At 40.6% G+C, this 72,089-nt stretch overlaps 1 protein-coding gene across 1 annotated transcript; it reads left to right on the plus strand.

Moving 5' to 3' along the window:
- The first annotated feature begins 3,698 nt into the window (after nt 1-3,698).
- On the plus strand, nt 3,699-39,609 carry LOC126101001 (uncharacterized). Its single transcript, XM_049911668.1, has 4 exons — nt 3,699-3,755; nt 7,812-7,936; nt 15,209-15,427; nt 39,227-39,609. Exons 1-4 carry the CDS (start codon nt 3,741-3,743, stop codon nt 39,546-39,548), a joined length of 681 nt encoding a protein of 226 aa, XP_049767625.1. The 5' UTR covers nt 3,699-3,740; the 3' UTR covers nt 39,549-39,609.
- The last annotated feature ends 32,480 nt before the right edge of the window (nt 39,610-72,089 follow it).

The raw sequence follows: 72,089 nt of genomic DNA on the forward strand, positions 1-72,089 counted from the left end.
TCGAAATGGAGGGCAAACAGCTACACATGACGCATCAAATATCTTGTCAGTGTTATCTCCGACACAGTTTTTATAAACAAAGAAATCACTCACAGGTTCAAGCAGACAATGGCTGCTACAAGACAGTTAACGGTCTAGTATGGTACACTGAAGTATCATTAAAATGAAAGAAAGTAAAAATGAAATCTATTTCATTTTTACACATGGTCGTGAAACATGAAACAAGAGATGTAAAGATACGAACGGAATTCAGGCGACTGACATGAGGCTTGTTCGTCGTATGGTCTGAAAGACAAGGAGGGGAAGGAAGGGCAGAGTAAGAAATGATGAAATCCGAAAACAGACTCAGATTGTAAGGCTGGAAGACAAAATGACGCCGCAGCATAAGAGATTTAATGACGATATACGGCATATGCATGATAACAGGCTACCAGGTCTAATCTACGATTTTAAACTCAGAAATAAAAAAAACTAAAAGGAATACCGGATTTCACATACAGGGATACGGAGAAACCTGACATCGAGCAGAGAGTTCATACCTGGGACGCCATCGAAGGAGGAGAGTAATTGATGGAAAAGCTTCGTTTGTTGACCTGTCGAATACGACTGAACGACGTCGGATGATGATGAATAAACTAGGCATATTAGGTTATAGTAACTTGATTAATACACTCCTGGAAATTGAAATAAGAACACCGTGAATTCATTGTCCCAGGAAGGGGAAACTTTATTGACACATTCCTGGGGTCAGATACATCACATGATCACACTGACAGAACCACAGGCACATAGACACAGGCAACAGAGCATGCACAATGTCGGCACTAGTACAGTGTATATCCACCTTTCGCAGCAATGCAGGCTGCTATTCTCCCATGGAGACGATCGTAGAGATGCTGGATGTAGTCCTGTGGAACGGCTTGCCATGCCATTTCCACCTGGCGCCTCAGTTGGATCAGCGTTCGTGCTGGACGTGCAGACCGCGTGAGACGACGCTTCATCCAGTCCCAAACATGCTCAATGGGGGACAGATCCGGAGATCTTGCTGGCCAGGGTAGTTGACTTACACCTTCTAGAGCACGTTGGGTGGCACGGGATACATGCGGACGTGCATTGTCCTGTTGGAACAGCAAGTTCCCTTGCTGGTCTAGGAATGGTAGAACGATGGGTTCTATGACGGTTTGGATGTACCGTGCACTATTCAGTGTCCCGTCGACGATCACCAGTGGTGTACGGCCAGTGTAGGAGATCGCTCCCCACACCATGATGCCGGGTGTTGGCCCTGTGTGCCTCGGTCGTATGCAGTCCTGATTGTGGCGCTCACCTGCACGGCGCCAAACACGCATACGACCATCATTGGCACCAAGGCAGAAGCGACTCTCATCGCTGAAGACGACACGTCTCCATTCGTCCCTCCATTCACGCCTGTCGCGACACCACTGGAGGCGGGCTGCACGATGTTGGGGCGTGAGCGGAAGACGGCCTAACGGTGTGCGGGACCGTAGCCCAGCTTCATGGAGACGGTTGCGAATGGTCCTCGCCGATACCCCAGGAGCAACAGTGTCCCTAATTTGCTGGGAAGTGGCGGTGCGGTCCCCTACGGCACTGCGTAGGATCCTACGGTCTTGGCGTGCATCCGTGCGTCGCTGCGGTTCGGTCCCAGGTCGACGGGCACGTGCACCTTCCGCCGACCACTGGCGACAACATCGATGTACTGTGGAGACCTCACGCCCCACGTGTTGAGCAATTCGGCGGTACGTCCACCCGGCCTCCCGCATGCCCACTATACGCCCTCGCTCAAAGTCCGTCAACTGCACATACGGTTCACGTCCACGCTGTCGCGGCATGCTACCAGTGTTAAAGACTGCGATGGAGCTCCGTATGCCACGGCAAACTGGCTGACACTGACGGCGGCGGTGCACAAATGCTGCGCAGCTAGCGCCATTCGACGGCCAACACCGCGGTTCCTGGTGTGTCCGCTGTGCCGTGCGTGTGATCATTGCTTGTACAGCCCTCTCGCAGTGTCCGGAGCAAGTATGGTGGGTCTGACACACCGGTGTCAATGTGTTCTTTTTCCATTTCCAGGAGTGTATAACATACGTTAACACATGTAAAACTAGAACATTTGTTCCCAAGAACACATGTGCATGCCTTGTCTGTGTACGTTTGCATATGTCTCAAAAGATCCCAATGGACAAATTGCTTGGCACGTGCAGTCTTGCGGCTAGTGATCTTTTTATATAGCCGTTGTATCACTACGAGGAATGCCTTATACAACGGTCATTATTATTGAACCAGGCAACAGCGATTATACAAGCGATAAAGAATTGTACCAAAATACCGCGTCAATCATACGATAGTCTGTCCTCGGCACAAGGTTACGGTAGATCGAAAATTTTGTAAAATAACAATTGTTACAGTCTATGAGCCATGGCAATGTATATATAACGGTAAAGCGTGAACGCGCACGTATGTGAGTGTGTGTGGGTGTGTGTGTGTGAGAGAGAGAGAGAAAGAGAGAGAGAGAGAGAGAGGGAGGGATAGAGAGCGAGACAGAGGGATAGAGAGAGAGAGAGAGAGAGAGAGAGAGAGAGACAGACAGACAGACAGACAAATCACAAACGTGAGCTTCACCACCAGCTAGCGCCATTCGACGGCCAACACCGCGGTTCCTGGTGTGTCCGCTGTGCCGTGCGTGTGATCATTGCTTGTACAGCCCTCTCGCAGTGTCCGGAGCAAGTATGGTGGGTCTGACACACCGGTGTCAATGTGTTCTTTTTCCATTTCCAGGAGTGTATAACATACGTTAACACATGTAAAACTAGAACATTTGTTCCCAAGAGCACATGTGCATGCCTTGTCTGTGTACGTTTGCATATGTCTCAAAAGATCCCAATGGACAAATTGCTTGGCACGTGCAGTCTTGCGGCTAGTGATCTTTTTATATAGCCGTTGTATCACTACGAGGAATGCCTTATACAACGGTCATTATTATTGAACCAGGCAACAGCGATTATACAAGCGATAAAGAATTGTACCAAAATACCGCGTCAATCATACGATAGTCTGTCCTCGGCACAAGGTTACGGTAGATCGAAAATTTTGTAAAATAACAATTGTTACAGTCTATGAGCCATGGCAATGTATATATAACGGTAAAGCGTGAACGCGCACGTATGTGAGTGTGTGTGGGTGTGTGTGTGTGAGAGAGAGAGAGAAAGAGAGAGAGAGAGAGAGGGAGGGATAGAGAGCGAGACAGAGGGATAGAGAGAGAGAGAGAGAGAGAGAGAGAGAGAGAGAGAGAGACAGACAGACAGACAAATCACAAACGTGAGCTTCACCACCATTTTGATTCACATGTAGTAAATTCTGGAAATATTAATTATTAATCTTAAACCTTATAACCGCACTGACTAAGATCACTTGATTTTAAGCGACTTCAAAGAAAGTAATAATAATATTTCTCGTAAATCAAAGCCGTCCATAAGTATCATGTTTTGGGGGACACTTTAGGCCAGCATAGGTTGCACTGTACAGTTTTTGAGACAGTACAATCGTCGGGCAAAATTCATATCTGGTATTCAGCGTGATTGTTTCCGCAGCGACTCTGGCATTACCACGTCTGTGCCCCTCACCTTCAGACCGGTCTGCCGGGAGTGGGGTCCGCCTGCAGGGCCGCCGGCAGATTATAACTTGGCGAAGTCGTCTGGTTGCGTCCACAGTGCTCGATAGCAGCAGAGATGAGCTCAAGTACGGTAAGTCGCCAGGCTACTCACTCACCTTCACTGTGAATCTTCGAACTTGTCACACGCGTCATATCCTTCCTCTATTTCTCTCTCTCTCTCTCTCCCTCACTTTCTTACTCTCTCTATTTCTCCACACAGCCGCACACACACATACACACGCACGCACGCACACACACACACACACACACACACACACACACACACACACACATACACGGGCAGGGCTACATATCACGTTAGTCCCGCGTGAGTAAGATGTACTTGACATCACCTCGTGACACCGAGTGAAGAATAAAGCTGTGTTATGCTACATATATTAATGTTTTCTTTGTTGTAATTGTTCTATGGGAAATATCTTTAACGACTTCAATCGAAAAACAATGATGTTAAAATAAAGTGTTGTCTCTGGTCAGTGGTTGTTACAACAACGACGTAGGCCATGTTAAACCTTTCTATCAAATTATTTGTCTTCGTATATCCATTTTTGCCATCAGTTTTGTACAATAACTCGTTATTGTGAGCAGGATATTCGTCTACAAGAGACCCCCCCCCCTCCCCCACTCTCACTGCAGTCTCGAAGTCGCGAAGAAATGTTTCTGCCCGTAGGCCGTTACGTCTGATGGAATTCCATTAAAAAGATCCGTGTGATCAACAGGTTCCACATCCCTCAGCGGTCAAATCCACTGAAATTTACAATAATTGCAAGGAAAGAACTTCAGCTATGACATCAAAACGATTTGAAATTTATTGATTTAAAATCTATCTGTTAAACTCTGAATTTGTGTAGTTTCTATGTTTGAAAGGCAACGAAACTACAGATTAATAGAAGAACACGTCATTGAAGAAACAGTATCATCTAACTAAGAATATGCACATGGATGATAAATTAGGCATTACTAGTCTACAAAAATTTACTTAAAATAAGATGTTAATACATTCAATTGTAACGTACTCATATTTCTCCAAGTGGTTGCCTTTTGGTCCTACGTTCTTCCTTTAACTCGTCATCTAAGAGCAAATACGACGTTCAATGAGGTGATTAAAATACTGTTGAAGTTAGCAGATCCTGGGGAAAGCCTGGAAATTATGATCACTGTTGCTTTTGATACTCGACTACTGCTGCGCGGATACAACGAAAATGGTGTGTTATGTCCTCCTGTTGCTCATGTTTAGGTCTGTAACGAAGTGCTTTTGCGTTGCTGACCAATCTGCTGTCAGAAGTGTGCGGCGCAACTGCTGTCCAAAGGAAGAAATGAAATCGCTTGACACCGATTTAACTTTACGAACTAGCAATGTAGGCAGCTAATTTGTATCTCTTAAACGTATAAGCTGCGTTACATTTGACAGTGTACAGAGTAAGACTGTTGACTGTAGACGGGCAGATTTTATTGCCCGGTGCTGATCTGCTGGGGATTATGTCAAGACTGGTAACTGTGGATCAGAGTGTCAGCAACGTCAGTTAATTAATAAAGGTAACGGAATAAGCAAACAGTACCCGACTGAGCTGCTATTGGCAAACGTTGTAAACCATAAGAATGGCAACAAGCGACTTCGTAACAGCGAAGGAAAGATATTATAGGGTGGTACTACGTTCCTTCACTGAGAAAACGTTAGTCGAAGTGAACAGTCCAGACTTACTGCTATGAACTGTGAAGCTTAGTGACGGATGTGCCATGCCATACTTTTTCCGTGAGTAATCTCCTCACAGTCATTATAAATAGCAAAGTTTATGTAACTGTTCTGTGTGACTACTTTAATTTAATGAGACTTGTGTTCTCTCCAGGCGGAAACTACAGCTCTTAACACGAATATTTCATAACTCACACAACAAAACCTTCCTCGAGCTGTCCGGCTACACAACATTTCACTGGGTGGACATATATTTTGTCCAAACGTTGAAGAGATCATCTATTACCTAAATTTTATTTTTGACTGTACTCCTATCAGCTGTAATTAAAAAATCGCAGTCATAATTTCGTGATCTAAGATCCTAGCAGGAACTGTATTGAACAATTCCACATTTTTCAAAACAATATCTTACAAGTGGTCCGTAAGACCTGTTAATAACCGATTGTGATGAGCCTTGGGTTTGTTGTCTGAATGAACAGATACCATCTTCATATATATTGATAAGGCTCACCAGCCATTTAAAAATCTTCTGTGCGGATGCACACACATTGCCCGAACTCTTACGGGATCGGTAAAGCCGCGAGTAATGAGTGTCAGGGGCAGGGGCACTACGAATATAGTACGGGACAATAAGTTGGGAATGTGGGTCTCACGGGAGGCGTGCCAGAGATAAGTCTCTGCAGTCGCACTGTGCTCTGTGTCCTCGGTGGCTCAGATGGATACCGGCACGGTAGCTCAGCGTGTTCGGTCTGAGAGCTGGCTGGTTGGCCTCTGTAATAAAAAAACTGAGTGAAAGGATCAACAACGAACTTGAACGGATGTCATGTGACGTCCGCAACGATCAAAAACAACTATGAAAGAAGGAAAAAAAAAGAAAAAAAAGAGGACAACTCGCCCTCCGTAATAAAAAAGCTGAGTAAGGGAATCAACGATCAACTTGAACGGATGTCTTGTGACGTCCGACCAGACTAAACGCAACGTACAATATCGAACAAAATGGAAAGAGAGGGAAAAAAAAGATGGATAGCGCGTCTTCCATGTAAGCAGGAGATCCAGGGCTCGAGTACCGGTCGGGGCACCATTTTCAACTGTCCCTGTTGACGTATATCAACGCCTGTATGCAGCTAAGGATATTCATATCATTGTATTGATTTAACTGTAATTTCATGAATGACTTTTACCTGTAAATTCTCTGTATTTTATGCCAGGATAAGCTGTTGCTTCAGTGTGGGTGGTACACATTCCATGTTGTCATTCTATTTGAGTGCTGTTGCAAGGATACAGGGATATCAAGGTCTGCTACATTAGCACTGAGTGCACCGACTTCAAACGCCTATGGCCAAACGCTACTCCAGCTACAATCAGTTGACCACTATAGACTGTGGTATAGCTGCTGGTACTGAGTCGTCTCTTCCAGCGACATTCATGTTGAATTACACTTATGGCCGAAGATATGTGAAATGGGTAGATCACATAACTAATGAGGAAGTATTGAACAGGATTGGGGAGAAGAGAAGTTTGTGGCACAACTTGACCAGAAGAAGGGATCGGTTGGTAGGACATGTTCTGAGGCATCAAGGGATCACCAATTTAGTATTGGAGGGCAGCGTGGAGGGTAAAAATCGTAGGGGGAGACCAAGAGATGAATACACTAAGCAGATTAAGAAGGATGTAGGTTGCAGTAGGTACTGGGAGATGAAGAAGCTTGCACAGGATAGAGTAGCATGGAGAGCTGCATCAAACCAGTCTCAGGAATGAAGACCACAACAACAACAACATGTGAAATGCAATAGATATGAATGCTATTCTATAGAGTGAATAAATGAACCCCGTACTGGCACAATTACTGTTTTTCAAATACCTTCAAAGGCAAAAAATTGTATAGCCCAAATAATATTTCCTCTGGTTAACTTCTTAGGGTGGCGGCACACAGTCTTAAAAGACTTCATACTGACCATTGACTCAAGAAAACGTTTATTTTCGCTATAGCATTTTCGACCTTAATCGAGTGGCAGACTACATTGCGTAAGACTGTGCGTAGCTCGTGTCAGGCTTAAAAAATTTTGTGGCATGCACACATCTCATCGTCGTGTCTGAGTTTTTTCCTATGTTTTACCGTCTTTAACATAAATCCCAGCAGATCACCTTAAGTTGAACAAGAACAGTAGTTCTAGTATAAAGAAATACCAATTGGTGATATTACACATAGCAAATGCGATTCATATGAAAGACTCTGAGGGTAAAAATATAAAACAAAGTACAGTTAGTTACCTACTAATTTGAAACTTTAATCCATCAAAGTGTGACCTTATTCTGAACCTCTACCGCCAAAAATTTCGCTGTTGGTAATATCGAATTGGTGTCATTGTTTTCGTAAATCTGTCTAAAACAGTACTTATGTGTGTATAATTCTGGTGAACCATACATGTGTTCTAGTACATCTTTGCAATTGTGGTGCTGAAAGGAGTCTGCTCAGCACCAACATCGCAGATAAAGCCAGATAAAGTTGCCATTCTTGAACAAGAGAACGATTTCAATGGCATCAACCCCTGGCGCTGGAGGTATTTATGTATTTCACTAACGTGAAAATTTACTCGTAAAAAGAATAGCAGTACAATTAGAGTTTCATATACAAACATAATATTTTCAGAAAAAAAGTTATGATAGTTCACATTTCGATTCTCACTGTGGTTCCCTAAACGAGGTAAGGCTATCTTTTATTTATATGCAAATACAGCCAAGAGACTATTTTCTACGAAATTAAAATTTTCCAATGGACACGTTACCAGCTGGGAAAGTTTCAGATTGTCTCTCTCTCTCTCACTGTTTCTCTCTCTCTCTCTCTATTTAGAACAAATAATCTTATAAAAAAGGAGTTGTATATTTGCGTAACAGCGACTTTGCGTTGCAAAATTACGTATTTTGTCATTATTACTTTACAGACTGTGGCCAGGCTAAAGAGCAATCTTATGTAGCAAGGCTGCTATATACAGTGGAGTGGAAATACTATATGTATTATGAAGGACATAAAGAAGTAGATACTACTTACATCCATTCTTCTGCATACCACAGTAAACAAGTAATTTTCGTTGTTTATTCATCTCATGAAGTTCCAGGATTTATAGTTACAGCTATTTTTAGATTTCTTCCTAACAATGCTTTATTTCAGTTTCGATATTAGTTGAACAATTAGTGCATATATTTAGGTTCTGCATCATTGGCTAACACATAAGTGAAAATTGAAACAAAAAATTACATATTGTGAGACCATGATTCTTTCCCAGATACGGTAATTAAACAGTTAATTAAAATTATGGTTAAAGGTAATTAATGTAATCAGTGCTTCCTACACAGGACGAATCACCTAAAACTGGCACGGCAAATACAGCGCAAATGGAGAGGGCTATTGATGTGTGGTTTTCACGGAATGGATTGCTAGTCTGAGGCTGATATTGTCAGATATTAGTAATATTTTTACAGTGTATTTTTTTTACAAGCATACACTTTTTTAAATGGAGCAGTGCCTATTGATATTAACAAGATAAACGTAGGGCATATTAGAATGTACGGTGTGTTTGTTGTAGGATTCTGGTCCGAATCGTTTACGAGATGTATTTTGAAAAGCTCTTAGACCGTCGCTTGTAGACTGCCCGTGGAAATGGAGTTCATACACTAAACAACAGCACAAGTACATGCACTAGTTCTGTGCATTCTGGTTAGTAGTCTGCGTCCGATCCTACGATATGGAAACAATATATGAAGACGATATACTCGTTATGTATGTAATGTTCTTTCTTGTTACAACTGTCTCACCAACACAGAAAGCAGCAGTACCTCGTGTGACCTGGTTGCATACCTGTCATAGCGGTACTACTACTCTCAGATCTCCACACACTTTACAGTTGTGTGTCATATATCATATTCTAAGTAACTGTGCCAGTCTCGCACAATTTCAAGAGTCTCTTTCTTGCTAACTGACTACCTGGTTGAACGTGAGGGATATTTATTACTGTTAAGAAGGAGGACTGCGTTTACACTTGATTTAGAGGAATCACAAAGGAGTGTCCATTCCTAACTGTTGTTAACAGTACGCAGCGTTCCTAGCAAACCATTGCTCAGACTCGTTGGTGCAAGAGAAAAAGTTTCAAATTCACTCTGGCTCTTCCTACACGAAGTAACTGTAACAAACTGTGGGAGAGACTCCATCGTTGTAATCGCGAAGCCAGTGACACAGATTATGCCTGTGACAGATCCAAGTCCCGACAAAGTTCGTGAAGTATCCTTGCTTAATGCGATGAGAAGATATAGATTGTTGTTGCAAATATTCGGGGCCGGACCAACACATGCTGTGCTGATTACTTACTGCTGCTGTTTCGTTCTTACTGCTTTGAGATAACATCTCTGAAAAACTGTTCATCAGTGACCCTATTTGTTAGTGACTTAGGAGGCGGAAACGCATAAAAAGGAACTGTCCACATGGCTTAAAAAAAGATTTTGAAATTGAATAGTATGTCCTGATTTTTTCAGAATAACCTACACTTTGGTCAAGCAAAGATAGCAGTCAGTGGTTTGATCCTCCTGTTAGTGCCACACCATTGTTACCATAAATAGCACTGATGCTCGAGAAACCTGCAGCTGTTTATGCAAGTTACACATACATGTGTCACAACAAAGATGAGCAACGAAAGGCTTGTCTCGTTATCCAGCTCTGCAGCCAAAATACATCTCTCATGCCCTCTTAGCTACAGGAGAAACATGGTGCTTTTGGATTTTCACTATATATTCCCCACATATGTAACGAAACATAAGACATGCATTTATTCACAGTGTAGGCATTTTATGCTGAAGTTTCTGACAGAATATACTCGTATATCACAAACTTCTCAATAGCATATGCTCAAAAGTGCAGTATTTACATGTCAAAGATGCAGAACCCACACAGATGAAATTCAAGATCAGCATTCATAAAATTCTTTGAAAGATTTCTAAATGCATGATCTACGTAATACGCCAAGCTCTTATATTGTCTTTAGTTGAACATTTTATGCAAGAAATCCATAATTATCAGGTCAATAAACTTTGAAAATTGATTGTAAGCGAGAGGGAAAGAATGCCCCAAGCTTTCTGTAAAATACTGAAAAGCTATGTTCAAGGCATGGCTTAGGACGGAACAGGCGCTTATGTGACATGTTTACAAATGCCAGTTTGATAGAAAGTGGCCACATGGGTGGCGCGATGGAGAAGTTTTAGACGTATGAGTCACCAAGCATATAATGGCGGCTTTCATACTGGGTGGTATGGAAAGCTTACTCGACGTTGCATAAAGCATGGGGAGGAGTGGGAAGACAACAATGGGATTAGACACTGTGCTACGCACATTATCAACATGTGTCCTGATTTCCAATTTTATTAATTACTTCTTAAAACTATGGACTGAAACGGAGAGAGTAATCAAAACATAATAGAAGAACATAATATTTTCCTGCAATGCAGAGCCTATCGTGTATATGACAGCCTTGACACGACCACAAATTAATTTGCCAGAGGACTAACTTTGCTAGAGGCCGAGAAGGAGAAGGAAACAACGAAACCGCTGCTTACCGAGATAAAGCTGAAATGAAAAACGTATCCAAGACACAGAAGGTAAGGGAGAGAGCAGGTCATAAAGAGTCGTAGCAGTTTTGGCGACAGCAACTGCTAATCACGTTTAGCTTTGTTAGCATCGTTAAATCTAATGTCACCTAATTCCTCTATCAGTAAGATCTACGCAATCGAGATTGAGAAACGTGGAGGTATATGTTGTTTCTCTCAGAATCTATACACCAGAATACCGTCTGTACCTGACCCTGAAAGAAAAAATCACTCCAAGAAGGTTTACACTTCCACGCCATTTCCCAGGCATACAGACGGTTGAGTTGTTGTTGTTGTGGTCTTCAGTCCTGAAACTGGTTTGATGCAGCTCTCCATGCTACTCTATCCTGTGCAAGCTTCTTCATCTCCCAGTACCTACTGCAACCTACATCCTTCTGAATCTGCTTAGTGTATTGATCTCTTGGTCTCCCTCTACGATTTTTACCCTCCTCGCTGCCCTCCAATGCTAAATTTGTGATCCCTCGATGCCTCAGAACATGTCCTACCAACCGATCCCTTCTTCTAGTCAAGTTGTGCCACAAACTTCTCTTCTCCCCAATCCTATTCAATACCTCCTCATTAGTTACGTGATCTACCCACCTTATTTTCAGCATTCTTCTGTAGCACCACATTTCGAAAGCTTCTATTCTCTTCTTGTCCAAACTAGTTATCGTCCATGTCTCACTTCCATACATGGCTACACTCCATACAAATAGTTTCATAAACGACTTCCTGACACCTAAATCTATATTCGATGTTAACAAATTTCTCTTCTTGAGAAACGCTTTTCTTGCCATTGCCAGTCTACGTTTTATATCCTCTCTACTTCGACCATCATCGGTTATTTTACTCCCTAAATAGCAAAACTCCTTTACTACTTTAAGTGTCTCATTTCCTAATCTAATTCCCTCAGCATCACCCGACTTAATTTGACTACATTCCATTATCCTCGTTTTGCTTTTGTTGATGTTCATCTTATATCCTCTTTTCAAGACACTGTCCATTCCGTTCAACTGCTCTTCCAAGTCCTTTGCTGTCTCTGACAGAATTACAATGTCATCGGCGAACCTCAAAGTTTTTACTTCTTCTCCATGAATTTTAATACCTACTCCGAATTTTTCTTTTGTTTCCTTTACTGCTTGCTCAATATACAGATTGAATAACATCGGGGAGAGGCTACAACCCTGTCTCACTCCTTTCCCAACCACTGCTTCCCTTTCATGCCCCTCGACTCTTATAACTGCCATCTGGTTTCTGTACAAATTGTAAATAGCCTTTCGCTCCCTGTATTTTACCCCTGCCACCTTCAGAATTTGAAAGAGAGTATTCCAGTCAACATTGTCAAAAGCTATCTCTAAGTCTACAAATGCTAGAAACGTAGGTTTGCCTTTTCATAATCTTTCTTCCAAGATAAGTCGTAAGGTCAGTATTGCCTCACGTGTTCCAACATTTCTACGGAACCCAAACTGATCTTCCCCGAGGTCGGCTTCTACCAGTTTTTCCATTCGTCTGTAAAGAATTCGCGTTAGTATTTTGCAGCTGTGACTTATTAAACTGATAGTTCGGTAACTTTCACATCTGTCAACACCTGCTTTCTTTGGGATTGGAATTATTATATTCTTCTTAAAGTCTGAGGGTATTTCGCCTGTCTCATACATCGTGCTCACCAGATGGTAGAGTTTTGTCATGACTGGCTCTCCTGAGGCCATCAGTAGTTCTAATGAAATGTTGTCTACTCCCGGGGCCTTGTTTTGACTCAGGTCTTTCAGTGCTCTGTCAAACTCTTCACGCAGTATCTTATCTCCCATTTCATCTTCATCTACATCCTCTTCCATTTCCATAATATTGTCCTCAAGTACATCGCCTTTGTATAAACCCTCTATATACTCCTTCCACCTTTCTGCTTTCCCTTCTTTGCTTAGAACTGGGTTGCCATCTGAGCTCTTGATATTCATACAAGTGGTTCTCTTCTCTCCAAAGGTCTCTTTAATTTTCCTGTACGCAGTATCTATCTTACCCCTAGTGAGACAAGCCTCTACATCCTTACATTTGTCCTCTAGCCATCCTTGCTTAGCCATTTTGCACTTCCTGTCGATTTCATTTTTGAGACGTTTGTATTCCTTTTTGCCTGCTTCATTTACTGCATTTTTATATTTTCTTCTTTCATCAATTAAATTCAATATTTCTTCTGTTACCCAAGGATTTCTATTAGCCCGCGTCTTTTTACCTACTTGATCGTCTGCTGCCTTCACCACTTCATCCCTCAGAGCTACCCATTCTTCTTCTACTGTATTTCTTTCCCCCATTCCTGTCAATTGTTCCCTAATGCTCTCCCTGAAACTCTCTACAACCTCTGGGTCTTTCAGTTTATCCAGGTCCCATCTCCTTAAATTCCCACCTTTTTGCAGTTTGTTCAGTTTCAATCTGCAGTTCATTACCAATAGATTGTGGTCAGAATCTACATCTGCCCCAGGAAATGTCTTACAATTTAAAACCTGGTTCCTAAATCTCTGTCTTACCATTATATAATCTATCTGAAACCTGTCAGTATCTCCAGGCTTCTTCCATGTATACAGCCTCCTTTCATGATTCTTGAACCAAGTGTTAGCTATGATTAAGTTATGCTCTGTGCAAAATTCTACAAGGCGGCTTCCTCTTTCATTCCTTCCCCCCAATCCATATTCACCTACTATGTTTCCTTCTCTCCCTCTTCCTACTGACGAATTCCAGTCACCCATGACCATTAAATTTTCGTCTCCCTTCACTACCTGAATAATTTCTTTTATCTCGTCATACATTTCATCTATTTCTTCATCATCTGCAGAGCTAGTTGGCATATAAACTTGTACTACTGTAGTAGGCATGGGCTTTGTGTCTATCTTGGCCACAATAATGCGTTCACTATGCTGTTTGTAGTAGCTAACCCGCACTCCTATTTTTTTATTCATTATTAAACCTACTCCTGCGTTACCCCTATTTGATTTTGTATTTATAACCCTGTAATCACCTGACCAAAAGTCTTGTTCCTCCTGCCACCGAACTTCACTAATTCCCACTATATCTAACTTTAACCTATCCATCTCCCTTTTTAAATTTTCTAACCTACCTGCCCGATTAAGTGATCTGACATTCCACGCTCCGATCCGTAGAACGCCAGTTTTCTTTCTCCTGATAACGACGTCCTCTTGAGTAGTCCCCGCCCGGAGATCCGAATGGGGGACTATTTTACCTCCGGAATATTTTACCCAAGAGGACGCCATCATCATTTAATCATACAGTAGAGCTGCATGTCCTCGGGAAAAATTACGGCTGTAGTTTCCCCTTGCTTTCAGCCGTTCGCAGTACCAGCACAGCAAGGCCGTTTTCGTTAATGTTACAAGGCCAGATCAGTCAATCATCCAGACTGTTGCCCCTGCAACTACTGAAAAGGCTGCTGCCCCTCTTCAGGAACCACATGTTTGTCTGGCCTCTCAACAGATACCCCTCCGTTGTGGTTGCACCTACGGTACGGCCATCTGTATCGCTGAGGCACGCAAGCCTCCCCACCAACGGCAAGGTCCATGGTTCATGGGGTTGAGTATAGTGAGAATAAGGAGGTACCAAGCCCTACGCCCCTCACGCCTGTTTAAAAAGGGTGAAATCCGCTCTCATTAGGGTCTACATATTTACTGTTAATTAGAAAAATTCAGGAACTCGAATGAGGCGAAACAGAAGAAAATGCCATGACCTGCTTGGATACAATACGGGTGCCGTGCGCCTTTTGTTAGTCAAAAGTTCCAAAAGATAAATAGAAAGCTTTACCATATAGCTTTATCTTAAAAAATAAGATCTATAAATGTAGATCTATTGAGTCTCCTCACATTCCACGCCTCAACCATCAACTAAGAATGAAAAGCTGATACGAGAAATAAACTTAAAAATAACAATAAAAATTTACGTTTGTAAATATTGCTGTTCTGACTGTTTATCACATTACGTATTCCTAATGACAATGTCGTGAAACACTCAGTGCAATCACTGCTCCCACAAAATAAAGCCATGTGCCAATCTCTCCTCTATAATTGTAAGTGTACTGTGTATGTATTCTAGTTGAACACTTCAATCTTCTTGAAAAAACACAAATGAAAATTCTAGTTGGACACTGTCCATTTAAAGCTACAACATCCTGATCTGAGAGCTGAAGGATACTTGTTCAATTTTAGGTCAACACTGCATGGTGTGGCAGGTGATGGCGGCACAACGCACGATGATGGTGTGGGCCAAACGCATAGTGACGGTGTGAACCAGACGCACACACCATCTGTGACTGACTGTGCGCCAGGTGCTGGATGCTGCAACGGGAGTGAGGCACTGTGTGGCACGAGGGTAGACAACACGACCCAGGTGGACAACACGACCCACGAAGACAACACGACACTCAGGTAAAGCGGGTGGGCTGCGCCAATGAAGAAACTGAAAATGGACGTCATGTCTGTAGGTGGCAGCGAGACAGCGTTATCCAGGTGAAGACGGCTCGTCACTGGTCACTGTCGCCCATGCTGCAGAAGACGAGTAGCACATAGTGACATCCAGCTGCCTCTGGCTAGTGGACCACGACAGTCATACTGGGCAGCCTCACACGCTGTGTGCACGTGCATGACGCATGCAGTATGGCACAGAGCAGAGCACTCGACCGAGACAGTGATCTTGCTAGCGGTAGACATTGATCATGGCACTTTACGTCCGAGGAGAAAGGCAAATTTCAGCCACAGCTCATGTGGCTCTTAACTGGCCACACGTTGTTGAACATGAACCAAAATTTGCAACCAACCTATGAACTGAAAATTAGATTAGCTACCACTTCTGACAAAAATATGTGTCAGATGACGGGTAGCATTTGTGATCATTACAAGAGAGGCGCTGAAATAAGTAAGTTAATGAAACAAAATTTATTATATAAACTCAAGGGCGAAATAAGAATGGTCTCACCCTGGTCAGCAAGTAAAAGTTGACTGTCAGTGTAAGAGATTGGCTGACGATATTGATAAAAAGGGAAAATGGGTGAGGTAACGGTTAATGTTTTGGAGCTGTTGGCCGGTCTTGATAGGCGGAAACGGATGTTTATGTCACGAAGCCATCTGCTCTGTATGAAGGCTACAACAGGAGATTGTATCTGCTCTGTCAAAATGCTGGACACCAACAGAGTGAAGCCATTGTGCTCTGTACTCTAAGACCCTCCAGCGACCAGACATGTTACGTGTCTCCAACGTTCCATTCTGGTTAACATGGTGGCATGGTCACACAAGTCTCTTCAGCAGAGATTCCAGAAAAGTAAGTGGCGTGATGTTGAGTTCAACAGCTTATACTGGACTGAACTTCATCTGTCCACATAGGTATGCTGTGGTGGCACATTGGCGCTGGCAAACTAATACTGGGAAAGTACTTGAAACACTCAATGGAAAACTAAGTTTGAAATAAAATGTTTGAAGAAATCCTAAATATCTCTAGACTGGCCAGCCACTTTGTACATTAGGACCGCCATTATATATGATTCTTTCCCCGCTGCACCAACGATTCTGATGTGCTGTAAGGAAAAATAGTATATATGACATATAGCTTGATAAGGTTAATTGCTAATAATGGAGCAAGTTCATATTTCAAAGTACAGAAACAACATAACATGGAAAAAATAATTCATTCATGAATTTCATTTTTGAACCATCACATTACTGTGTTAAATCTTTCGTCATTAAAGGCCAAAGATAACTAATGTCTTACATGCACTGTAACTTACAGTAATTTACTGTCCATAAGTTCCGTGTTTTATTTCTACACGTAGTTTACTCCAGAAATATCAAGTGTGATGCATGTGTAAACATTAAGCAGTAGTTGTCTAGCTTGTTTTAACCCCTCGCAATACATGAAGGTTTGTTATTATTGCTTTCTCGAGGTCTTCATAATTTTTATGTTATCAGGTATTTTTATTCACTTTGCTGTCGATTATTCATGATCTCACCTGTGAGAAAGGTAATATTCCTTTTGTCTCATTTCATGGATATTGCACTGTGACAACTTTAGAGGATTTTTAGGGTAACGTGGCTGTTGATTCAATATGTTTTCACTTATGTTAGTGAGACAGGATTGTAGAATCTCCCCGATGTTATTCAATCTGTAAATTGAGCAAGCAGGAAAGGAAACAAAAGAAAAGCAAAGGACTTGGAAGAGCAGTTGAACGGAATGGACAGTGTCTTGAAAGGAGGATATAAGATTAACATCAACAAAAGCAAAACGAGGATAATGGAATGTAGTCGAATTAAGTCGGGTGATGCTGAGGGAATTAGATTAGGAAATGAGACACTTAAAGTAGTAAAGGAGTTTTGCTATTTGGAGAGCAAAATAACTGATGATGGTCGAAGTAGAGAGGATATAAAATGTAGACTAGCAATGGCAAGGAAAGCGTTTCTGAAGAAGAGAAATTTGTTAACATCGAATATAGATTTAAGTGTCAGGATGTAGTTTCTGAAAGTATTTGTATGGAGTGTAGCCATGTATGGAAGTGAAACATGGAGGATAAATAGTTTGGACAAGAAGAGAATAGAAGCTTTCGTAATGTGGTGCTACAGAAGAATGTTGAAGATTAGGTGGGTAGATCACGTAACTAATGAGGAGGTATTGAATAGGATTGGGGAGAAGAGAAGTTTGTAGCACAACTTGACAAGAAGAAGGGATCGGTTCTTAGGACATGTTCTGAGGCATCAAGGGATCACAAATTTAGCATTGGAGGGCAGCGTGGAGGGTAAAAATCGCAGAGGGAGACCAAGAGATGGATACACTAAGCAGATTCAGCAGGATGTAGACTGCAGTAGGTACTGGGAGATGAAGAAGCTTGCACAGGATAGAGTAGCATGGAGAGCTGCATCAAACCAGTCTCAGGACTGAAGACCACAACAACAACAACAGTGCTTGCTGTCACTCAGTTCAGCTAATTAAGCTTTGTACAGTGGAACAGGGTCAAACAAGATAACTTGTACTTAATTAGATGCGTTACTGGACCTTCCATCTGAAAAATATGAACAGACAACTGATTTTAACTAACTTGTCAGTCTCTTCTGCTATACAGCATTCATGCCCGTTCTCATGTATCATATGCACTGCATCGATATCGCTGAAAAAGTTTAGGATGTGTTACCTACTAGATTGAAATTCTAATGGTAGAATGAAATAGGTGTGCCCTTATTCCAAGTTCACAGAAAATCATTATTGAGGACTAAGCCCTCAATATCGAATATTTTTATTCTAGTGCAGCATAGTCACACTGTAAAAAGTCTGTGAGTGGTCAAGAAAAGATCGTCTGCTGCCTCGTCACATACAAATTATTCAGTCTACTAAACTTATGTAAAAACTCACTCAAATCACCCATTTCCCGATGATGCTCGCCAAGAAAATGTGGCTTCATAGCAAATTTGAAAAAAAGGTAATATCAGGAATGTTGTTACTGCCACACGGATTTTTCTTACGTCACGCAGAAAAACTCTCTTGACGAAAGTATAAAAACAACATTGTAATTGAGGTTCATTAGAGGTCTCTCTATTATGTGCAGTCGCTTCCAATAGCTCCAAAGTGTCTAACAATAATTCAGCTGCACATTTCAGTTCTATAAAACCACGTTGCTCAATAATTCACGACCGAAAACTCACACTCTTGAGTCTATGAGAGTTTACAACGTCCATAATATAACACAATGCTTAAAAAAACTGACTTTCCACTTAGTTTCAGCTACAAAAGTTTTCATCCGAAAATCATCCTGCAGTCTGACTGGGAATATATGACCAAAGAAGCGATTCTCATAATTATGTTGCAATCTGAATAGGCTAGTTAACCCACCCAATCCAAGGTCCATTTTTCTAGCTGACTTCATCGAGATCTCGGACCCCAAAACTAATTTCCTTAATTTCCGCTTGTGAGAATATAGCAACACGTAACATTTTAATTCAGGTCAACACAGAAGGTACCTAGCTACAGACCAAAGCCCAATCCTCCAATGGCGTAACAAAGGACACCATATTTTAAGGAGTTACGAAATCAAACTTCTGCCCTACGTAAGTTTTTAAGGCTTTTAGTAAGAATCTTAATATATTCCTGGTTAAAACATGTGAATCCATTATTGTGATCCAAATTTAATGTCTTTCATGCAAATGATACAGTAACTGAAAGATTTTATATATTTTTTACAAAAAATGCAATCGTTTCAGTTAACTGATGTGTAATTTGAATAGTAAGACTCTTGTTACAGTCAATATCTACATCTTCCAACCAATTTAGTACGGTACATCAGAACTCGAAATTATGTGCATAATTCTTCAGTTGGCATTGCTTTAAAGAAAACATACTCAGCTAACAGCTGTCGTATTTGGTCAATATGACATTCTACACACTGGGAGTACAAAATTTAAATAAAATAGTCAATATAGCACATAACCCACAAATGTTATAAACTGCAGACAATATTTTGGAGTTTACTAAGGTCTCTTCTGTGTTATGCCACCCAATAACTGTTCAGTTCTCTCAGGAGCTATGTCATAAGAATACAATAGGGTTCTATTTGCTGCTCGCACAAGCCTTCCAGCAAATTGTCGCATTAAATATATACGCTCGTACTTACACAGCTCTATTTACGTATTCACGTACATCCTAATTTTATAGTGATGTACACACAGCATAGCTCACCACCTTCACAGTATTATCAAAGTATGCAGATTATAAGGATAAAGGCGTTGCACTTGCCATTGTTTTACACATATCATCACCGATACTGATATACAATTGTTGATTTTTCCTAAATGTTAGCATCAAGATACTTATACTCGTTGTTGATGCATTCATAAAAGCTTTCGACAATGCATAATGCGTCACCGAATATGAGGACTATGACTTGCCTGTCTAGCTAGTATGACTCTGCTTCACGTGTTTTAGATTATAATAAAGGAAAAGCACCAGTTTGCTTTTGTTCTACAATATCACTTTTATTATGTTAACCGGTGTTAGGCTTACTAGGCCACCTTCAGATATTTACTGAGTATCGTCACCAAAGAAGTTACAATGTTCGCAAACAACATTGGAAGAGAAGTAACATGTCTAGACTGAAGTAGAAACATGCAGTAAGTAACATCTTTGACAGTTTGGTGGTAATGCAATGAAAAAGTAAAAATTAAACAGTAAATAAATAACAATGGAGTAGACAGGAAAATCTTTAACACAAAAAAGGAACAGCATGCCTACATAACAGTTTCTATTGATAAACAAAACTAATAAAATAAAATAAAATTAGTACTAGACAAGCTTACATCAGGAGGTATGAAACATGGATAGTGATACACCAACCAATTAAAAGAAGAGACATCAATGTAACTACAGAATACGTAAGGAACTTAAGCAACGTAAGTAATATAAACAAAAATAAATAAATGCTGGAAAATGAAGGCGTCTGAGGGAACCTACAGTTAATGCAATCTTTGAGAGTGTGCTGGTACTACATTTTAACATTAACGTTATATTCAAAACAGTGGCTATGTAACAGTATGCATTAAATAAATGAACAAAGGGAAATATGAACAATATTTGATGAGACAACTACAAGAGGTGTTACCTTTGTTTGCTAGGTGAAGTACACTGAACACTGGCTGGTAGCTGTGACCCTCACTCAGTACATGCTCAGGACATACGGAGTCAGAATTCTGCAACCTCCAGCTGCGTTCATGTTCAGCCAGCCTAGTTGCTATGTCTCTGCCTGACTGACCTATGTAAAATTTGTCACAATCGGAACAGTGATTTTGTATACCCGAATGTTGGCTAATAACTGGATCTTATCTTCGTTATTGAAACACACTAGGCTGTTGTGTTCCTCACATAGTACGAAAGCCTACACGTGTGAACGTCTTTGGATATCTTCAGTTACGTATACCTACGTCTTCATACCTAAATTACTATCAGTGATTAAAAATTATCGTGCATTGATCTGATTACCGTATTTTTCTGATATGTGGTAGTGCAATTGCTTTCATTTAAGCTAACTGTATGTCTACGGTTTTATACATTCGGGCAATACAGCAAAAGGTGAAAACATCGAAAACAGCTTAATTTCATCTATAAATAATAATTCTAGAATTTACAAGAAGCGTGAGGTTCTAAGGCTCCCTATCTTTCTAACAGCAATCAATCTGTAATGATCAGATACAATGTGTCAGTAATTAAAGTTCCATTTTCAAATCTCACTTGATAGAACCACTGCTCAAAATTACGTCAAATCTGAAAACGTATTATTGACGCGGGGAACAATAAACAAAACTTACACCTATGATAGCGCTGTAAGTGCTAGAATGGGCATATCACACAGACGTGTGACACACGGCTGTTCTTCAGTGTACGTCTGAAACGAAGGCTGTAGAAGTTCCGGACCGTCAAGGTTATGAAAAAAAAAAAAAAGACATTGGTCCGATGTCTACTAAGGGTCTAGAGAAGACGATCATAAAATTCGAAAACACAGATTCTTCTGAAGTGCAACTTGGCAGAGGGAGGAATGCAGTGGATTCTATGTCTGTCGAAGATGTGGAAACAGCATTGCGGAAGCGTCGATCGGTAGTGTGCAGAAACGCAGTGGACTGGTGAATTCACGATGGTTGGACAGGCCTGCGAGCACGGTGCATAAAATCGTACGAAACACCTTGATTTCCCGTCCGTACGAAATCTCCCATGTAAAGGAGTTGCTTCCTGGTGACCAAATTTCGCTCTGGCATTTATTCCTCACGTGGAATGTGGACGATAAACGGCCGTGGAACATTTTGTGGAGAGACTAAGCCCATTTCTATGTCCAACGGCATTTCAGTATGCAAAACTGCAGTATATGGTCTACGGAAAATCTGCACGCACATCAACCGCCGCCACTTCATTCTGCAAAGCTGACTTTGTGGCGCAGGTGGGCGGCGTTGTTTCTCGTCGTACAGTGTATTTTCTAGGAGATAAATACTGAAGGTCCTGTTATCTGTACCGCCACTGATAGACGCTATGAGAGTCTTTCGTGGAAAAATGTCATCCCAACCTTTCAACAGCGTGGAAGATGGCGCTCCTTCGGACATTGCACTGGCAGTGAACTGGTTGCTGTAGAGGAATTTCGGAAATGCTGTAATTATCAGTTGTCATTTCCCTAGGGCGTGGCCGTCCATACCAGCTATTCTTAATCCGTGTACCTGTGTGACGTTTCGCTGTGGGGCTACCTGAAGGGTGCCGAGTTCAGTGCTCCAATCACAAACGCAGCCGAATAGAAGGCACGCATTGCGCAATGCATATTCAAAGTAACCCCGAGACATTCCGATCAGATGTGGAAAATGCTGTTTCTTCCTAAAAAGGTTGGACACCATATCAACAAGTCTTGTGCCTGTCTCACGACGATTAGAAACCAATGTCATTTTGTATTTTGATTTTTATGTGGTTCTTGGCCTCAGAACAATTAAAGGTCGATTTTTTCCCATCCATTTGACGTCTTCCTTAGCAGCGACTCTCTTTCTACAGAGTTTTGAAAATAGAATTAATTATGTTTACTCTGTACATGCTCATTTAACTTCGAAACAGAATACTTCACGAAGGAAGGATACAGTGAATCGCATCAAGTGATCCACTACCCAAAACTAACCCAAACATTTTCCTTGTACATGAGGTTGTATTGTTGTTCTTATTATTTATTGTACTTGAACGCAGTACCATGTCTGTTTCCGTTTTGGCATCGAAGATCAGTATCTACCTGATGTAAATATTGGGTAATGGGAAAATAATGTCGTTTAAAATTAATGCTCATTTTCTGCACATATTTTTTGCCACCGCCTACAAACTGTTCACTTAAACATCATCAAACTGATATAAATTTCTAAATAGCCATAATACCATCAAAATAACAGAAAGAGCCATATTTTTGTTGTCGGATTTGCCTTTAGGATCACAGCGGATGAATTTGTTCGTTTTTCTCATTTCATTTACAGCTTTATGGAAAGCTTACCTTGGAGGTAACCCATTCTCCATTTCATTTGGCATATGAGACATACATTTGCAGTACCGTTTTTGTGTTGGGGACTCAAAGATGAATATTTCTTTAAAAACAATGCCTCTGTTCTTTTCCTTTATTTCAGGTCTGTGGTTACAAATTCTTAGGTCCTGAGACTACCGGTTTAGTCAGAAATGATCATCTTCTGATCTGCAGAAAAATATGGGAAAACACAAATGCAACTAGCAGATTGTCTACAGCTTAAAACAATAAAATAGACCATAATGAAAAGCGTACTGACATTTACATTGTTGTGCTTTAAATATGACGAGGCATAACTGTCTTATAAAAGCTTGTCCTAATATACTGGAACCATAGTGGTATCGTCAAATTCTGAACACAAAATCATCGCCAGCATTGTCAAACATCTATAAATACTAGTATACACAAGAGCCATCTTGTCAGCAGCACTACTGTTCAAAACAAACTGCCTTACAGTAGCCGCAAAATGTTTGTGTTGCAAATTCGCCAGATGTCGCTGTTGTAGGCGTACACACATTCTTCAATGATAATTGTACGATATAAAATAAAAATGGGGGTACAATCAGAAAAGTGTATAGCGGACTTATAAAGTGTATTAAGGCATTACAGTAACATAAAACACTGAAATAAAGCACGGAAAATAGTAGATTGCTCTGCTCTTGTTGCTTTATATCGCGTAGTAGCCAGTCCCTACACTGATTTAATGTTCTACATATCCTTTTATCCTGTGGCGATCTTCACGTGTGTTTACCTTATGTTTAATTGAAAGCATTTCTTTTCGTGGTACCAATATGCACTAGCCCACAGTTAAAAGTAAAGTTGTATACACCGCATGTATCCAACGAATGCCATATAGCTTTTGCTGTTCTTAAATGTTCTTTTATCTTCCCGGTTGGTGTGAAAGTAGTTTCAAGCCCATAAATTCCTAACATATTACCAATGTGATCCGTAATCTTACTAATAAACTGAAGATAAGCTTGCCGATGCGTGGCTGCTGTTCCTCGTTCATCCTGATTTTCTACCCAGGGCTAAGAGCTGGAACTATCTCCTCGTTTGCATAATCATTCTTCTTAACGGTCGACTGTAAGTGGTTAACCTCTCTTGTAAGTAAAACGGGGCATCAATTTCTCTCTCTATCTCCCCCAAAGTTTTTATAACATCTCGTTCTGATCTGGGGTGATGATTAGAATCTTTATTAAACCAACAATCGGTATGCCTGGCATTTCTATTACACTTTATGAGTAAGAACACGTCTTCCGCATTCAGAGTTGAAATGTGAAGTACAGTTTCACAGATCGATCATGGACTGTCAGCCCAGAAGTTTTAAGTGAAGTTAATACCAACAAAGCCTACACTGTGTGAGCAATTTCTCTGTTAGGAACATGACTTTTCTGTTACGAAGATCGAGCGTTTTATTCTTCAAATGCACTTAGAATTTTCATTTTTGTTCAGAGATTCTCCACTTATTCCACAAATTTGTGAAATACAGATTACAGTAAATCAACAACACTCATAAATTACAGATTCCTCTAAAACCAATTTTGAGAAATAAGGCCTGAATGGTTTTCACATTTCTATTAACACCACAGTCTTTACAAAAATATTCTTGACTTCTCCACCGTTTCTACAGACGTAGAACTTATTTTCATCTACAAAAATTCTTTGTATAAGGACCACGAGTACTACAGAAGAGTTTCGTTTTATTTCCATGTTCATTCCTCCATTATAATGCAAAATATATTTCTCTCTGTCCTGTATGTATCTTCATAAAATTCTTAAAATTTTTTGTGTTTTTAGTAAACACTCCTTATCAATGACACAGGCCAACGAAAAATTTTTTCCGAAAACTTTTTTTTAACTTTGATAGCTGATAGTTATAGAATTTTATGAGCTGAATTAAAATCTAGCCTTAGGTTTTTTGTATCACCCATAGTTTTCGAGCAATACGCTTTTTATGTTATAGTAGAAAGTCCTATGCTATACAGTAAATGGGGAAATTAATGAAACGCTTTGTTACAACATAAGCCAGGTTTGTATTTACAGTAAGCTACTTTAAACAATGATATGGGTTAATAGAGGTATCACTTGTTAGCTGGAATTGGTTTGCATTTTCTTTCTCTTTTTCCTTTGACGCTTCTTGTGTAGCTTTTTATAAGATGTATTGCTTGCTGAACTTTTTGGCGAAGTGACCAACAGGAGTCCCCCATCATGTTGATGTTGCAGTGGCCTTGGTACCGTTCTCGCATTACTTTAATGTCCTGGTGAAAACGCTCTCCCTGCTCTTCACTAACGTCTCCCATATTGTCCAGGAAGTAATCAAGGTGATTGTTCAAAAAGTGAACTTTCAGGCTCATTAAACACCCTGAAGTTTTAAACTTCTTTAACATTGTTGCTATAACAGAAACAAACTCTGGGTTTTTTTCATGTCCTAAGAACTTTGTAACGACCTGTGTGAATGATACCCGTGCTTCTTTCTCATATAAGCTCAATGTGAATTCAAAGTTAACAACAAACATCAATTTTCTTATCTCAAGTCCGACAATGACGCCTTCTTTTAGTTTAGCTTCTGAAAGGTGTGGAAACTTTTGGCAGAGATGCTTAAAACATGGTCAATCTTTAGGCTAAGCCTTTACAAACTGTTTCATTAGGCCTAACTTTATATGTAGAGGTGGTAAGAGTAGGTTTTTTGGATCTACAAGGTTTTTGCATAGAGTGTTCTTCTCACCAAGTTTTAAAGACTCCCTCACAGGTCAGTTCTTTCTGCACCAGTGTTGATCCCTAGCCGTACTGGGTCATTCGCACAAGAAACATGGAAATTTGGTAAAGCCACCATGCTGACCAAGGAGCATGCATGTTACTTTTAGATCGCCACACATCATCCAACCATGAGAAGAACAGCTTATTTTATTTAGCACTATTTCTAGGTTTTCATAGCTTTCTTTCATATGTACAGAATGTCCAACAGGTATTGATGCATACATGTCATCATTGTGTAGTAAAACAGCCTTTAAACTAGTTTTGGATGAATCAATAAACAGCCTCCACTCTTCCTTTTTGTATTCAATACCAAACTCATTCATCAGACTGGGAATGTCTGAGCAGCACACTAAATCACCTTCTTGTTGAAAAAACTTGGAAAATTGCTGCTCTCACTTTCTATACATGTATATGCTGGTTCCAACAGGCAATAAGTTCTTTTCTTTTAATCTAGAGCGAAGCAGTTCAGCTTTCTTTTTCGTTAAGATCAGGTCCCTAACCAAATCATTAAGCTCGGTCAGAGTAAACAATTTGTGCTCTAGACTTTCTGTAGTACAATGGAATTCGTCATCATCTGGTTCATCTAAATCGAATCACACATCACAAAATACTTCTGTTGGAATAAAATTTAAATCGTCTGGTAGTTCAGGAAATTGCTAATCTACACCATGCTCTATTGATCAGATGGTGGACTGAAGGTTAGGGTAGCTTATTACCTACTTGGTTTCCACATTATGACCAGAAATTTCAACACAGCTAAAGTAGCAATCATTGGAATGATTTATTGGCTCCCTCCATATCATAGGAACACCAAATCAAAAAGTTTTTTTTCCATTTTGGACAATTTTCTCAGATCTTCAACACACACATAACATACCATATGCAGCACCCAAGATTTATCTTGATCACCACGCTTAGATCCAAATTATGATAGGTAAACCGTTTCCACGAAGTCTGTAATGTTTCTTTGGCGTTTTTGAATCACAAATTCACCACAAATACAACAAAGACAGGCAGCAGAGTTTTTACAACCACAATTAGACATTGTACAGAGCACATGTACAGAAAACGTTAAAGCGACGTTTGACTGACAGTAAACAGCACACTATCTGTTAAAACAAAAATAGAATCGACCTTTTTTGCTGTTTCAATCAAAACAGTATTACTACATAATCTAATATTACTCCTTGTAAACATTTATATTGCATCATCTAATTTGGTCCCTTGTAAGCATATATTTGGTTGAACCACTGCTGCTTTCTATTTCATTTCTCTGTTGTAAAAAGAAAAGGATATATATTCCTGACACCACTCAGGTTGATACCATTCTTCTCTGAAAGTATTATTAATAATCGTCTAGGCAGTGTCATTTTCTCCCATAACCATCTTCTTTTCAATATGTGTAGGTATTTCCGATAAACTACTTTAAAGATAACATTACTTTAAGTGATACTCTGTATTTGCCCGAAGTAAAGATTACTTAAGCTGCTATTGCCAAATTTCAAGTAATATATCTACAAGTTATACTTAATATGGTGTCCAAAATACAGCCAGGGCAAATAATTGCCTATGTGTCTGTTTATAAGTGCACAAATTAATAGGTGTAGGTTAAAGGACCATATACTGAACATTGTCATTGAATGCCTATACAACCAATTTAGCCAATGGTGGTTCAAGTAAACAACGTTTTATGTAGATCACAGTTTTGGTAGAAATATTGTCTGCTTTATTAAAAGATTGTGCCCTAACTTGAAAAATTCTCTTTTATGAAACTACCTTCAAGTGTGCAGTTAACCTAACAATCACCAGTACTGGGAAATTCCATACTGTCCCTACAGTTATTAATCTGTCTTCAACTAAGTTCCTCCTATGCTCTTTCATTTTCTTTACTGAAAATGCAACATATTTTCTTGTTCGCAAATTCTAGTCCCATTTTAATTAGCACAGCTGATGCTCCCCATATCTCTCTGTATTTCAAGTACATAAAGGAATACACCTGTTTGTAACCAGAACCAGACTTTCTCTAACTGATTGCCTCAGTTCGTGTGCTTCTGAAGAGAACATATTCTAAGGAGCATGTTAGCTTTAGTGTCTTGTAACACATTTTATATACCTACAACACAACAAGAAATGGAAAGATGATACAGACAAACTCAAATAATGTGTTCATATCAAATTAGTGTATAAGCACAGTATCATGTCATCATACAAAAATATTTATTAAAGAGAGTGTTCTAATTCAGATTTAATGTCTTTATTCATGTTAAAACTACAATAAACAACTCACAAAGTAATTTTTCTGACATATTTGGGAAATATGAAATCTGTTTTCATGACATAATCTTTATCTGAATAATTTAATGGTCGCTGATATTTCTTCATGTGTTGCATTGCTCATAAAATCCTCATATGCTTATCTTAACATCATGCACCACAGTGTCCTGATCAGAATCAGTTATTTTGACGATTTAATTTTTGATTAAATGATCAGTTTTACACCTGATTTTTTAATGTTATGCTTTTGCTTTACTTCCTTCATTTCATGTACTGAATCCATGACAATGATAAGACTCTTTCAGCACAGGTTCTTATATTTTGTGCTCTTTTGTTAAGTAATATTTGGGAACGGTAGCATCAAGGACACACAGATATCTACTCTGGTAAAGTGGGCTGTCAAAGTCGCTTGATGGCACCGTTAAGTTGAAGGTGTTTTGGAAATCTTTAGCATGTAACTCGAAGAAATTATTAGTTTGATAGTTGGGCAGGTCTCTTTAAAATTATATGCACTATCATTAGATAAGGATCAATCTGCATCATCGTGGTTGTGAAATATATAGGTTACTATTAAATTTATTGACGTGTGAGGTTGTGGAAGGGCACGTTTTTCAGATATATCTTTCACTACGAAGGATCCCAATGCTGTTTTAAGAACAGATACATAGTGCATCACCTTAAAAGATTTTATCATGTGATCTAAATGTAAATTTCTTTCATGTTTGTCATACACACCATTTGAATGCTAGTGTATAGACATGTTTCTGTTTGTTAGTTATAACTGCATTTTAACAAATTCACTGTATTACTAAGTTATTTTTCTTGTTACTTAGCAAACTTTTGTTTTATGAACAATAGTTTAATAAAAGATATGACAGTAGCTGATATTTTGCATCCCTCAAGTACCATTATTCTTAAGCCTATACTCCTGTCCAAAGCAGCCATTATCTTTCAACGTGATACAACATAACTTCGATCGCCTATTTTATGATTCCTGATAAAAAGAGCATTTCGGCACTTCATTTTCTATTGTCTGGATTCTCTTGGAAAAAGCTACTTAGTCCATAGCAGTACATGACTTTATAAGGGCCAGGATACAAGAACATGCTGCATGGAAGAAATGTATTTTTAAGATAGTGATTTATTCCATTATTTTATATCACTTTGCTCGTAATTGCGCGGAACCCTTTTCTTTGCTAGAAGAAGCGAAATACATGAGACTTCAGAATCATTAACTGGAAACTGTAGCTACTGAATGTAATCGTCAAAACTTAAATTACCTCTTGGTAGTTTACACTGATAAGGCAAGCTTAAGTGATCTGCCTATTAGCGGGGATCACTTGAAATGGCATGTCAGTGCTAAATAGCAGAGATAGTTCTATAACTGAGGGAGCCTGGTGACACACTGTTTTCAAGCAGTATCAGTCTTCTCTTTATTTTTTTCTAGTACAATCGATTTTAATGTCTTCCATCTTCCACTTCTTTGCAGTCTGATGGAAGTCTGAAAATAAGTCTGTATCTTATTATGATGGTGCACACAGACTCCACATCCCTAAGTGCTACATGTGCATCTACATCTACTGCGATACATTTAAGTGCTTGGCAGAGGGATCATCGAAGCAAGTGCAGGAGAGTCATCGAAGCACGTTAACAGTTCTCTATTATTCAAATCTCATTTAGCAAGCAGAAATAACGAACAATTATATCTTTCCGTGTGAAATCTGATTTCCCTCATTTCATCACAATGATCGTTCTCCCTATGCTGGTCGGTGTCAGGAAAATATTTTCGCATTCAGAGTAGAAAGCTAGTGATAGGAATTTCGTGAGAAGTTTCCTCCGCAGTGAAAGACGCCTTTGTCTCAGTGGTGTCCATCGCAAATCCTGTATCATTTCGGTGACTATGTTACTATTTATGGCCCATAATAACCAAAATATTCCCCATTGTCAATAAACTGGCGATGCGAACATTCTATACTGTGCAAGGGACCATGGGGGAGAGGGGAGGGGGCGAGTGTTGAAGGATGCTTGCATTCTTAAACAGATACATGAAAGTGGTCAAAATAATTATACGCAAAGATATTATAGACATTGGATGCGAAAGGCTGTTGCTTGAAATTAGAGAGGAAAGTTGAAAATTTGTGCTGATCTGGGTTCGAACCTGGGAGTCCTTCTTATTGGGCAGATGCTCTGACCATTCCACCATCCAGACACAGTGATCTTTGCAACTGCACGGACTACCGTAGCACGCCTTCCGTCACACCCAAGTTCTCAGCTTATCCACACACAATTAATACAGTACCCCTTGCCCATTATCCTCATTACACGCGGCATTCCGCCTATTCCCGTACGAGCCTGGTATGCATCCTTACTGAAGAGGACGTTGGCCTTCTCGCCTTTACATATCTGAAAATCGCTCTTTTTATCTGACAGAATTAAGTTGTTGCCCTCCTAAATATTGGGCATGGAATTCATTGCCTAAGAAACTAAAGAAGAAGTCTAATTAACTCTGTTATTACATTAAAATGCATAGTACGAGGTTTGGCAAACTTAGACACTGATAAGTAATTCCTTCGTAAGTCAAGGTTTGGGATTTTGAGTGTACCACAAAAGAACGCATATCCGGATAGACGATCATATTCGCGTAAGTTGTAACATGATTCAAAAACATTTGAAGACAAAAAAATGTCCCAATTTGTATGAATTCCTAGGAGACCAAACTGCTGAGGTCATCGGTCACTAGCCTTACACACTACTTAAAGTAATTTAAACTATGCTAAGAACAACACAGACACCCACGCCAGAGGGAGGACTCGAACCTCCGGCCGGAGGGGCCGCGCAATCCGTGACATGGCGCCTCTAACCGCGCTGTCACTCAGTGCGGCGTTCAAAGACACAAAGCACAACAGGAGGCTACACTTTGCTTTTTTGGCTTGAGTTGGATGCGTACTGAACGTAAAACCGGAAACTAGTGTTTAGAATGAAGCTGGAAATTACTGAATCAGAGCAGAAATGAGTCTACTTTCCGAAAAGTTCGTCTAGCTGTGGCGGCTGAATATCACCGCATTAGACTGTAGATGGCAGCTGAATTGTCCGCAGAATCAGTCATTCATTTCGTGCCAACAACTTGCTCTGGCGTCTAAGTTCAAGTCAGTTGGATATGTGTCTAAACCGCCTACGTGCCAAAATTGTCTGCTCGTCAAGTCTGCTCGAGGAGGTACAGGAATGGGGAGGTGCTCGACCAAAGAGATTGCGCCCTGAATTATTCTGGCTACAGAGTGATATTGTGTCGTCGACTTCGTATAAGGAAGGCCGGAGTCTTTGCGTTTTTCTGTCGTCGCTTAACTTTGGCTTAAAGATATATGTTCAGAGTACCGATCGGTAAGAAATTGCCTTAAAAGACGGTGGCGTCCTTCCCTTACCCCTGTCTCAGATGGTTAACAAGTAACAAGTTTCGGTAACATTGGGCGCTGAAACACTGTGTCCATTCCCTGTCTTTCGGTTTTCACATTGCGTTAAATATTTTGTCTCACAGGGTCTGAGCTGGGAGGCGTTGGTGTCCCACACCCTTCGAAGGCGTCCAAAAATTTGCTACCCCTCATTCTGTTATTCTGCCAATCTGTCCACAACGGTGTTCTCTCAGGACGCTGCCATAAACGGATCATACCCCGTTCCACAAACACCTGGTTAACAGCAAACGCTGTTTCCCTTGCCGGCTTTTGTGACCTGAAGCGTCCTCTCGTTTGTTGCAAAGGACAACTTGCTTCCATACAAGCTTCTTATTTAGATGAGCATGCAATTCAGTATTAGAAACTGTCATCTATCTTGCAAGAGATGGCCACGGATTTCGGATCACGGATTTACTTAGAACTTCGTACCATTTTTTGTAGTCGATTGGGACAACGTAATGAGCAAATTGAGGCGTACTTATAAGACGATTTCGAGAAAATCGCAAGATAAATTTTACTTGTTAATGATGTACTGGGGCGTTACGCCCCTCAGTACCGCCGCCACCTCTCAGTACGAGGTGGCAGCGGTTGTGTGGCAAGCGTTCACGTTCCGTAATCGATGGAGTTCAGGGTGAAGTCACGCACGGGTTTTGCTTCTAATTCATATTTTTTGCATTACTAGTCATATTATTTGATATACACTACATTTTAAAAGTAATATGATGTAAAGACACTTGTATTTGCAGCAATTCTTATAGAATTTCAAATATACTCTTATTTGGTTATTTACTAATTTTATTATTATGTTTACAACTATCGACAAATATAGAGCAAACGCATAAACTTGCTCAGAATATAAATGCCTGTCACAATTTCCAAAATCCCTTATACTCGCAGTCAAGTATGGTACAGAGAACTGCTTTGCTCCTGGACGCTTCGATCTGCAGACACGGGTTTCAGGAACGAAGGACAGCTTTGGAAAGGCTGGGTCAAACATCGATAAATCAAGGTGCAAATAACCTTATTCAACAATACAATGAGATACAATATGCAAACATATGAGAATAATGTACAATTAATCATCGGATTTGCTTTCTTCATTAAAAGTTGAAAGATGTTATTTTTCGTACATAGACTGGGAATATGTGATACTTTGTGAAATTTTCCTGGCGTGTGCAGCCAGCCGGCCGTTGTGGCCGAGCGGTTCTAGGAGCTTTAGTCCGGAACCGCGCGACCGCTACGGTCGCAGGTTCGAATCCTGCCTCGGGTATGGATGTGTGTGATGTACTTAGGTTAGTTAGGTTTAAGTAGTTCTAAGTTGTAGGGGTTTGATAACTTCAGATATTAAGTCCCATAGTGTTCCGAGCCATTTTGTGGGCAGCCAGATCCCGTAAACATGCTGTCACGATATTTCGGCCCACAGACGTCCGGCCATCTTCAGGTGGGTAGGCAACTACTGAAGAACCCAGGTGTATTCACGATATTTATGCCGAATCTCGCGCATGCGAAATGTGCTGGCGTCTTTCGGCGCATGCATCAGGTGATGACATGGGCGGGACGGCCGAGCTGTGTTTGCTGCCATCCTTGGTCGAAGTGAGAGATGATCTAATCATTGAGTATCGAATGATTCCGTTGTTTCCGCTGCAACTAGATAATTTTAATAACAGTATTCCAATTTTTATCTACTTAAATGCCGTGTCACGGTTTATAAGGTTATCGCCCAAGACGTATTTCCACCGATTCCTTGATTACTGAGTCCCAAATACTGGAAACTGGAGCTGATATTTTTGTTCCATTGTATTCCATTGAGTGTCCTATGGAACACAGTGTTCCGCTACTGCCGTGTTTGACGGTTGCCGAACACGGGTGTATTTTCTTGTTCTGTACTACGCTCATCTAGTCTCTACATGCCGCCCATAAAGTTTTTAACATCCCTACAGAATTAAAAGTCGCATAATATTCGATGTAGTTATAAAACCTAGCAAACGGCAAAATAACATTGGAAGCTGAATAAAAGTTCAGTACACCTATCTTTTCATCATATCATCTTTCAAATGCGTTGTTGTTGTTGTTGTTGTGGCCTCCAGGCCAAAGACTGGTTTCATGCGGCTCTCCGTGCTGCTGTATCATGTGCAAGCCTTCTCATCTCCGAGTAACTACTGCAATCTACATCCTGCTGAACCTGATAAGAGTATTTATCTCTTGGTCTCCCTCTACGATTTCTACCCCACACGCTTCCCTCCAGTACTAAGTTGATGTACTCTTGGTGCCTCAGAACTACACCTGTCAATCTATCCCTTCTTTTAATCAGGTTGTACCACAAATTTCTCTTCTCCCCAATTCTATTTAGTATCCCTAATTAGTTACATGATCTACCCATCTAATCTTCAGCATTCTTCTATAGCATCACATCCTAAAAGCCTCTGCTCCATTTTTGTTTAAATTATTTATCCTCCACGTTTCACTTCCAAACATGGCTACACTATATACGTATACTTTCAGAAAGGACTTTCTGACAAATCTATATTCGATGTTAACAAATTTCTCTTCTTCAGAAACGCTTTTCTTGCCATTGCCAGTCTACATTTTATATCCTCCCCGGTTTGACCATCATCAGTTATTTTTGTACCCAAGTTGCAATACTCATCTACTACATTAACTATCTCATTTTCTAATCTAATTTCTTCAGCATCATCTAATTTAATTTGACTACATTCCATTTACCTCATATTGCATTTGTTGATTTTCATCTTATATCCTTCTTTCAAGACACTGCTCTTCCAAGTCCTTTGCTGCCTCTCACAAAACTCTGAGACGTAATATGTACAAAATAATGTGAGTAGTGTTGGAAAAATGTAAATTAAAAAGAAACTGATGAGCTAGGCTCGATACAGCAATCCACCGAGTATGGGGCTTGAATATTAACCACATTACCGCCGCCAGATGGTGCTCAGGGTCAAAACACACTCTTACATCACTGACTCGCAAAACTTCTCTTTTCTCAAAATCGCCAAAGTAGTTCGCCTTACTGCTTGCACATTGTTTAGTCGTAAGAGACTACTAATTGCGTACCGGATCTGAAGTGAATGCGTGATCCAAAATGATCCGAAATTATAGCCTCGCCCAGTTAGTGAAGTAGTGGCCATTACTGCTACATATTTCTTTTAATAGATGGAAATAATATTCATATTTTACTGAGCTTCTGATTTTAGGTTTTATTTCAGTTACGGCAGTGTTTGGGAAAAATGGTTGCCTAACAGTTGCAATAAGATTAGGATAGCCTTGCACATGTTGTTCTACATCCACAGATCGTATACTGGATCAGATAAACAGACAGGCTCTTCACACGCTGTTCGACAATCCAAAGACAAAGTTCGTTCTGTTGCTTTATTTATCAATGGGAACTGGGCAATAACTTGTAATCCATTACCTCACCTTTGAAATTAGGCCATCAGTTCTATGTACAATGTGTTGTGTACTGGCCTGCTACTCAGCTTCAAATATGATTCCACTGATTATGTGTCTCAGTACAATTCAAGTTCACCTGTTCATAACAGTTAATATTGAAAGAGACCAGAATAATGTCTCAGAAAATATGAGAATTTGTGGGCATCATCAATCACGCTACCTTCAGCCAATTATCATCACCTGTCCGATTGTAAGGAGGAATTTGACTTAATAGTGGCAGAATAGTATTTCCTGTCGACAACGTTATAAATCCAAAGCTTGACAACTCCATTAGCTGTAGCTAATAATTAGTAATACTTTCATGGCTAAGATCCATTAATGAGACTATAATTCTACTTGCTCATCTTCCACTATATTTTTGATCTCATTACGTAATAGCCTGTGACAATTATATAAATGATCTAAATTTCGTATTAAAAGTTTTTTAAGTGATGTTGATTTATAGTTATTAACAGTCAATTTCTGCTGTGTTTATTATCGTATAATAATGTTTGTCCATGTGTGACCCGCCAGTGTAACTAACACTCGCAGCGCCAGCTTGAGAAGCAGGGAGATGAACCAGACCTGTTTAAATTCCCACAGTGTTGTAACAACAGTGGGATGGAACAACTGCTACCCTATGCTGTTTTCCATACTCACTTAGGCAAGAGCTGAGCTGTTTTCCGATTCCTCCTCGAATGTACACGTCACACAAACAGTTAAAATACGACAGTGCACAAAACGAAAGATCATATGAATCAAGTACGGACACACGATTTCCCTCTGTTAGGTTATCTTGACGATATGGGATCAAGAAAGGCACCTGGGCCCAAAACTAACTAATAAAATTTACCTAAACCTATAAAATCAGACCCCTTACTTGGCATAATAAAATCTAGGGAAATTAAAGCAAGAATATTTTCCTGTGTCTGCCAAATGTTTGTGGGCTGGTAGTTTATAAAAATATCCAATGAAAAGGTAGAAACGTATGTATGTGAAAGAGTCTTACATAAAAAGCAATAGTGTACTGCTGTACAGTTGTGAGCTAAATGTCTATGTGCACGTTACAATCAGCTGCAGTTACAACTAGTACGATCTTAATGCAAGGGAGTCCCAACAGTGACGAGATTGTTAGAGCATGTATTTCACCTGGTGAAAGTTGGAGAAGGAAGTCAACCAAGTCCTCTTCAAAGGAATTGTCTTTGAAATTACTTTAATTAGACGAGGGAAAACTACAGTAGCTAAATAAGAATCGTCAGGTATGTAATTAAAGTTCTCTGACAGGCGAGCACAGTGTCTTGTCACACGTGTGATCGTGACATATAACTGTTAATTCAGTTGATACTATTATGACGGTGTTAACTGCCGCATAGTCTTCTCAGTTCTTAACTGGGAAACACGATGTTGACGTCATTTACATTTACCGAGATGGAATAAACTTAAAAGTCAAATCAGTATTTTCTAACAAGAAATAAAATTCTGCAATAAATATCCCAAAGAGATTCTGAAGATTACTAACAGGAACATATATGTATTTCCAGTTAAAATGTACTTGTTAAGCAGTCGATTCTATACAGAACAATTACGTAAATGACATACAGTGGGAATTTAATTAAAATATGAAACATAGTTAAATAATAACTATATTATCCTTTTAAAAGATCTTTGCCATATCAGTCAACACTTCCGTGTTACAATGTTTTTGTTTCCTTTCTTTCTAGAAATCATTAATCCCATATGTTCGCAATGTATTCTTCTGTCACTTTATGTTCTATCTGAGTTCAACATCTCGTTCATTATGGAGGGAAATTGGGATAGATTTTAAGTGAAGAATATAGGAAGTTGCGGTACAAAAAGTGGAAACCGAACATTGTCGTTCCGATCCTGACTCCCTCTAATAGTATGTGCACTGTTAGATTATGAAATTATATATGTATAGTATGTGTAGCGTTAGATTACGAAATTATATATTTAAAACGTGTGAAGTGTGTAGAATATTGTTGATGAAAAATGAATGAACAGCTTAGCACTAGCTTTTTTATTGTTAAATAACTACTTTGCAAAACATTATTTCAAACTAAGGATAATGGAAGTGTAGGAAATGAACAGCAGCTGTTTTAAACAGACTTAACATTTTATTTTGAATAATGGAGGCTCAAAACTCCATCTAGTTGTAATGATTTAGTTTTTTCCGTGCTTTCTCTAAATTCTCCAGAAAAATGTTGGCATGGTTCCTCCATGAGACCACAGCTGACGACATGCCTAGGTCTTTTAAGGGATACTTGTAATTATGTAAATACCTGAATATATGAATTATGCTTTTGTTTATTTTTCAATTGAGATACCATGATATGTGCAGTTCGAGGAAAATGTGATCCACTCCTTAAAAACATTACTACAGCAACTACTGGTCTCTCGCCCCCCCCCCTCCGCCTCCCTCCACCATTATTCCAAAACTTGTATTCTGAGGAGCATGTGGATACACTGGTTGTTGTTGTTGTGCTCTTCAGTCCAGAGACTGGTTTGATGCAGCTCTCCATGCTACTCAATCCTGTGCAAGCTCCTTCATCTCCCAGTACCTACTGCAGTCTACATCCTTCTGAATCTGCTTAGTTTATCCATCTCTTGGTCTCCCTCTGCGATTTTTACCCTCCACGCTGCCCTCCAATGCTAAATTTGTGATCCCTCAGAACATGTCCTACCAACCGATCCCTTCTTCTAGTCAAGTTGTGCCACAAAATTCTCTTCTCCCCATTTCTATTCAATAACTCCTCATTAGTTATGTGATCTACCCATCTAGTCTTCAGCATCCTTCTGTAGCACCACATTTCGAAACCTTCTATTCTCTTTTTGTCTAAACTATTTATCGTCCACATTTCACTTCCATACACAGCTACACTCCATACAAATACTTTCAGAAAAGACTTCCTGACACTTAAATCTGTACTCAATGTTAACAAATCTCTTCTTCAGAAACGCTTTTCTTGCCATTGCCAGTCTACATTTTATATCCTCTCTACTTTGACCATCATCAGTTATTTTGCTCCCCAAATAGCAAAACTCCTTTACTACTTTAAGCGTCTCATTTCCTAATCTAATTCCCGCAGCATCATCCGACTTAATTCGACTACATTCCACTATCCTCGTTTTGCTTGTTTTGATATTCATCTTCTATATTCTTTTCAAGACACTGTCCATTCCGTTCAGCTGCTCTTCCAAGTCCTTTGCAGTCTCTTCCGTTTAGCTGCTCTTCCAAGTCCTTTGCTGTCTCTGACAGAATTACAATGTCATCGGCGAACATCAAAGCTTTTATTTCTTTTCCATGGATTTTAATTCCTACTCCAAATTTTTCTTTTGTTTCCTTTACAGCTTGCTCAATATACCGATTGAATAACATCGGGGATAGGCTACAACCCTGTCTCACTCCCTTCCCAACCACTGCTTCCCTTTCAAGCCCCTCGACTCTTATAACTGTCATTTGGTTTCTGTACAAATTGTAAATAACCTTTCGCTCCCTGTATTTTACCCCTGCCACCTTCAAAATTTGAAAGAGAGTATTCCAGTCAACATTGTCAAAAGCTTACACTCAGTCTTCAAATGCTAGAAACGTAGTTTTGTCTTTCCTTGATCTATTTTCTAAGATAAGTCGTAAGGTCAGTATTGCCTCACATGTTCCAACATCCAAACTGATCTTCCCCGAGGTCGGCTTCTACCAATTTTTCCATTCGTCTCTAAAGAATTCGCGTTAGTATTTTGCATCCGTGACTTATAAAACTAGTAGTTCGGTAATTTTCTCATCTGTCAACATCTACTTTCTTTGGGATTGGAATTATTATATTCTTCTTGAAGTTTAAGGGTATATCGCCTGTCTCATACATTATGCTCACCAGATGGTAGAGGTTTGTCAGCACTGGCTCTCCAAAGGCTGTCAGTAGTTCTAATGGAATGTTGTCTACTCCTGGGACCTTGTTTCGACTTGGGTCTTTCAGTGCTCTGTTAAACTCTTCCTGTAGTATCATATCTCCCATGTCATCTTCATTTACATCCTCTTCCATTTCCATAATATAGTCCTCAAGTATATCGCCCTTGTGTAGACACCTCTATATACTCCTTCCACTTTTCCGCTTTCCCTGGTACCTTTTTGATTTACAGTTCCCCTGTCTCCTAGTAATGTTCAACTCTACAAATCACGAGGTCTATGTCCGCAGGACACTGAACGTAAAACTACCTGCTGTCATTTTCAGCAACAAGAGGAGCGATGGTCAGCCTCACGACGAGTCTACATTACTGACAGCTGACGGGGAGTCAGAGGCGCTGGAGGGTGGCTACACGTGGACGTCTCCAGAGGGCATCACATACACTGTCACGTACACGGGTGACGTCCCCACGATCATCCAGCAGGGGGCAGGTGGGGTTGACAGTCCACTGGTGTCGCCGTTTGGTGGTGACCAGCCGCAGCCTGAGGGCCCAGAGATAGACGTATTCGGGCGGCAACCGGATGAACCTGGCGTCCTCGGCAGGCCTTCGATCTCTGGTAACGCAGCACTGTCTCTAATAGGACGCTGAAAGCAACGTGCTACTCTGTGTATTGAATACATTACATGAATTACAGAACACTAAAATCCTACGACATTCGTTTGATATTTAATCATTGTTAACCAAGCGGACAGCTCTTTCCACCATCCTGTCTATCATTAAGTACATGATGCAGAGTTACAAACACAGCATTTAGAAATGCCTTCATAATGTAGATGTAAATATTCCAGAATTGGAATCGAGAACAGCTGCAACATGAGTAACGAGGAGGAAGAGGAGATTAGTGTTTAACGTCCCGTCGACAACGAGGTCATTAGAGACGGATGAGTAACGAAGAAGTAAATATCCTCAGAGTAGTGAAGCAACTTAAATCACTTAATAAAAGCAAGTCTTCTGATCCTGACTGTATACCAATTAGGTTCCTTTAACAATCATATACAACCGTTCGCTCGACGAAAGATCCGTACCCAAAGATTGACAAGTTGCACAAGTGACACCAATATTCAAGAAAGGTAGTAGGAGTAATCCACTAAATTACAGGCTCATATCATCAAAGTCGATATGCAGCAGGATTTTTGAACATATATTGTGTTCGAACATTACAAATTACCTCGAAGAAAACTGTCTATTGACACACAGTCAACATGCGTACAGAAAACATTGATCTTGTGAAACACTACTAGCTCTTTATTCACATGAAGTGTTGAGTGCTATTGATAAGGGATCTCAGATCGATTCCGTATTTCTCGTTTTCTGGAAGGCTTTTGACACTGTACCACACAAGCGGCTTTTAGTGAAATTTCGTGCTTATGGAATATGTGACTGGATTTGTGGTTTCCTGTCAGACAGGTCATCGACTAAAACAGACGTGATTTCTGGCGTTACCCAAGGTAGTGTTATGGGCCCTTTGCTTTTCCTTATCTACATAAACGATTTGAGAGACAATCTGAGAGCCGTCTTAGGTTGTTTGCAGATGAGGCTGTCGTTTATCGGCTAATAAAGTCATCATAAGATCAAAACAAATTGCGAAACGATTTAGAAAAGATAATATGATGCGAAAATTGACAGTTGACCCTAAATAACGAAAAGTGTGAGGTCATCCACATGAGTGCTAAAAGGAATTTGTTAAACTTCGGCTACATGATAAATCAATCTAATCTAAAGGACGTAAATTCAACTAAATGCCTAGGTATTACAATTTCGAACAACTTCAGTTGGAAGGAACACACAGAAAATATTGTGAGGAAGGCTAACCAAAGACTGTGTTTTATTGGCAAGATAATTAAAAAATGTAACAGATCTACTAAGGAGACTGCCTACACTACGCATGTCCTTCCTCTTTTAGAATACTGGTGCGCTTTGTGAGATCCTTACGAGATAAGCCCGTGGAGTACATCGAAAAAGTTCAAATATGGAAGGTAGTGCCACAGAAATGATACAGGATTTGGGCGGGACATCATTAAAAGAAAGGCGTTTTTCGTTGCGACAGAATCTGCTCACGGAATTCCAATCTCCTACTTTCTCCTCCGAACGTGAAAATATTTTGTCGACACCAACCTACATAGGGAGAAACGATCATCTTGATAAAATATGGGAAAGCAGAGCTCGTACAGGAAGATATAGGCGTTCGTTCTCTCCGCACGATATACGAGATTGGAATAATAGAGATTTGTGAAGGTGGTTCGATGAACCCTCTGCCAGGCACTTAAATGTGATTTGCAGAGTATCCACGTAGATATGGATAGATGCTAGTCTTTGTGTCCTTATTTTGAAATACATTACTCTTATTACCTACCACCCATCGAACATCTTCAGAAAGTACATGTTGTCAATGTGAGGGATCTATGAATCTTGCTGACAGTGACTAGCAACACCATTGCAAAATGTCGTCACCACTGAGTTGCTACACCTCTACAAAAGAATCGCTACATCACTGCAGGATATTGCAACAATTGAGTTGCTACACAACTATAAAACAGCTGACACCTCAGAACTGCTACAGTAGTGCAAAATGTGGACAATACTAAATTTCTACAACTCTGTGAAAGTTGGCCACCACTACATCGTTTCATTGCTGCAAACTGTTTCCACTAGGCCTATTGGTTTGTTAAACTACTGGAAATTATCATATAGTTGCTAAGCCACTTCAGAATGTTGCCACATTTGTGTTGTACCACCTCTGCAAAATGTTGCCAGCATTTACAGGGCTATTACAAATGATTGAAGCGATTTCATAAATTCACTGTAGCTCCATTCATTGACATATGGTCACGACACGCTACAGATACGTAGAAAAACTCATAAAGTTTTGTTCGGCTGAAGCCGCACTTCAGGTTTCTGCCGCCAGAGCGCTCGAGAGCGCAGTGAGGCAAAATGGTGACAGGAGCCGAGAAAGCGTATGTCGTGCTTGAAATGCACTCACATCAGTCAGTCATAACAGTGCAACGACACTTCAGGACGAAGTTCAACAAAGATCCACCAACAGCTAACTCCATTCGGCGATGGTATGCGCAGTTTAAAGCTTCTGGATGCCTCTGTAAGGGGAAATCAACGGGTCGGCCAGCAGTGAGTGAAGAAACGGTTGAACGCGTGCGGGCAAGTTCCACGCGTAGCCCGCGGAAGTCGACGAATAAAGCAAGCAGGGAGCTAAACGTACCACAGCCGACGGTTTGAAAAATCTTACGGAAAAGGCTAAAGCAGAAGCTTTAGCGTTTACAATTGCTACAAGCCCTGACACCCGATGACAAAGTCAAACGCTTTGAATTTTTGGCGTGGTTGCAACAGCTCATGGAAGAGGATGCGTTCAGTGCGAAACCTGTTTTCTGTGATGAAGCAACATTTTTTCTTAATGGTGAAGTGAACAGACACAATGTGCGAATCTGGGCGGTAGAGAATCCTCACGCTTTCGTGCAGCAAATTCGCAATTCACCAAAAGTTAATGTGTTTTGTGCAATCTCACGGTTTAAAGTTTACGGCCCCTTTTTCTTCTGCGAAAAAAACGTTACAGGACACGTGTATCTGGACATGCTGGAAAATTGGCTCATGCCACAACTGGAGACCGACAGCGCCGACTTCATCTTTCAACAGGATGGTGCTCCACCGCACTTCCATTATGATGTTCGGCATTTCTTAAACAGGAGATTGGAAAACCGATGGATCGGTCGTGGTGGAGATCTTGATCAGCAATTGATGTCATGGACTCCACGCTCTCCTGACTTAACCCTATGCAATTTCTTTCTGTGGGGTTATGTGAAAGATTCAGTGTTTAAACCTCCTCTACCAAGAAACGAGCCAGAACTGCGAGCTCGCATCAACGATGCTTTCGAACTCATTGATGGGGACATGCTGCGGCGAGTGTGGGAGGAACTTGATTATCGGCTTGATGTCTGCCGAATCACTACAGGGGCACATATCGAACCTTTGTGAATGCCTAAAAAAACTTTTTGAGTTTTTGTATGTGTGTGCAAAGCATTGTGAAAATATCTCAAATAATAAAGTTATTGTAGAGCTGTGAAATCGCTTCAATCATTTGTAATAACTCTGTAGTTGCCAAATTACTGCAAAACGTTTGTCATCAGAGAGCTTCTAGAAGATGGTATGCTTGTGTAGTGTATTAAGGATGTATTTCAGGTGCCGACTGGAGATGTACTAAGATGGTTACGCGCCGAGAGCAGTCGGCTTAGTCTGGAGTACTCAATACGGTTCCGCACTTACGTTTAGTGAAAAAAATACGAGCTTACGGAATATCGGACCAGGTTTGTGATTGGATTCAGGATTTCCTGGAAGAAAGAACACAACATGTCATTCTTAACGGTTCAAAATCTGCAGATGTAGAGGTAATTTCGGGAGTACCGCAAGGAAGCGTGATAGGACCTTTATTGTTTACAATATACATAAATGACTTAGTTGACAACATCGGTAGCTCCGTGAGGCTATTTGCAGATGACACGGTTGTCTACAAGAAAGTAGCAACATCAGAAGACTCGTACGTACTCCAGGAAGACCTGCAGAGGATTAATGCATGGTGCGACAGCTGGCAGCTTTCCCTAAACGTAGATAAATGTAATATAATGCGCATACATAGGGGCAGAAATCCATTCCAGTACGATTATGCCATAGGTGGTAAATCATTGGAAGCGGTAACGACCGTAAAATACTTAGGAGTTACTATCCGGAGCGATCTGAAGTGGAATGATCACATAAAACAAATAGTGGGAAAAGCAGGCGCCAGGTTGAGATTCATAGGAAGAATTCTAAGAAAATGTGACTCATCGACGAAAGAAGTAGCTTACAAAACGCTTGTTCGTCCGATTCTTGAGTATTGCTCATCAGTATGGGACCCTTACCAGGTTGGATTAATAGAAGAGATAGACATGATCCAGCGAAAAGCAGCGCGATTCGTCATGGGGACATTTAGTCAGCGCGAGAGCGTTACGGAGATGCTGAACAAGCTCCAGTGGCGGACACTTCAAGAAAGGCGTTACGCAATACGGAGAGGTTTATTATCGAAATTACGAGAGAGCACATTCCGGGAAGAGATGGGCAACATATTACTACCGCCCACATATATCTCGCGTAATGATCACAACGAAAAGATCCGAGAAATTAGAGCAAATACGGAGACTTACAAGCAGTCGTTCTTCCCACGCACAATTCGTGAATGGAACAGGGAAGGGGGGATCAGATAGTGGTACAATAAGTACCCTCCGCCACACACCGTAAGGTGGCTCGCGGAGTATAGATGTAGATGTAGATGTAGATGCAAGGTGCCAGAACCACTACTTAATGCACCGTTTGGGCTATTTAGGTGTAAAACTAAACGGGTTATTGATGAGCAGCAGGATTGTTGGTGACCAATAGAGTGTTTAATGCTACCATAAGGATTTATTCTTTTATTACCGCCCTCATTTAAGGACAATGTGTCTGAGTATCTGGCTCCAAGGCCGTAATTCAACTTTTTTTCTGCAAATCGTAGTAGTGTTTTCCTTTTACGAGCACAAAACGAGAACTGGTATTAAAAAGAAAAAAAAAACTAGATGGGTGATGAACTGTAGATATTGCTAATTGAAATCCGGTAGCAATTATGTAGTGACTATATGGCATAATAACAATGTTAGTGAGAACATACACATCCATTCACAGAAACTGCATAGCTAATCGTGCACTAAAAGAGATTTGGTTTAATATGAACGATATTGTGCAGTCTATGGTATTTCAGTGACTTTTGATATATTACTAGAAAAACTTTTGAGGAACAACTTCAACTACTGCAACCATCAAAACTGATAACGATATAAATTGTCCTGTCATTTCAAGTAACAAAAGCTACTGCACTACAAAGATAGGTTATAGATAAATGATACACAAAAAACAGGTCGTTAAATGAAATATTAATGAATCAATGTCGCAAAAAATTAAAATATTCACTGACAAACAGCTACTTACAACGTGTTGTTGAACTTGGACGTTGTAAATTTAATGACAAATTGGCATTTTACATGTATACATGTTGAACACTCCACTATACGAGATCTCTTCTCTCAATTTATCGATGAATTGCTGTCTCCACAGCTCTAAGCATCATATCTTCCTCAGAATATTAGACATGTATCCAGCTGTAAGAACACTGCTTCACTCACAGAGTATCAGCCACAGATTCCTGCTTATCTACACTTTTAACAATAATAAACCCATAAGGCTACCCAGCCTAGTTCTCTTCGACATGTTACCAAATCTTTTACACGAATATATCGTTTCCACTCCAAATTTTGAAAGTTGTTTGAGTATAAAAGAAAATGCATCGACCTAGAAATAACATATAAAGTGGAGGCTTGGCACAGACCAAAAATGTATTAGCACTTACATAACTAATTGTCTGCACCACTAACACATTTCATTACTTGTTACATATACTTCTGAGTGTACGTCTGGTCAGTTCAAGCTGAATTATTGAACAGAACTGACAAATAACAAAAAGAAAATTAAACGGTTCTTTTACGTCTCGAATGTGTGTGTATCTTAGACGTATGTAAAGGTATCGGATGTAATGTCTCATTACAAGTGCTGACAAGTCTGACTCACGCAGTGTTATTTATTGTTAGTGACAGCGCTGTTTTGAAATCGAGAGTACATAACTGGTACTGTCATTGTAAAATGACAAATAGTTTTTTGGCGTGGTTATCGGTACATTTACTTACGCATGAAAAGTGAAGTAAACTTACTAACTGTGATAAAAAATTTGTGCCACTGAAATTTAATTCAACAGACTGGAAAAAGGAAATTGTCGCTTAAAACCCAGATGGCATAGTGTGTAATACTTTTATTGATATCCAAGATTTCCAGTATTGTTGCCTTTCTTGTATCTTCTACATAAGTAACACCTGTGTAATTCATACATTATTTCATCTGTGTGTGCAACATTCAGTTCACAGAGCACGAAGTATATAAAAAGCCCAGTGCCTGTTCTATGATACAGAAGCACCTAGCAAAGAACTAACTTCAAACACAAAGAATGGCGTGGTAAACAGTGTTCATGTGTTCCTAGTTTAACAATATATTTCATTCATACTTAGCGGATGAACTTCGTAGTTTAACGGTAATGTTTGTTACTGGAAACTGAAAGATTTTTGCTGTCTTGGAAAGTAATATATTCCGAAAAAGCAACCAAAAAAGAGAGAGTAACCGTTTATAGTGCAAAATAATGACGTGCTGTTATGGCTGCTAAACTGATTTTTTGTATGTTCGCTCTCAATGTTTCTTATTCACTGTAATTTTCAAGCAAATTACATTTACAAAGCCTTCAAGATATTTGTTTACATCCTATGGGAATAAAGCAAAGGAGTTACACATTACCTGAGTATACTGCAAAAAAAAAAAGTACCACGTGATAATTTCTTACAGCATTTTGCTTTAACTACGTAGGCTTCTTGGATGCAACCATGCCTTCTAAATAGTGAAATGAGATATATTCACAGCATTTATTAATGCCACATTTGTTACATTAGATTTATTTCTCATGGAAACATATGTATTGCATTTGCTATTGTAGTTAAAACGTTGTCAAAAGTACAATGACGGCTACTACTGCTAATATCTGTGTAGATACAAAACGAATACCATATGTTCCTGAATAGCTCTAGGATTTCACCTGTGCCTAGTGTTGGCAAAACATTTCGATTGACAAAAATTTTCACACACCTAAGAATAGCAGCACTTACTGTCTTCCACTATATTACAAATTAATTTTCATTTTCTTAACCAAAAATTGTGAAAGAAAAAAAGGTCAGAGTCAGTTCACATGTATGGTAAAAATATGATGTTCAGTTTTCTTCATCAACTTTTCTCAGTTAAGCCGAATTTTACTGTTCCGCTTTGGTTACTATTATGCAAATTAACACTTCACTTATGGACAATACCATTCATAAGACGTTAAGCAAACTCACTTCATATTTTACCAAATAACAGTCTATTTGCACGTACAGAGAAAATATTCCATTATCAAAGAAAGGGAGATTTGAGTTTAACGTTCGGAGTTTTGTACTACAAATCTATGCATTATACTATTAATTGCAGGTTGAACATAGTTCCATAGCATTTATTATTAATGAATTTTTGTCCCAAAATGTATTTATAGTGCAACTGCACTGAACAGGACCACTAACACAGAGGTGTCTGTAATATCACTAATTGCATCTACTGTGATATTCAGCTTTCATTTAACCAAATACCACTACGTGCCATGAGAAGGACAAAAGCACATTACAAATTATGATAAATAATTATTACTAATGGTTTAAATCTAATGAAGCTATTGTAGTACAATATTCTGATGAGAGGACTTTTCTGCTGCACTGTAGTTGCCTCAAGTATGAGTGGCTGTCATTCTAATTGAACGATATGCTTTGTGTGATTTTAGAACAGAGGCTAATATATTACTGGTTTATTATAGGCGAATATAACCTTTATGAATACGAGATTTGCGAACACTTTTAAACCAAAAAGACAGTTGTATGCAAAATATTTTCAGTATGAAAAAAAGTACTACAACAAAACAAAATGAAAGACAATTAAATTACACATCAACTCAAGGATAACATGTAAAAGCATTAAATTGGGTGCAGTCCAGCCCTCGCTTTAAGGTGCACTATAGTGTGAAACAGAGCAGTGCAGATACATTTTTTCTTACACCTGCTAAAAAATGAAGAGTAGACGCTGAAACGTGTTCGCTTCATAAATTATCAACATTTACTAAAAACACTTTAGCAGAAATCAGTGGTCTAGCATTACACTCTCATTGCAATGGAAATATCAAAGCGAATATTACGCTTAAGATATAGAATATTTACCCCCATGAAAGTCATGCTGTAATCTATGGACGTACTATTGAGCTCTGTATAACTAGAGTTTATTGAATGAAGTAGCATTCAGTATAGTGAAGACACTTTAAGTCTATGCTACACAATTCCATCTATATATAGACCTCAGTACAGGTTGGGGTGACAGACTGATTTGTAGCCTAGCCAGAGGTCTGCTTAGTTTGGAAGATGATAATTTGGGTAAAAGTTATGTCGTAGCCCGTTTCTATTTCTGAGTGAAATGTAGCAATGTTTAGTCCACAGGATTCACACTCAGGAGGAAAAAAAATTGTTCACATTGCTCTGAGGACAATGGGACTTAACATCTGTGGTCATCAGTCCCCTAGAACTTAGGACTACTTAAACCTAACTAACCTAAGGACATAACACACATCCATGCCCAAGACAGGATTCGAACCTGCGACCGTAGCGGTCTCGCGGTTCCAGACTGTAGTGCCTAGTACCGCACGGCCACATCGGCCGGCTCACTCAGGAGGACGACGGTTCAATTTCCCGTCTGCTGTCCTGATTTTACGTGATTTCCCTAAGTCACTTAAGGCAATGGTGGGATTGCTCCTTTGAAAGGGCACATCCGGTATTCTTCCCCCATCCTTGCCTAATCTGAGTCCCTCTAAAGACCTCTATGTCGATGGGAAATTCAACGCTAATCTCTCTTCTATTATTTCTTGCATTCCTCGAAGATTACGTGCATTACATATACATAATATTCAACAAATCGCTCATCGTGGGGACTACATAAATTACGAAAAATATAAAGGGATGAAGGGGAACGGGGGCAAGGGGGGGGGTGAAAAGGTCCGGAGAAGGCTGACTATGTAACTTTTATCATGAGCAGTACCGCTCAAAGCACAACTGGATACTCATTCCGTGATAGGATGGTAAAGTGGAATATCTCCTCTGACGAATAGTGTTAACACAGAGTGGTCCAATTTACTGGGAGATTAGCTACTGTTTTATACGAAACAAAAACAAATATTGGTATCACTTAAATTATTCAATATATCAAATTCGAAAAAAAATCACGCGAAGTACGAGCAAACATACCTACAACGCAGTTTAAAAAGCGTGATACACACACACAAGGCAATATGCTGCAAATATGTGCAGATAACTGCATAAAACCAACATCTGTACCGAGTGAGGTGGTGCAGAGAAGCACACTGGACTCTTCCGCTGCGGCGAGTGACACGCGTCCGTGTCTCGGTAGTGCCATGGCGCACTCGTATCGCAAGTCCACCATTAAGATCACATTTCAAGCGGACTATGCAAGACCTCGAGCACTTGACATTGAACGTTTCATCCGGGAAGAACTACATATTGCACCTCAAGACATCATTGGGATCCACTTTTCTATAACACAAAGTGTTGTCTACATAAAACTGATCAATGAAAAGGGGTGCCGACACGCTCATGGACTTAAATTTAAGCATTCTGATGGTCACATAGGAACTGTCACGCTCGACCACGCTGGATTAGACCTTCGCACTCTGAGGGTCTTCGAGCTGCCATTCGAAGTCCCGCCAGATGTTGTGATGACAGCTTTCAAACCGTACGGCAACGTGCTAAGCCACTTGGCTGAAAAATGGCAAACGTTTGCAACGTATCCCGTCTTAAATGGAGTGCGACAAATTAAGATTGAACTGACGAAGCATGTGCCATCCTATTTAGTAATTGGCGGCTGCAGAGCCATTGTCATGTACGACGGACAACCGCGTACTTGCGCCGGCTGTGGCCAGGAAGGACATGTCCGATAGGCCTGCATTCAACGCCGACTGACTCAGACACCGGTTGGTGAAGTTCCATCCCCGGCGACGCCTACTTCACTCCCCATCACGTATGCCACGGCTGCAACCGCAACAGCTGTTCCTGCCCAGGATCGTAACACCTTATTGGAGTCAGTGGTCGATGACAGTGTGGCGGACAGCATATCCCCCTCTACGACGTCATCGGCAGCCTTGCCTCAAGACGGTGATCAATTGTGCCACCAAGACGAGCCTAAAGAGAAGATGGAAGTAGAAACTGAAATTGTCCCGACCTCTGCCTTCCTACCAATGGAAACCGCATCAGATGATTGTCGCCCGCACTCTGACACAGAACAACATGTCCGGAAACAACGGTCCCCTCGAAAACGCAAGAAACGGCGCCATACGCCATCCGATGATTGCCTGCTTCGGATGTGTGACCCGGACGAACAATCGGCCTCGGACGACAATCAGGAATCTACCACCACAACTCACCCTTCCCGTCACGATGCTACGGCGGATACAATTTCTGAGCCTCAGTCTGACAACATCACTTCTGCTACTGAACATGCGCGCGAGCGCTCTACTGACAGCACTCATCAACAGTTACCAATTGCTGCATCTGATTCTTGGGCGGATGATGTCGAGGATGAGCCACAGCAACAGAAGGATGCCGAAGGCAGAGATGCTCCCGCGGCTGTACCCAGCACCGACCAACAACAGTGACTACGGCTGTATCGTCAGCCTCTGTGGGGCCGCCCCTGCCGCCCACACCTGGCCTCCTACACAACCCAGTTGCCGACCTGGCTGACCAAACGTACCGTCTAGCGACGATTAACATCAACAACATACGTGCCCGACATAAACTAAAGATGCTACAGGACCTGCTCAACGCAGCAGACATCGACATTGCGCTCCTTCAAGAGGTATATGTCACAGACTTCAAGGGACCCTATGGCTACAAGACTTGGGTCTCACATGCGTCTGCCAATGGCAGTGGTGTGGCGATCCTCCTCCGCGAAGGTATATCCGCAGAAGACGTCGAGTATCTCCCTGACGCCAGAGGCATGGCTCTTACTATCCAAGGAGTCAAACTTATTAACATCTATGCACCGTCAGGATCTGGTCGGCGTCGCGAACGATCCACCTTTTTCGCTCATACAATCACGCCCCTCTTTATGGGCCGTCAGGACGCCTTGATAATGGGAGGGGACTTTAACTGTAGCCAAGCACCTAAGGATCAGTTAACCACACCATTCTCCCTGCGCAGAACTTACGACAATTATAAATAATCTTGAATTGGTGGACTCGTGGGAACATGTTTGTGGCGATCGGCCCGGATTTACTCACTACACCAGCCATTCCTCCAGCCGCATCGACCGGATTTACATCTCGCGCTCCATAGCTGTGGGGACAAGAGCTGCCGAAGTTTGGCCCACAGCTTTTCCTGACCACGAGGCCTACATCTGCGCTATTACCCTCGGCCGCCAGAAGGTATGGCACAGCCGTGGTCTTTGGAAGTTGAACGTCGCCCACCTCGCTTCTCAGGAATGCCGCCGCCTTATAGAGAACACGTGGGACTCATGTAGCCGCCGGCGTGGTACCTACCGGTCTACACTGTCGTGGTGGTTACTCTGCGCCAAACCAGCCCTCCGGAAGACCTTGATAGGCTACGGCCGAGATGTTGCAGCATGGACGAGACAAACCATGGACTTTTACTACAGCATCTTAAGGGAATGTACAACACTGCCGTACTCATCTGCACGGCAGGTGACGGTGAACCGTGCCAAGGCACAGATCATCAGATTAACACGTTGCCACCTTGAGGGTGCGATCGTCAGAGCGCGCACTCAAGACAGAGTGGCCCAGGAGGAACCGTCTATGTACCACGTCATTGCAGAACGACGACGCCGACGCAGGACACTGATCCAAGCTATCACGACGGAAGACGGACGACGCCTTGATACCCAGCGCGACGTAGGAAACGCCCTTCATGCTCACTACACTAGGCTATACTCGGAACGTCGACATCCCCCAGAGGTGATCGCCGAAGTCTCTCAACTCACTTATGGCTCGATCTCTCCGACAGCGGCGGCGGATTTGACAGCAGATGTAACGGAAGAGGAAATCATTGAAGCAATACAGGCTGGGGCTGCTCATAAGTCCCCGGGACCTGATGGCCTTCCTCTGGAATTTTACCGGACGTATCAACAATTGCTGGCACCAGCATGGACTGATATTTGCCGCGATCTTATGTCTCCCACGACGCAGATACCTGGGGCCTTCCTAGAAGGACTGATTGTGCCTATACACAAACCGCGAGGCGGATCCAGGATCAGTGACTATCGGCCCTTGACCTTACTCAACAGTGACTTGAAGATTTTCACCCGGCTTCTGGCGGCACGCCTAAAGCGATCTGTACGATGTGTTGTGTCGCAGGACCAGGCATCGTTAGGTGGTGACCATAATATTCGAACTGCATTGTGCCGATATAGAGATATGATCGCGCTAGCCAAAGCTCGCCAACTGCCAGGAGTTTTGGCCTCGCTCGACTTTAGCCAGGCCTTTGACAGAGTCGACCACACGTTTTTGATGGAGGTACTGCGACACATGGGGTATCCGGACGTCATAGTTAATGTACTGCTGCGTCTCCTACGCGGCGCGACGTCCAAGGTGTTATATAATGGCCGTCTTACGCCGCCGGTACAGATCCAGCGATCGGTGCAACAAGGCTGCCCTCTTTCGGCGATATTGTACGCCCTCGTCTTGGAACCACTCCTCTGCGGCCTCCGACAACGCCTGACTGGAATATCCCTTGGTGGACACACTTTTTGCTGCACTGCCTATGCGGATGATCTGGTACTCCTTCTTCGCAATAATGACGAAGTTCGTGCAGCACTGGCGTGGGTGGCGACCTACGGCGCGGCATCGGGGAGCCATCTCAATCTCCACAAATCACACGCCCTGTCTATAGGCAGAGGCCTACCCGAAGAGAGTGTCGCACCGCTAAGAATCAGTGACACAATCCGCTGTCTTGGCATTGATTTCACGTCGGATATGAAGCGTTCAACAGCCATTAACTACAGGCGTTTATTGAATCAGATGAGAGCAGGAATAAGTGACCACCGTCTGCGACATCTAGACCTCCTGCAACGGACACGATATGCTAACGTCTATTTGGCGTCACGTATCCCCCATTTTGCACAGATACTCCCCGTACCACCTACCCTGGCTCACCGCATGTTGGCGGTTTTGGGATCCTTTGTTAATACGGGCATGTTATTTAAGATTCGTTACGAGTCCCTAACCCTCCCGAGGAGCAGAGGGGGTTTAGGCCTTTGTCATGTTCAGAACAGAGCGAAGGCCCTATTCGTCAGCTGTCACCTGCAACTGTGGCGACGAAGTCCGACGTGCCTCACAAGACTCTTATTGGAGGCCTTACGACCTATCTCACTAGCACCCCCTGTGATGATATCGGACATCCCAGCACCTTTCTTCTACATTAGCCAGTTCTTCCATGAATTAAGCTACATCCGCACCGCACTACTACCCACACGCTTGATGATGACGAGGACGATATATGCTGCCATGCAAATGAACAGGACGCCGAATGTGATTGAAAGCGAACACCCCACTACAAAGTGGCGCGCTGTGTGGCAGGCAGTGAATGCCACCACCTTTGATACTGACGTGCAATCTGCATGGTACGTAACTGTTAATGGGAAACAGTTGTGCCAGTCCCGCCTACATCACATCCACCTAGCTGATTCACCTTTGTGTGCCACATGCCAAGTGATTGACACGGATGAACATCGTTTCGAATGCGGGTCGGCAAAGGACGTTTGGTATTTGGTGCGTCAGATATTGGCTTTTCTCACACGCACGACTCCCGACAGGATAACTACCCGATCACTTCTTTTCCCCGATGAGATTTATTTCCCAAGAGCAAAAACGAACTCAGTGACGTGGATCAGCGGCCACGCTGTTCACTACCTCTTCGGTAATGGCGAAAAGACAGTACCCGATTTTTGGTATTACATCAACGAACGACATTGTGCGATCGTCAGGAACCCTAAATATAGGCAATATTTTTCTAATTTTCTTTGGAGCGCACTCCATAATCCGCCTCGCAGCTGGATTATCGATGACATGAGAAGATAACCATAGCACCTCTTCCCAATTCCTTTTTTTTTATGAGATTTGAACAAACAACGGAAACAACACAGCAACGAGAAGACAGTCATCGAAAAATTCGCAGCGGGCTATAGTATGGAGCATCCCTTGTCGTAACGGGACGACTTCCTATTATTCTGTTTATGTAGCCGAAGAGGAACGGCCTTCCTTTCATCCATTTGTATAAAAATAAAATAACATAAAATAAAAAAAAGTAGAAAAACCAACCTTCCAAAATCATTTTTCCCTTTTTTTCATTTTTGTTAAAAAAAAAGTGGCTAGGATAGCTGAAAAAAAAGTGGTCGCGTTGTTGGACCATAAATATTGTAAAAAAAAAAGGGGGGTAGCGTCTTTGATTCATAATCAAAACGTCTTCGATCCGGGGTTCGATCCCCACCACTGCCTAAATTTTGATAAATAATCAGCATTGGCGGCCGAAGACTTCCGGCAGAAGAAGTCAGCCTCATTCTGCCAACGGCCTTGTCAAAGAGGGAGGAGGAGCGGATAGAGGTTCAGGGCAATCTCTTGCCCTAGGGGCGGGATATTGCCCCTAAAGGCGGAAGAATCAGCAGGGATCAACGACATGAGGATGCAGAAGGCAATGGAAACCACTGCGTTAAAGACACATAACGTGTATCCACAGGACATGTGGCCTGTAATTGAAGAAGTGTCATGATGATCTCTCCATTGGCAAAAGATTCCTGAATAGTCCCCCATTCGGATCTCCGGAAGGGGACTGCCAAGGGGGAGGTTACCAAGAGAAAAAGATTGAATCATCTACGAAAGGATAACGTTCTACGAGTCGGGGCGTGGAATGTCAGAAGCTTGAACGTGGTAGGGAAACTAGAAAATCTGAAAAGGAAAATGCAGAGGCTCAATATAGATATAGTATGGGTCAGTGAAGTGAAGTGGAAGGAAGACAAGGATTTCTGGTCAGATGAGTATCGGGTAATATCAACAGCAGCATAAAATGGTATAGGTGTAGGATTCGTTATAAATAGGAAGGTAGGGCAGAGGGTGTGTTACTGTGAACAGTTCAGTGACCGGGTTGTTCTAATTAGAATCGACAGCAGACCAACACCGACAACGATAGTTCAGGTATACATGCCGACGTCGCAAGCTGAAGATGAACAGATAGAGAAAGTGTATGAGGATATTGAAAGGCTAATGCAGTATGTAAAGGGGGACGAAAATCTAATAGTCATGGGCGACTGGAATACAGTTGTGGGGGAAGGAGTAGAAGAAAAGGTTACTGGAGAATATGGGCTTGGGACAAGGAATAAAAGAGGAGAAATACTAACTGAGTTCTGTAACAAGTTTCAGCTAGTAATAGCGAATACCCTGTTCAAGAATCACAAGAGGATGAGGTATACTTGGAAAATGCCGGGAGATACGGGAAAATTTCAATTAGATTACATCATGGTCAGACAGAGATTCCGAAATCAGATACTGGATTGTAAGGCGTACCCAGGAGCAGATATAGACTCAGATCACAATATAGTAGTGATGAAGAGTAGGCTGAAGTTCAATACATTAGTCAGGAAGAATCAATACGCAAAGAAGTGGGATACGGAAGTACTAAGGCATGACGAGATACGTTTGAAGTTCTCTAACGCTATAGATACAGCAATTAGGAATAGCACAGTAGACAGTACAGCTGAAGAGGAATGGACATCTCTAAAAAGGGCCATCACGGAAGTTGGGAAGGAAAACATAGGTACAAAGAAGGTAGCTGCGAAGAAACCATGGGTAACAGAAGAAGTACTTCAGTTGATTGATGAAAGGAGGAAGTACAAACATGTTCCGGGAAAATTAGGAATACAGATATACAAGTCGCTGAGGAATGAAATAAATAGGAAGTGCAGGGAAGCTAAGACGAAATGGCTGCAGGAAAAATGTGAAGACATCGAAAAAGGTATGACTGTCGGAAGGACAGACTCAGTATACAGGAAAGTCAAAACAACCTTTGCTGACATTAAAAGCATCGGTGGTAACGTTAAGAGTGCAACGGGAATTCCAATGTTAAATGCAGAGCAGAGAGCAGATAGGTGGAAAGAATACATTGAAAGCCTCTATGAGGGTGAAGATTTGTCTGATGTGATAGAAGAAGAAACAGGAGTCGATTTAGAAGAGATAGGGGATCCAGTATTAGAATCGGAATTTAAAAGAGTTTTGGAGGACTTACGGTCAAATAAGGCAGAAGGGATACATAACATTCCATCAGAATTTCTAAAATCATTGGGGGAAGTGGCTACAAAATGACTATTCACGTTGGTGTGTAGAATATATGAGTCTGGCGATATACCACCTGGCTTTCGGAAAAGCACCATCCACACAATTCCGAAGACGGCAAGAGGTGACAAGTGCGAGAATTATCGCACAATCAGCTTAACAGCTCATGCATCGAAGCTGCTTACAAGAATAATATACAGAAGAATGGAAAAGAAAATTGAGAATGCGCTAGGTGACGATCAGTTTGGCTTTAGGAAAAGTAAAGGGACGAGAGAGGCTATTCTGACGTTACGGTGTAACCTCCCCACAAAATTTAAAATTGAAATTAAAAATAATTATTATGGATAGCGACTCTTATTTTTGCTTGACCTCAGAACAAAATTGGTTCCCATTTAATGTACCCACAAAATTCTTTTCTCATTTAATGTAAGCACGAAACAGAAAAATTCCTAAGCCTCATAATAAAAAAATTAATTCAGTAACCTGGTAAAATTTGGACGACAGCAGTGCTGCGTCGTGGCCCTGTAAGTTCATTCTGAATAAAAAGCAAAAATTCTTACCTCAATAAAAACAGCGAATATATCTGCTCTTACTTAACATTTTTCCGGCACAGCTCCGTGCAATGCTGGCCTATACATTTGTGATTTGTGAAAGGAATCAACTGATTTTTTTTTAAATGAATGCTTTTTTTAAAAAAAATTACTTTATATTACTAAAATTATTATTAGCACATTTTTAAAACATTTGGATGACAGTTCAGATACATTACCAGATATGAGCGACGCTGCATCTTTACCGTTTACAATAATACTCCATCTCCAGATTCCCGACCACAGCAGACTGCAGACAAGCGCAGACAACCTCAGACTAGCGACTAGCAACAACTAACTGCTACAGTTACACAGTTCGTACTGCAGTCAACACTGCAAAAATTTGGCAGCGATGGTGAGTCAGTTGGACTTGCCATGAGGAACAAATTTTTCTTAATTAACTAAGTTTACAGTCACAGAATATATACATATATATAAGTGCAGAACATGAAATAAAATACAGTGCACATGCACTGAGTACGGAACATATCAAGCAATGACAAAATGTATACGCAGTGAGTACAAAACATATTAACAAATGACATAAAGTGCACACTCACTGTAGTACAGAACATATCTGGTAATGACAAAATGTATACGTAATGAGTACAAATCATATTAACAAATGACATAAAGTGCACACGCACTGTAGTACAGAACATATAAGGAAATCACAAAATGTATACGCAATGGGTACAAATCATATTAACGAATGACAAAGTGCACACGCACTGCAGTATTTGTTTTACCATTTTACAAGAACTCGGATAGGAAAGGGAAGGATTGCATCATGGTTGTAGCACAGTAGGTTGCACGTAGCTGCACTGAAAGTCCATATCTTTCTACAGAAGCACAACACCAAGTGAGACAATCTGAAGTTCTCTTCCCTGAAGAATTAATCAGTGTAGCCAAGACACTGAAATGTCGCATTAATATTCAATGTTATCATTTTGGTAGTACATTAGATACACCAAACAGTGGGACCATAATAACATCTCCATCGCTCAAGGTGATGGACAGCATGTCGTGTCAACACCACTTTCTTGTAAGGTACACCAACGTAGAATTAGTGCAAAAACCAAATATAGTGCTCCATGATCATGAGGATAGACAGGACAAACGGATATTGCAGTAATTCCTGGTAATTAGGTCAGAAGGTGAAGGACATTAAGTCTTATGCCAGTCATCATTGAGAATTACACTATGTGGCTACGAAGGCTTTCCCGGCGTAATAATTGATAATATCCTTCTCGGGTATGCAGCCGGATCATAACGTCTTCATGACACAATATTTCCGCGGTCCAACTGGCCGCCATCTTCAGGTGAGAGCGCTGGTGCACGATCTCGCCGGAACTGATCTCACCTGAAGATGGCGGCCAGTTGGACCGCGGAAATATTGTGTCATGAAGACGTTATGATCCGGCTGCATACCCGAGAAGAATATTATCAATTATTACGCCGGGAAAGCCTTCACAGCCACATCAGAAGAGGGCAGTTACGGCACCTTCTCGCGCACGCGTTGTGGGTCTTCTGCGTCCTATATGGGGGCCGCAGCTTGCGCTACGAAGTCAGTTCCGGCGAGATCCTGCACCAGCACTCTCACCTGAAGAAGGCGGCCAGTTGGACCGCGCAAATATTGTGTCATGAAGACGTTATGATCCGGCTGCATACCCGAGAAGAATATTGAGAATTACACTAGTCTGTCAACTGATTTGAGTAATTGGTGGCACTAATCGCCTAGTTACTGAACATTTCTGTACTATGTATGAAGTATTACAGAATAATGTTCATAGGTCATCTGATTATAGTGAACATTGGCACTCATTGCCCAGTTACAAACCATTTTATGCATTATTCAAAAGTGATCATTCAACAAGAGTTAATTAATGGCATACTATTTACATAATTCAGCTAGTTATAGTAATCATTGGCACTCATTGGCCAGTTACAAACCCTCAGAAGTCATCCTTCAAAACAGGAGCTAATGAGTGTAGCATCAAGCTACTAGTATTCATATATATAGCGTGTAAGTGACATAATACAAAAATAAGAAACAGTGGCATTCATTGGCCAGTTACTAAACATATAGCAAGTATAGAATATTACAAAACATTTTTCATCATTCAAGTGACATACGACATATTTAAAAATAATTATTAGCACTCATTGGCCAGTTACAAACATTTTTCATCATTCAAGTGACATACGACATATTTAAAAATAATTATTAGCAGTCATTGGCCAGTTACAAAACATCAGAAGTCATCCTTCAAAACAGGAGTTAAAGAGTGTAGAGCATGTATGCATTATTACAAAATATCATTCAGTATTACTCAGAACTCATCATTCAAGTGACATATGACATATTTAAAATGTAACACACTGTAACTATTACTCAGTGTCTGTGATTAGAAAAACATCATTCAGTATTACTCAGAACTCTCTTAAACTGGTAGCATTATTTGGGACTGTTAATACATTTTTTTTATACTAGCAATGCATTGCCTTGGGATCGATAATTAATTGCTGGTGCATAACAATATTTACTCTTGACTTATTGCTGCAAATGAGGATAGGTAACGTCTTTCGTCATGAGTCAGCTGTAGCAAGGTTATGAAACAAATGAAGTACATGTGATCACATTCATAATTGACACACACAAATGGTAAAAATATGCAAGTACTAGAACAGGTTTAATGACCAACTGCTTATAGCACATTAATTTCATGAATAGCTTCTCCTGGGAAAAAAAATACAAAATGGACTATTAAGCTGAAAGAAGATACCCATATTATGCTGAAAAGTAGTGAACTTCGAATTAAGAGGTAATGAAATGTGAATTAAACATATATGTTCTCTAGCTGTCCTTTCCAAAACCTTCAGTCATCATACCATGTGACATAAGACATATTGTCAAAACGAACTGCAACAAATACTTAAATAACTACATAGCATAAATACATAAACTTCATCATTATCCTCATCTGCAATGAAAAACTTAAAAGTGGTGCGTTTAGTAGCCATATAAAGTTTATCACTGTCAACACCTGTAAACAAAAACTTCATTATTCATATTACCATAACTCCATTATTATCATCACCTGTAAAGAAAAACTTCATTATTCATATTACTATATTCTTCATCACTATTCATCACCATTCATTATCATCTGCAATAAGACACTTCTTCATACAACTATTCATAGTATAGAGTTCCTTATTTCTAGCATATTTCATCACTAAAACTAAGATGTGTGGTTGTGTCTGACAGCCTGCATCAATCGCCACGTATTCTGAAAGAAAATATTAGTTAAGACGCTATCATACGATGTGTATAGTATATTCTTGTTAATGCTTGTTAATTCTGATACATTTACTCTTCGTGACGAGGTATTGCATCTTCTTCCGTTCATTCCGAAATTCCCATTTCACAGCAATCCACTGTGCTTTGTTAAATTTATTTCTTTGACACGTTATTGCTTTCTGAAAATGATGAACAATGATAAATGTCTTGCACTTAAATCATATATCCATTAAATAACAACTGGTTTATAGTGATATAATTGAGCATACAGCATAGCAAGAGAGAAAACGTAATATGTCAAAAATATAGACAGTGTGCAGGTGCAAAAATGTACACAGAGTATCATAATGTAGCAGCAAAAAAAATGTAAAATAGTCACGATGTTGAGATATCATAAGGCAAAATGTCAAAGTCAACTGGTGTTTGTTATATCTTAAATATTTCATAGTGGATACAAACAAGACAGGAAAACAATCATGCATACATGAAGAATGGAAAATGTGCACGGTCTGATGTGTAACGACAAGAAATGCCTTTCTTTGTTCAGCTTGTATCTTGTGTAGTTGATAGTGGCGAGAGTTGAAGACTTTAATGGAGAAATAATTTGATAAAATTAATATGTCACTAGATAGAATTGCATAATTGGTCATAAAATATGTAAGCTTATCTGAAAAAATGTGCACGGTCTGATGTGTAACGAAAAGAAAAGCGACCTGCTAACCTTACCTTGCTGGGCACTTGCCAAGAAAAACACACTCCTGGAATATGAAATAAGAACACCGTGAATTCATTGTCCCAGGAAGGGGAAACTTTATTGACACATTCCTGGGGTCAGATACATCACATGATCACACTGACAGAACCACAGGCACATAGACACAGGCAACAGAGCATGCACAATGTCGGCACTAGTACAGTGTATATCCACCTTTCGCAGCAATGCAGGCTGCTATTCTCCCATGGAGACGATCGTAGAGATGCTGGATGTAGTCCTGTGGAACGGCTCGCCATGCCATTTCCACCTGGCGCCTCAGTTGGACCAGCGTTCGTGCTGGACGTGCAGACCGTGTGAGACGACGCTTCATCCAGTCCCAAACATGCTCAATGGGGGACAGATCCGGAGATCTTGCTGGCCAGGGTAGTTGACTTACACCTTCTAGAGCACGTTGGGTGGCACGGGATACATGCGGACGTGCATTGTCCTGTTGGAACAGGAAGTTCCCTTGCCGGTCTAGGAATGGTAGAACGATGGGTTCGATGACGGTTTGGATGTACCGTGCACTATTCAGTGTCCCCTCGACTATCACCAGTGGTGTACGGCCAGTGTAGGAGATCGCTCCCCACACCATGATGCCGGGTGTTGGCCCTGTGTGCCTCGGTCGTATGCAGTCCTGATTGTGGCGCTCACCTGCACGGCGCCAAACACGCATACGAACATCATTGGCACCAAGGCAGAAGCGACTCTCATCGCTGAAGACGACACGTCTCCATTCGTCCCTCCATTCACGCCTGTCGCGACACCACTGGAGGCGGGCTGCACGATGTTGGGGCGTGAGCGGAACACGGCCTAACGGTGTGTGGGACCGTAGCCCAGCTTCATGGAGACGGTTGCGAATGGTCCTCGCCGATACCCCAGGTGCAACAGTGTCCCTAATTTGCTGGGAAGTGGCGGTGCGGTCCCCTACGGCACTGCGTAGGATCCTACGGTCTTGGCGTGCATCCGTGCGTCGCTGCGGTCCGGTCCCAGGTCGACGGGCGACAACATCGATGTACTGTGGAGACCTCACGCCCCACGTGTTGAGCAATTCGGCAGTACGTCCACCCGGCCTCCCGCATGCCCACTATACGCCCTCGCTCAAAGTCCGTCAACTGCACATACGGTTCACGTCCACGCTGTCGCGGCATGCTACCAGTGTTAAAGACTGCGATGGAGCTCCGTATGCCACGGCAAACTGGCTGACACTGACGGCGGCGGTGCACAAATGCTGCGCAGCTAGCGCCATTCGACGGCCAACACCGCGGTTCCTGGTGTGTCCGCTGTGCCGTGCGTGTGATCATTGCTTGTACAGCCCTCTCGCAGTGTCCGGAGCAAGTATGGTGGGTCTGACACACCGGTGTCAATGTGTTCTTTTTTCCATTTCCAGGAGTGTACTATAATCATCAGTAAGTAGTCACATAAATACAATTGCATCATTGGTCATATAAGAATCAGGAAATGGCATTACAGTGTGATAAATCATAAAGTATATTCATTTAATAAAGAGTTTAATATTGGAGACATGGTGATTGCCTTTAATTTTTCTGGATCTCAAAGTTTCGACGTGTAGTACATTGGGGTGAGGAATGCTGCGAATTCGATATGGACCTGCGTATAGAAGCTCAAATTTACTACACCTATTCTATCCTCTGTTGGATAAATAATGTGTGCATACTAATATCTTCTGTCCAATGTGAAAGTCACGGCGTGTACAAACCTGTTTTTGCTGTCTTCTCCGGCGCTCTGCGACACGTTTGATGTTGTTCAGCGCAATGTCAATTATTTCATGGTGTCGTAGTCGACGAGATGTAGGAAAGGTTACTAATTCTTTAATTTTGTTAGGTGGTTCAACATTTTTCAGTATAACAGTCGGAGATAGCATAGTAGATTCATTTGGTATGGAATTAATTACATCTTGGAATGAGAGCATTTGTGTGTCCCAATCAATATGTTTTTATGGCAGTATATTCTACACACTTTACCAATTTCTTTCATTAATCGTTCACAAGGGTTCGAAGAAGCATGGTACCTGAATATATAGATCGGAGAAATGTTTCTAGCTCGTAACATACGTGTCCATATAGCAGATCGAAACTGTGATCCATTGTCGGAAATTACTTTCAAAACATGCCCTACATGGAATAGAAAATGTTTTACAAATGCTTTCGAAACAGTTTTAGCAGTAGCTTTGCGTAACGGAGTGAAGGTAACAAATTTTGAAGTGAGTTCAACAGCGACAAAGATGTAGCAAAAACCTCTATTAGTTCTCGGAATCGGACCAAAAATATCTACAGCAGCCATGTGTCTCAATTTAACAGGTACAATGGGATGTAGCGGAGGAATATGTGAAGTCGTATCTGACTTAGCTTTCTGGCAGATTTTACATGACGCTAAAACTCGTCGATACGTTTCTCCATGTTGGTAAAATAACAGTTCTGTCTCAGTATAAGAAAACATTTCCTGGCTCCGTAATGTGCGTAACTTAAATGAGTATACCAAATTAATTTGTTAACAAGCTCGTCAGGAATACATAATAACCAATTGTTGCTGTCAGGGTGAGAGCGGCGAAACAGAATATTATTCCGTACAATGTAATGGTTTCTAATGGTAACATTATTCCTATCTTGCCAAAGGTGTTTAATTTATTTCCATACGTGGTCTTTACTCTGCTCTTGTGTTATGTCTTGTAATGACGACGAAATGAAATTTTCAAATGCAACTTGTTGAATGTACATGACACTGAAATTTGCTTTGCAGAAGTTGGTTGCGATGTCTTGCTGATTGTTGCTGAGAGAACGGGATAGTGCGTCTGCTACAATATTTTGTGTGCCAGGAATGTGAACAACTGAAAATTAAATTCCTGTAAATAAAGTTTCCATCTGCTTAATCTGTCATGTGTAAATTTAGCGCAAAGTAAAAACTGTATAGCTCTATGATCTGTGTAAACGGTAGTGTGTCTTCCATAAAGAAAATACCGAAATCTCGTAAATGCCCAAACAACACATAGTGTTTCAAGTTCTGTAACAGAATAATTGCGCTCAGCAGCTGACAGAATGCGACTTGCAAAGGCGATGTTTTTAATTACTGTAGTGCCATCTTCTTCAATTTCCTGAAAAATGTGTACGCCTAAAGCGGTGTTAGAACTGTCGGTGGCAATGGAAAAATTTCTAGTAAGATCTGGATGTGATAAAAGTGGTGCATTCAACAAAGCTTCTTTCAGGTTCATAAATTCAGAATGTGCTTGCCTATCCCAGGACAAATAATGTTTTTACCCGTCAATTGACATAATCTAGGGGTGTCTAAAGCAGATTAATGAATCAATTTACGAAAAAAGTTAATTAAACCCAAAAAGATGCGTAGTTGTTTCTTCGTCGTAGGAACAGTAATGTCACGTAAAGCTTGAAGTTTTTCCGGGTCAGGCGCAATGCCTTCTGCTGAAATTACATGTCCAAGAAATTTTATAGAAGTTCTGCCAAAGTGCGATTTACTGAAATTAGCCGTGAGTTCTTTACACGAAAAGATTGCAACAGTTGTTCAAGAATCAGATTGTGTTCAGACCAGTTATCTTCTGCAATAAGAATGTCGTCTACGTACGTTGTGATTCTATCTTTAAGTTCTGTCGGAAGTATAGTATTCAAACCGCAAATAAATGCTGCTGAAGAAATAGTTAAACCGAACGGTAATTTACAAAATTGATAACAGTCACCAAAACAGAGAAAAGCCGTGTACTTTCTGCAGTTCGGATGGAGTTGAATTTGCCAAAATCCCGATTTCAAATCTAATGTGGAATAAATAGCAGTACCATGAAATTTCTGTAGAAGTTCTTCTCGTGTCTGTGGGCGATCTGTTTCATTAATAATAATGTAGTTGATGTGACGCGAATCAAGTACGAGACGAAGTGAACCATCCTTTTTCTTAACAATATGGAGTGGATTTATGTACGGACTAACTGCCGGTTCAATAATTCCTTGGTCAAGCATAGCTTGCAATTCTTTCTTAACTTGTTCTCTGTGAATATACGGAATGGGATAATGTTTGGCTTTAAATGTGTCATGCTGTTTATCCTGAAATTCATACATAAAACCGGACATGGTACCAGGAACGTTGTCAAAAACTGGAGCTTGCTGTAAAAGAATTTTGCGTAGTTGCGTGCGTTCGTCGTCTGTATTTGCACTACACTGTTTAACTTTATCAGAAATCATTTGCATAACGTCATAGTCAGCTTCGTCTGGAGTATTATAGTTGTGTACGTACGTATCTGTGAACAATGTGGAATGACAGTCTATGTCACGTGATCCGGAAATGACCTCTATTGTTTGTTCTTCTGCAGATAAAGAATGCTGAAATTCTAAAGCCTGTTGTACATTTTCATCCTTTAACATTAAATAGGAATTTTGAAAGTCAATAATTGCGTCGTGTTGTACCAGAAAATTCGTACCTAAAATAACGTCTGTTGTCAATAAGGGAACAATCCAAAAATTTGAGTGAATTGTATGACCTGCAATACAAAATGATAAATTTGTCTGTAATTTAACATCTACTCCTTTACCAGATACTGCTCCCTTTACTTTCGTTTTGCCTAATGGTAACGTAGGATAAGTATTCTCTTTGTTACACTCGTTGAAAGTTTCCTCATTTATGACTGACATAGGAGATCCAGAATCAATTACTGCTGAAAATTTGGATGGTCCAATCTTTACTTCAATGACAGGGTGTGAAATGCCTTTTTGAATAACCGGTCTTTCCTTTCGGATGTCGTCAAAAGTAATAACATTTTCGTGAACAAGATTCTGCGTATCTGAAGTATTGCTTGCGTTGCTGGAAGATGCAACCTGTACTGTATCTAGTCAAATTCTATCTGACGTGCTATTATTTTCGCGAGGATGCTGTGGCATTTCAACTATTTGTACTGTTCTGTTATTTCTTTCTGACGTATTACGTTCGGGATTATATCTATTGTCTGGTTCATTCATGATAATTTGTTGTTGCGGGTGACTTTGCTGCTGGTAAAGCCGACTGTTATTAAACGTACGCTGAAAATTGTGCTCATTACTTTTACGTCTGTCATGATAGTCATTTCTATACGGTGCATTGCGATAGGAATTAAAATGGTGTGTTTTCTGTACGTACTGATTCCCTTGTTGCTGTGCGTTACTATTTGTTGGAGCTGACGCTATACGTGTAGGCGGCGAAACATTAAAGCTTGGTTGACCTTGCAGACAGCATTGTTGGTTAGGTATGCTAACCGGCTGGCTTTCATGCTGTTGCGGTGAAAAGCGTCTATTGTACCAAAATGTGGTTCCTGTTGCTGATAATTTTGACGATACTGATAATTAAAATTTTGTCTGTTATTAAAATTCTGGTGGTTGTCGTTCCTGAAGCGTCTATTAGCTTTGCTATTGAAATAGCGTGACTGATCGTAATTGCTGTATGCTTGTTGACCTTGGTTATTATAGGAAAAATTTTTGGATATGAAGGAATAATCTGATTGCTGAACTTCCAAAAGCAGTAACAGATCTCTAAATGCCGAAATATTTTCTTTCTGCTGACCCATTAAAAGTGATACTCTTAATGATCGTGGTAATTTAGAAATACATAATTGAATAAGTGCAGATTCACTGTATGGTTCACTTAAGTACTGGTTTTGTTGCACCATGTGTTCAAAAAACTGCGTGACAGTGGAAAAATTTGAGTTCTCATAATTCGGTAAACTGATTAACTGAGCCTGGATTCCGCGCTGTGTCGTCTTCGACAAATACGCGGACAGAAAAGCATTGTGAAATTCTTCTACCAAATAGCATTGTCTCGCGATCAGTCTCATACGAGTTGCCGGTTCGCCTTCCAAAAAACAGCAAATAAATTCAAATACTTAAAATTTTCTCACAGATAGAAAATGCTTGTAATCAAAATTATCGTCTCTGCATGTCTGAACAGGTTCAGGATTGTATGAGAATCTATTTGTCTGTGACTGTTCGGAATCTAACTCACGTACTCTCTGTAAATTACCTAAATTATACTGGCGGTGTGAGTCTGATAAATGTTCGCAAAGTGGCGTCTGCTGTGATGTGTTAAAGACTGGAATATTTTTCATTTCCGTCACTTCGTGCTGTAAGGATGACAATTTTCTACGTAATGTATTATTGGACGAATCTATCTCACTGACTGTCTGCTGTAAATTTTGAACTTCGGGTGTTTGATTAAACGAAACTGGTGAAGTATCGTCTGATTTGGTGTCATTACTTTCGATAACATCAATACGACAGGCCAATTCATCATATTTTTCAGTCAGTATTTTTACCTGATCATCGTTTTTAGTCTCGCAAGCATCAATTTGTTCTTGTATTTTACGTGTGGTTTTGTTCAACTTTTTAACGTCTGCTTTGATGGCATCGGGATCCTGAATTAGTTCTAATTGTTTAAGTCTGTCGGTCACTGTCTGAAAGTCTATTGCGTGTGTGTCTGTTTTTGCTTTAAGATCGGAGATTTCATCATGCAATTCGGTGTTCAACTGTTTGATAGTATTAATTTCGTCTGATACTGTAGCAATATTGTTGTCTACGTATGTTTTTGCTTTCGTAAACAATTTACGTTTATCTTCCTGTCTCTGTGCAGTAATTGTTTCCATGACTTGTCGCTTTACTTTATTCTGTTCCTGTATAAATTTACGGTAACGCGTTTCACTGTTTATCTTCCTGTCTCTGTGCAGTAATTGTTCCCATGACTTGTCGCTTTACTTTATTCTGTTCCTGTATAAATTTACGGTAACGCGTTTCACTGTTTTGTAGGTGCTGATTAAAGCGTTCGTCAATTTGGCTGTTTTGTTGGTCAAATTTCGCGTCTACTTTTATATCCAGTGTGCGCGAAAGTTCTGCTGACATTAATTTAAATTCGTCGCGTAACTGTGTTGCGTATTCAGAGCATTGTTTACCGACTGCACTAATTTCGTCTCTAAGTACTTTAGTTGTGGCTGCATGTGTATTACTTAACTCTTGAGCCACAGATCTAATTTCTTCACTATTGTTCCTAGCACAAGCCTTAATTTCATCACGTAATTGTTCTTTAGTATCATGACATTGCGCGGCAACGGCTGCAATCTGTTCACTAAGTTGTTTGTTCTGTTCATTTAGGTGGTCGTGTTTTTCATTCAACTGTTTGAAATTTTCATTAAGGTTGTCTTCTTTTTCATTCAACTGTTTGAAATTGTTATCTTGTTTCTCATTATGTTCATTAATTTGTTGTTTGAGATTTTCATTAAGTTGTAGCATTAATGCTATAACTCGATCCATGCCAAAATTAGCTACTGTATTCTCTGTGCTGTGTGATGGTGTATCTGCTTTTGTCGCGTTTTGTGTAACCATTTGGTCATTCTGTAATTCTTGAAAAGGTTGGCCAATCGGGTGTGCACTGTGGGTCACTACCTCGGAATCAAATAGATCTGGCGTGTTGTGTGTATATTGTTCACTTTCGTTAGAAACAATTATCTGTTCGCTACGTAAATTTTGCAAACTAGGCGTGTCAAACTGGACAGCGTTCATTGTAACGGAACGTGCCGAGTCATCAATTGTCGTTAAATTAACAGAGGACACAATTGAATTTGTTTGCTCATCATTAGCATTAAAATCATTGTTAGTGATCGGTACGCACTGATTGTCTGTAAATGGAGGATTATCATTATTACACTGAGTGTCGCAAGTATTATCGGTCAAATTATTCGAGTCGGCTACCTCACTCATTGCACATCGCGATGTACTGTTAACAGTTTTTCGCGGCATTTTCACCAATCAAAATTAAGCACAAAATGAAACAAAGACAAAGCCAAATGGAACAAACAATTACAACAAAGAGCAATAAATTGCCGATGATCTGTGAAAGAAAGAGTGTCAAATTAGTAAATGCTTTGCGCCAGATGCAAACTACCTTAAAGTAAATAAGAGCAGATATATGAATACTTCTCAGAGATTCACAAAGGGATACGATCCTGGCCGGATGTCGCCTAGTGTAACCTCCCCACAAAATTTGAAATTGAAATTAAAAATAATTATTATGGATAGCGACTCTTATTTTCGCGTGACCTCAGAGCAAAATTGGTTCCCATTTCATGTACCCACAAAATTCTTTTCTCACTTAATGTAAGCACGAAACAGAAAAATTCCTACGCCTCATAATAAAAAAATTAATTCAGTAACCTGGTAAAATTTGGACGACAGCAGTGCTGCGTCGTGGCCCTGTAAGATCATTCTGAATAAAAAGAAAAAAATTCTTACCTCAATAAAAACGGCAAATATATCTGCTCTTACTTAACATTTTTCCGACACAGCTCCGTGCAATGCTGGCCTATACATTTGTGATTTGTAAAAGGAAGCAACTGATTTATTTTTAAATGAATGCTTTTTTTTTAATTTTTACTTTATACTACCAAACTTATTATAAGGACATTTTTAAAACGTTTGGATGACAGTTCTGATACATTACAAGATATGCGCGACGCTGCTTCTTTACATTACACAATAATACTCCATCTACAGGTTCCCACCCAGAGCAGACTGCAGACAAGTGCAGACAACCTCAGACTAGTGACTAGCAACAACTAACTGCTATAGTTGCACAGTTCGTACTGCAGTCAACACTGCTCTCTGGTCAGCGATTCTCATATCGCAGACAGCGCGTACCTCTTACAACGGCTAATAATGGAAGCAAGGCTAAAGAAAAATCAAGACACTTTCATAGGATTTGTCGACCTGGAAAAAGCGTTCGACAATATAAAATGGTGCAAGCTGTTCGAGCTTCTGAAAAAAGTAGGGGTAAGCTACAGGGAGAGACGGGTCATATACAATATGTACAACAACCAAGAGGGAATAATAAGAGTGGACGATCAAGAACGAAGTGCTCGTATTAAGAAGGGTGTAAGACAAGGTTGTAGCCTTTCGCCCCTACTCTTCAATCTGTACGTCGAGGAAGCAATGATGGAAATAAAAGAAAGGTTCAGGAGTGGAATTACAATACAAGGTGAAAGGATATCAATGATACGATTCGCTGATGACATTGCTATCCTGAGTGAAAGTGAAGAAGAATTAAATGATCTGCTGAACGGAATGAACAGTCTAATGAGTACACAGTATGGTTTGGGAGTAAATCGGAGAAAGACGAAGGTAATGAGAAGTAGTAGAAATGAGAACAGCGAGAAACTTAACATCAGGATTGATGGTCACGAAGTCAATGCAGGAATTCTGCTACCTAGGCAGTAAAATAACCAATGACGGACGTAACAAGGAGGACATCAAAAGCAGACTCGCTATGGCAAAAAACGCATTTCTGGCCAAGAGAAGTCTACTAATATCAAATACCGGCCTTAATTTGAGGAAGAAATTTCTGAGGATGTACGTCTGGAGTACAGCATTGTATGGTAGTGAAACACGGACTGTGGGAAAACCGGAACAGAAGAGAATCGAAGCATTTGAGATGTGGTGCTATAGACGAATGTTGAAAATTAGGTGGACTGATAAGGTAAGGAATAAGGAGGTTCTACGCAGAATCGTAGAGGAAAGGAATATGTGGAAGACACTGATAAGGAGAAGGGACAGGATGATAGGACATCTGCTAAGACATGAGGGAATGACTTCCATGGTACTAGAGGGAGCTGTAGAGGGCAAAAACTGTAGAGGAAGACAGAGATTGGAATACGTTAAGCAAATGATTGAGGACGCAGGTTGCAAGTGCTACTCTGAGATGAAGAGGTTAGCACAGGAAAAAGGAATTCGTGGTGGGCCGCATCAAACCAGTCAGTAGACTGACGACAAAAAAAAAAAAAAAAAAAAAAAAAAAAAAAAAACCGTGTATCCACAGGACATGTGGCCTGTAATTGGAAAAGTGTCACGTTGATCTCTCCACTGGCAAAAGATTCCGGAAGTGTCCCTCAGTCCTGCAGAAAGTGTCATCACGTCTGTCTCTATGCTGTTCATTTTTGGAACACAACTTACGACCAGTTTAGAGACAGAAGTGAAGCCACTATCTGCACGACCTGACCATCATTTTGCAGGACAATGCTCACGCACGTACAGTGAAAGCTGTTACTGATTTGTTTGGCTGTTGGGACTGCTAAGTGCTGTATCACCTACTGCAATCCCATGACTTAAGACCTCAAAGTTCAACTCTATTGCAAAACTGTCAACACAACTGGCACTGCTAAGACTATCCTACGACTTCCACATCGCTGGCAACGGGTTATGCACAATGCTGGTGACTACTCTGAAGGCCTGTAAAACTTTGAAACACGTATCTGTTTTGTACGAGCTGTAAATAAATATTTTCCACTATTAAAGTTCCAACCCTCGTATTTGAGACAAGGGAGGATGTAAATTTTATTGCTGTTCCTCTCACTCCTGACAATTTAAGCAGTTCTCTTAGGTTACTGCCTAACAATGCACCCAGAAATCATTACATATTCGTAAACAAACTGCCGAATACTTATCTTTTCTTCGTTTAATAATCAGACTGATATGTAAATACCATCGAACATTGCAGAACATACTTTTATTACATTCATTAAAAAGTCTAAGAGTGTGTTACAAACGCTAAGATAGCAAAGGAATTAACATATACCAGAACACTGTCTAATTCCTTCAGCTTTATAATCCACGACCATATCCAGTACGCTAAGCAAATTAAATGCAATTTCAGTCTTTCGTGTTGGTTATCATAGTGTCTCTTGAAGGGTTATATCGTTAATGTGTCATGAACTGACAGGGATGACTTTTTTTGATAAATCTTCAGTGTACCGCTGCATATAACGCAAGACATCTATATACGTCAAGATCAGTATGGTTTCCGGTACATCGATTGACACGAAATTTTGAAGACATTTCCGTTGCTAAAATTCAGTCGCTAAGATATACTGAAATGGAGGAAGTTAGCTGTGTTACAGTTAGTGTCATGTATTTTCAAAGCTAAACCAGCAGGACGCATTATTTTTTGCTGGGCGTGCCACAGCTCTATCGGTGTACACTCGGTGCAAACGTACCTTATTAATGCAAGTCAAGAAAAACACTGATACCATTAACACGTAGCAAATAAGGCGCTTTACGGACTTAAACACATGTGTTCTAAAATTAGAAACAATTTCTTAAAATACATTTAAAATGACATACTACAATAACAATGTGAAATTCTAACTTCTATTCTCTGGGCATCAACATGCATATTTCATGTTTGTAACAGATTATCAATACCATTAGTATTGAAACAACACAATTAGGATTAACTGCGTTAAACGAAGTAGTCAGACGTAGCGACTTGATTTTTCTTAACTCCATGGTTCATTAAGGTTCAGTACGGGATGGTCAGAAACAGTCTGAAAAGCTTGTAAGGGTTTTGAAGGGGAGGTTGTGCTGAGAAGCAACTG

The sequence above is a fragment of the Schistocerca cancellata genome, chromosome 9 (assembly GCF_023864275.1).
Source record: "Schistocerca cancellata isolate TAMUIC-IGC-003103 chromosome 9, iqSchCanc2.1, whole genome shotgun sequence".
In the NCBI taxonomy this organism is placed as follows: Eukaryota; Metazoa; Arthropoda; class Insecta; order Orthoptera; family Acrididae; genus Schistocerca; species Schistocerca cancellata.

What these genes read in the sequence shown, in the direction of transcription:
- LOC126101001 (XM_049911668.1), top strand. An exon ending in ATCAACCCCTGGCGCTGGAG is followed by an intron (nt 7,937 to 15,208) that starts GTATTTATGTAT and finishes GTTCAATTTTAG; the next exon opens with GTCAACACTGCATGGTGTGG. An exon ending in GAAGACAACACGACACTCAG is followed by an intron (nt 15,428 to 39,226) that starts GTAAAGCGGGTG and finishes TGTCATTTTCAG; the next exon opens with CAACAAGAGGAGCGATGGTC.